The sequence below is a fragment of the Balaenoptera borealis genome (assembly GCF_965194805.1).
Source record: "Balaenoptera borealis genome assembly, chromosome: 2".
Lineage (NCBI taxonomy): Eukaryota > Metazoa > Chordata > Mammalia > Artiodactyla > Balaenopteridae > Balaenoptera > Balaenoptera borealis.
Genome location: NC_138867.1, coordinates 69554628 through 69626716, shown reverse-complemented (window position 1 = coordinate 69626716; position 72089 = coordinate 69554628). Strand labels below are relative to the sequence as shown.

The 72089-nt window shown below is 34.6% G+C and overlaps 1 long non-coding RNA gene across 1 annotated transcript; it reads left to right on the top strand.

Moving 5' to 3' along the window:
* Positions 1–36865: 36865 nt before the first annotated feature.
* Positions 36866–66111, top strand: LOC309622612. The gene is made up of 2 exons (XR_014241028.1): positions 36866–49484; positions 52738–66111. It is a non-coding gene; the product is annotated as an uncharacterized lncRNA (long non-coding RNA).
* The last annotated feature ends 5978 nt before the right edge of the window (positions 66112–72089 follow it).

Below are 72089 nucleotides of genomic sequence, written 5' to 3'. Positions count from 1 at the left end.
TTGACTTCTGATACTCTAAGATCCCTTTATCTCCACTGAAATCAGGAAGTCCATACTCAATGACAGCATCCCTTATGTTTACACCTGGGCTACAGAGGAGAGCAGCCATATAGCTTAAAAGAGCTAGTTGTTTCCCTCACTTATGAAAGCTTAGAGAAGAGAGTGTCTTCTGGGCCTTCTCATGAAAAATAGCTAAGTAGTGGGTATGCAGGTGATGCATGATAAATCCACTCCAACTTTCCTGTACCCTCAAACCTTTTGATCCCCTCCTTCTTATCACACTATGGAATTCTAGCATCTCAGCCCATGAAATGTAGGCTACCACTTAGTTAAGTTTTATTCAATCTGCTAATATTAGAGCTACCTCTAGCTGTTTGAGTCATCTCCACTGCAAGAGTTAAATTAGTTTTACTCATATATGTAAATATAACGCAATCTAGTGTTATATTCTGCCTCATTTGATCCTTAGAATCCACTCCCACATATGTCCCCCATATTAGCAAAGCCTTGTGATTCTTTTACTGTGTTTTATCTTTCCGCATCATAGTGTACACCTCTATGTTACCCTAGTTATAAGCTAATGGCAAAAGGAAAATGAGGCTTATGGTGGTTCTTGAGGAAAATCATCATCCCCTATTCAGTAAGCTAACCTAGATGAAGTTTTCACAGGGTTTTCAAGCAAAGAAACGCTAGTCTCAAAGGCACAGTCCAAACAATTCCCAAATCCCCTAATTTGTTTCCTGGAACCACTCCTCATATTATTGCAGAATCACGTATGGTTCATTCAGGAGAAAGAAACTACTAAATAATTTAAACAGGGAAAGTTTATTATAAACAATTATTAAATATAGTAGGGAATAGTAATAGTGTGGGATTGGCTAATAAGAATGGCTAATAAGGATTGGTTCATAAGAATGGAGAACTATAATAATAGGAAGGCAGGTATAGATAGTTGCCACACCCACTTGGACTGAGTTAGAGTATTCCAAAGAAGAAGATCTCCCTTCAGGTGTGAAGCCCAACTGTCACTGGAGAGAGAGAGGCTGTGGTTCACGGGATGTGGAAAAGCTATGAAGGTTCTGTACAAACAGAACTTGCTAGAAATGTGTCCATGCTGTAGGAGCTGGATGCTCAAGAAGCTGCTCATGCAGCAGAAGTTGTATGTACCACAAGAGCCTGGCCCTGGAGAAACCCCCTGTGCTGCAGGGGCCAGGCTCTAGAGCAGCTGTGCATTAGCATGGAGGGAGGACATCACTGAAGTCAATGGGGAAGAGAAGCCCCTTCTTGCTCTGGAGTCCTGGTAGTGCCTTCCACTGTCAAAGCTGAACATCGTGCCATCTGAGAGGGGAGAAATACTAACTGAGTCTAGCTTCGGTAGTATAGAGAAGGCAATGAAGGATGAATTTGGAGCTGAGAGGCAATATATTAAAAATTGATATAGCTTATATTATCGAAACTAATCTTTACATAGAATTAGAGACTTAGCTTTTGGTACCACCCCCATAACTAATGATTGTGTGCTCAGGAAGAAGACAGATTAGTTATAGAAAAAAAATTACATTTAATGTTCACATCTAAGTTGTAGTGTGAGAAATAAAGGGGAAAAGTGCTTTGTTAACTAAATGTACAATATATGCTAGCCATGACTTTAGAGCAAGGGGTCATATCTTATTTGGTCAACTCAGATTACATATTTTAATGTGGACTCAGGAAAGATTTCTATCTGTTTCATTTATTGTGTCCTGAATGTATTTCCTAACCTTCTATTTTCACTGAGTCCCTCTTGGATAGGATCGAAATGAGCAGGCCTGAACTTTCAGAAATTCCAGAGCAACAAGTCACCAACCTTTGGGGCCACAGTTCTCTTGTCCCTTTATAGCTATATGGAAACCAGAGAAATAGTATTTTCTCCTCCTTATAACAGAACTGGTCTCAAGTAACTTGTTTGAATGTTGTTTTATAGTCCTTGTCGATTTGATTAGTTCATCCATCTTTACAGCTTCTTAGGATCTTTGACAAATATGGTGCAATTGAGCATGCTATCCATATAACCTACCTTAATATGGCCATATGACATCTATTGACCTTCTTTCTTAAAAATATACCATATTGATTTCCCATTATGCTTTTCTATATGTTCACTATTTCAGAAAAATAAAATCAATTCATTTATCTTTGTTTATGCATCTTATTTTATTTGATTTTGCCCTTTATATAACTAACATCTTCCTTTAATTTTTCTTTGACAGTATTCTTCTCTAGACTAGGCCGAAGCTTAATTTTCATATTTCTTGTTATCAATTTTGATGGAACATTTATCCTTCTTATAAGTTTTGTTTTAGCTCTTTCATGGAGTTTCCAGAGAATACTGCTTCAGCAATCTCTTTATGACACAGCTTGACACTTTTAATGATGCCAGTGCCACACTTCACTAAACTATCCCTCCCTCTCTTGTCCTATGTGCAGAGAATGTCTATGAACACTGATAATATGATTTCCAATTTGTCCCAGCTAATAAGTAATATCATTAGCCTTCAGAATAAGTACTTTGTAAAGTATATTTGAAGAATGCTCCAAAGTCATTGCTAATCATATAAAAACTGCATTAAAGTTTAAAATTATTATATTAATGCCCATTAATAACACTATCCATGAAGTGAGTTTTATAGGAATTAAAACAACATAGCTCTGAAAACTTCTCTTTTAAATAAAGGAAAATCTCAGCTCTGATGTTCTAAAACAAAGAAAGCAACTTAAATGTCCACTGATGTAATACCCCTCTCCTTTTCATTAATATCATGTATCCCCTAATAAATCTCACTACACATTGATCTTCTAATCTCCCCCAGCCAAAAAAAAAAAAAAAAGACCAAAACTAGCTGATAGATTTAGAAAAGGAACAGAAAATCGTTAAGATTTAACATAAGTGATGCATTAACTTTCCTAAATGAATCTGAAAAATCAGAGATATTATAAATTCCTTGTTATAGTTAGATTAGTCGTCCTTTACTATAGAATTTTTAACCGTATGTTTGAAATCGTATGAATTGCACAGCCTGTTGTAGGTCTTAAACATCCTGCCTTGGAATCATATTGTCAATACATAATTTGGTAATATTGAATATAAATTCACATAAATACTATAAATAAATGTAGTAATATAAACTGGGCAACATATTAAGGAAGATTTGTATGTTTCAGTGGTTAAACATCTATTAAACTATTATAAGTGATTTTTGAGTTTTTTATATTAAAAATAATGTTATTTAGAAAATAAAAATCTTCTTTTTTAAAGAAAAATCTTTAAAACATGCTGTAATTCAGGATAAACTCAAGTTGATTCTAATAGAAATATGTTGGATGCAAACTTCTTCCCAAAGAAATCTCAAAAAACACAAAAATTTTACAAAATATGAACAATAAAGTACAGAATATATTAGTATATATTTTCTAAATTATTGAATTGAAGCTTTATTTTCATTTCTGAAGCTCAGTTACATTCTGTAGAAAAATTTTTCAACACAAAATTTGTAAAGAGAAAAGGATTTATTTGGTGAAATATCAAGAGCTATGATAAGTGCCTGTCATATATTGGTTTTATTCATTCTTACAACTCTTAAGGATGATGAGAATCATAGAAATTAATGTGTGCTCAAATCTCACTTTGCTGTAAGTGGGTAGGTGGTGTTGAACTGAGCCAGTCTAAACCAATTTCATGCCCTACCCACTACATATTTAAATATAATATGAGGCAAAATCATTTTTAAAAACAACTTTGATAATATTTGATGCAACTTAAAAGAAACTGAGCATCTAAAATTTATTGTGCTTATGCACCAAAATGTTAAAATGTTTAGACTTTCATTAAGTATAGCAATGATCTGTCAAGGATACCATCATAAGGGAAAAAAATATCTTTCCATAAGAGAAAGTAAAGTAACTTGCCCTATTCTTTTTTTTTTTTTTTTTAATTAATTAATTAATTTATGGCTGTGTTGGGTCTTCGTTTCTGTGCGAGGGCTTTCTCTAATTGCGGCAAGCGGGGGCCACTCTTCATCGCGGTGTGTGGGCCTCTCACTATTGCGGCCTCTCTTGTTGCGGAGCACAGGCTCCAGACGCGCAGGCTCAGTAATTGTGGCTCAGGGGCCCAGCTGCTCCGCGGAATGTGGGATCTTCCCAGACCAGGGCTCGAACCCGTGTCCCCTGCACTGGCAGGCAGATTCTCAACCACTGCGCCACCAGGGAAGCCCAACTTGGCCCATTCTTAACTCCACTTGTATATTCAGAGATGATAGCGTTTCTTGGTTTGTTTGTTTTATGAGTAAAGTAGTTTCTATTCAACACTAGGTATTATTTTGCTACCAAATATGTGGAGAACAACCTATGGCAATTAATTAGTTCCTAATATAAATTTTCCCTTACCAATTATTGAAACTGGAGTCACAATCATGGAAATGTGACCACCTATTAAATTTCTGTACTACCAAATGTCATTATAATAACCAAAACGGCATGTGAATGAGGAAAGAGCTGTGTCAACGTTGAAAATAGTATCTTGCCACATTAAACATTTCAAGGAATTTTTGAAAACCCAATAGAAGTGGGTTTTTTTGAAGAATAAAAGTAAAAACTTAACGACACTTGTGTGCCTGCTCTCCATGGCCTATTCTTAAAGAGAGGGAAGCAAGATGTAACTAAAATGAAAACTCTTGCTCATTCCACTGTCACAACCTGACTAGGCTTGCAGCATTGAGAAGTACAAGGAAAGATCTCAACCTTACTTATTTTAACTTGTGGACCAGCGGAGTTTGTATCTCTGCTTGAAAATTGAAGAGCTCCAAGGTTACCTTCATAATGTGGATAGTTAAATCAAGAAAAGTTGTTTTGCTTCTGGAATTATGGGCCCACTAAAGAGTGAATGGAGAATGGTTTCCGTTCTGGCATTTATCTACATACACAGCAATCCATATACACCTTGTTTTTGCTCTAATCGGTTCCCTCCTACTTCCTTTTCAACTCTGAGATCTCTGAATCAAGTATTTAACATTGGGGGTTTGTTTGTTCCTCCTTTCTTTGATTTGAACTTAGGAATTTTTCTTTGCAAAATTTGAGAGTGGAACCCATAACAACTTTTAATTTTGAAGGACTACAGGAATAAACATAATACACAAACTACATTTCAAGAGATGGCAGCCATCCTGAGGACTGAGGAATAAATACATTGTAATAATCATGATATTATATAGAGAATATCTAATTTCTGTTGTCAACAAAATTTGACACATTGATAACATTTTGAATTATATAATATGCAATCACAAATATAAAAATTCTGAGATCAGCAAAAATTAGATGCTAATAAAGACTACCAAATTTTTAAAATTATTGTAGCTCAGAATAAGTAATGAGAAATCACAAACATTTTAAAATGGAATAAGTAATAACAGTATATAAGAAACATGTATGTTAAATACACATAAAATCTTCAAATAAAACTCACTAGTGAGGAAGTAAAATGGCAAAAATCTAACTGCAGTAAGAAACATTTCAAAAATACTATCAAATAATTTAAGGGGTTAAAGAAATACAAAATACAATACAAGATTAATTAGGACCTAAACATGAATATGCAAGTCATGAAAAAAAGGCATTCTAAAAAATAACTTAAAATACTCAATAATAAAAAAGAAAAAAGTAAAGAATAACCTTCAATTTTATAAACTAAAAAAGTACAGAAGAAAGAAATAGAATAGCAATGATAAAAGCAAAACAATGAATCTATTGATGTCAGTATAATTTAAAATTAAATGCCTAGAAACATGTCACAAAAAGTAAAAAGAAAATCTAAAATAAGCACACTTGTGACCAAAACAGTCAATTTATAGAAAGACTGAATTAACTGGTCTTGATAAATATGACCAAAATACTATACAATCTATTAAATAATGTTTATTTTATGAATTTAAATGATCTCCATGAAATTTTGGAGCAAAAGAATGAAGAACGGATGAAAAGGTGAAAATTTTATTTATATTCTTTCTCTGTTCTGAACTAGTAACTTGAAAAAAATTCTATAAGAGAGTCATTTGCACTTGGTAAATTCATGGTGAGCATGATTTGATCTAATTTGATGGGACTTTAGGATTTCAAATGTAGAAGCTGTGGCTTTAAAATGACATAAATTGTATTAAATTAAAAATAGACAAATTAAAATCTGGCCATTTTTTGATTGGATTGTTTGGGGGTTTTTTTTTGATACTGAATTGTATGAGCTGTTTATATATTTTGATATTAACCCCTTGTCTGTCACATCATTTGCAAATATTTGTTTCCCTTTCCATAGATTGTCTTTTAGTTTTGTGATGGTTTCCTTTGCTGTGCAAAAGCTTTTAAGTTTAATTAGGTCACATTTGTTTATTTTTGCTTTTACTTCTTTTGCCTTAGGAGATAGATCCAAAAAAATATTGCTACAATTTATGTCAAAGAGTGTTCTGCCTATGTTCTCTTCTAGGAGTTTTATGGTTTCTGGTCTTACACTCTGGTCTTTAATTTATTTTGAGTTTATTTTTGTATATGGTGTTAGGAAATGTTCTAATCTCATTGTTTTACATATCTGTCCAGTTTCCCAGCACCACTTACTGAAGAGACTCTTTTTTCTCCATTATATATTCTTCCCTCCTTTGTCATAGATTAAGTAACCATAGGTGTGTGGGTTTATTTCTGGGCTCTCTATTAAGACATACAGATGGCTAATAAGCACATGAAAAGATGTTCAACATCACTAACTATTAAAGAAATGCAAATCAAAACAATGAGATCACCTCACATTTGTCAGAATGGCTATCATCAAAAAGTTTACAAATAAACATTGGCAAGGATGTGGAGAAAGAGAACTGTTGCACACTATTGGTGGGAATGTAAATTGGTGCAGCCACTATGGTAAATAGTATGGAGGTTCTTCAACAAATTAAACATAGAACTACCATATGATTCAGCAATTCTACTCCTGGGTATATATCCAGAAAAAATGAAAATACTAATTCAAAAAGATACATGCACCCCAATGTTCACAGCAGCACAATTTACAAAAGCCAAGATATGGAAGCAACTCAAGTGCCCATCAACAGACAACTGGACAAAGATGATGTGGTACATATATACAATGGAATTTTACTCAGCCCTAAAAAAGAATGAAATTTTACCATTTGCAGCAATGTGGATGGACCTAGAGAATATTATTCTTATTGAAATAAGTCAGAGAAAGACAATTACTGTATGATATAATTTATATGTGTAATCTAAAAAACAGAACAATGAATATATATGCAAAATAGTACAATGAACGTATATGCAAAACAGAAACAGACTCACAGAGAAAGCAAGCTAGTGGTTACCAAAGGTGAGAGGGGAGGGGGAAGAGTAAATTAGGGGTATGGGATTAAGAGATACAGACTATTATGTATAAAATAGATAAGCAACAAGGATATATGTATAGCAGAGTGAATTATAGCCATTATCTTGTAATAATTTTTAATGGAGTATAATCTGTAAAAATACCAAATCACTATGCTGTACATCTGAAACTAATATAATATTGTAAATTAACTATACCTCAAATAAAAATAAAACAAAAATGGATATATTATTTATTTTAATACTTTTTTTCTTAGTAAGTTCACAAATTTTCAAAGTAAATCTTATCAAACACAAGTTTTGGTAGTGTAGACCAGGGGTCAGCAATTATCTTTCTGTAATGGGTCAGACAGTAAATATTTAAGCTATGTGGATCAGATGGTCTCTTTTGTAACTACTAAAACCTGTCCTAGTAACTCCAAAGCCGCCATGGACAGTAATAAACAAATGACTATTAGTGTGTTCAAGTAAAATTTTATTTACTAAAACAAGCAGAAGGCTGAATTTGGCAGTGAGTTATAAATTGCCAAACCATGGTGAATTTTATTCTTTAATAAATTTTGTTTCAGGTTATTATGTAATTGTAAAGAAGGATGCCAAGGTAGAGTGTTACAAAAATAGGTATACAGAATTTACCATTTGGGATTCCTTTGCCTAGAGACCTAGGCAAAAACCTTGTTTGAATGGCTAAGTGAAAAAATCCTATCTCTTCAACATTTCTAAAATGGCATGATTTTTCTTACATTTTCATGATCTTACATCCACATGTATCTATTTTACTCCATGTGATCTTACATCCATATGAATCTATTTTACCCCATGTGAACAAACAAATGCCAGCTTCCTCTCTGGATTCCCAATAAACCAACAGTCAGACAATTTTAAATGCCTCCTCTTATCATACCCCTTTGGCTTTCCCTTTTCCTCTCCCTTCCTGAATTCTAAATTGTTGCCCTCTCATTTATCTCCTGTATAATACAAATATAAAAATAACAGACGTTGGGCCAATTCACCCAGAGACTGGGTAAGATAAAGAATAAGTCTTTATCTTTCAAGCATTTATCAGAAAAAAAGAAAAAAAAAAGTCTTTCTAAGACAGAGGATCACAGTTGTTCTGGTAGTAAGTTTATTAATGTTTCCACCACCCTGATTGAGAGGGATGAATAGATATGTACATGGATAGATGATAGATGGATAGATAGATAGATAGATAGATAGATAGATAGATAGATAGATAGATAGATAGATGTGGAATGCTTTGTCTGACATTCTAGTGTGGAAAAACACTTCCTTGAGAACCATTATACCTTTCTCTGCCTGTCTGTATACTACAAACAAAACACGTTCATAACATGTGGGAATGGCTACTCTTTTTTGTTTGAAATTAAATTGCCTTTGAGCTGTATCACATAAAAAAATTAAACCTAATCCAGTTATGGCTGACACTTTTTCTGTTTCTACTTAGACGACATTTTTGGAGCCTGTTGAAGTCATATGTAGAATTATCTAAGTATACCTCAATTATCCTTATGGAAAAAAAGCAGTGTGGTTATAAAAAACGAATATACTTTGAGTGTACTTTGACAATTTGACTTTAAATGATAACTTACTTAGTGCCAGAGACTAGCTAAACTTATAGCTTGGGAAATAATTTCTGAATGTTTGTTATTTTTTGAAATTAGTATTTTATTCTTTTCCTCTCGTGTCATGATAATATTTAATATCATATACAGTAACAGTGAGAATCTAAACAATATTTTTCCTTAAAGTAGATAAATTTCTCAGTATTGCTTAAGTATGTTCAAGTAATTATTCATACTTTCATTTGTAGCCAAAATTTTCCAGAGGTTTTAGCTCTAATCGTGAAAGTCAGTATAAGCGTCTTAAAGGAACTGTCAAGTAGATTAAAAGAAAGCTGGTAAACATCAAGAATAAATTTTGAGATGCATTTTCACAATACGAGGAAAAAGACAGCATTTTTACTAGTTTTCAGAGCACATAGCTAATAAAAGATAATCTAAGCAAAATGTGTATATATAAATGAAAAGCTTTATGGTTAAATATGTTTATGAAAATAATACAGAGAAGCTAGAAATACAACTTTAAAACAAGTAAAAAAAGAAAATATTTATTTTCCTTCTAAAAGAATTAATAATGAAATCATTGAGCATCAAACTATTATATAAGAGAACATAAAAGAAACTGTTCTTTTACCTTTTTCATTTCACTTTCTTAAATTATTATACAGAGTTTACATTGCTAAAAATATTGAGAATGGAAACTCATTTAAAATATTTTTAAATAATAAGTTTGATCACATTTAAAAGCTAAAATACTTAAAGCAATATATCGCAATTGTAAAACTTTTATAGGATATATTTCATGTAAATGCAAAAAAAAGTCTGTTATTTTGTTCAACAGGCAATTTAAAAATGAATCACACATGTTAAACCAACAAATGCAAATGATAAGATTTGCATTTATAATTTCCTATAAAACTCACATTTTTTATTTACTCTAATCTTTGTAGGTTACCCTTCATCTTTGGAGGGATAAATGAGACTGTCTAAAATAACCCAAGGCACTCTCTCTGTTTTGCATGACAATGAGCTGCTGGGAATTAAGTTTTTTGCATGAAACTCCTGGGATAGGCTGCCCTCAAACTCAATTTCCCGTAGAACCAAAGGTGTTCTTTCCAAAGTGGAAAGAATTCCAAATTTGCATAGAATCTCAGTAGATCCCAAGTGTTGGGCAGCTGTCTTTACCCAGAACTCTCTAAAATAGATGATATCTAAATGCAGTGTGCCATTCTCCCTCCCCCATCTTGACATAATCTATATCTGGTAATTAATATTCTCAAACTTTATTTTAATTTTATACATTTTCCCTTAAACTCTATCCAATTGCTCATGTACTCAAAATTATAGAAGTAATGGTTCATTTTATTATTAGATTAGTTAATTGAATACAAATTATCCAAAATTAATTAATCAAGTCACATATATTTACGAGTGGAGGTAAATTTCAATAACATTGGGCTTGTTCAATTCCTTTGCTTTATGGGAAAAAAGCATTTGGCATCTTATTTTGGATTAACTGGAAACTTCTTTGATCAAACATAATCTTTGGCTCTCTAAAGAATTCTGTGTAGTGTAATGAACTATATTTGTATTATATATGCAAATTAAATTTTCTTTTAGTCAATGGATAAAATATTCTTACTAAAGTAGCATCCAGCTTCCTTTTAAAATTTAAACAGAAATGTTTTCAATTTCATATACATGAAAATTATTACTAATGAGTAGGAAGTAGATTCTATGAAAATGGAGAACAACTCCCTGGTGTCTAGCTGATATATTACACCTTGAGTCTTTTAAAAATATAATATCTGGAAAATATATTGATAACAACTATTAAAGCAATAATAAGGAATAATGTTTGTCACAACCTTCATATCAGGTTATATATCAAGTATTTGAAAACAAGGATAGTACTATGAAAATATTTATTGAACAACAATAAAAGTATCAAGATATAAAAGGACTTTTATTTAATATGTATTTCTACATATATCCTGAGATATAAAAGCTAATTTATATTTTGAATAAGAAAATTTCAAAAGGGAAAGAAGAAAATCAAAATCAAAACAAGACAAAACAAATAAATCAACAAAAACTCTTCATGGACCAAGCAGCTTTATATTTTTTAGCCTAGGTAAATAATAATATCACAAAAGCAGTAACTAAACAATATTTCTCATTTGTACACACTACTTGCTAAATTATAGAAACTGTGGTTATTTACTCCTCTAAGTACCTATAAACTGATTGAGGGAACCTCCAGTAGTTTTGCACAGGTACGTTAAAGGCGAGCAAGTGCCCACACTTTCTGATATTTCTGCTCTACCTGGCTTCGACAGCAGAATGACTGGTCCTGAATTATTGTCTTGTGCCCTCTATTTCTTGGCTCTATGTACATCAATCATCTCATTGATATTGAAAAAAAAGGCAAATATTAGATTATTTTTCTGTTTAGATTAATACCAAGATTTCAGAAGCTCCTTAAGAGCAAGGATCATGCCCTACTCATCTTTGGCTTCTCTCTGACATTTTAAGTTAACCTAGGTATCCTCTACTTCTTTCATTTACAGCACTATTTATAGACATTCTTCAAGTAGGTGATAGGGAACTAGACATAAATACTGTATTTTATCAAAATTCCCAATCACATAAATAGGGGAAAATTATTGGGAAGGGTAATTAATGGATAATGTAAAGACAGTAAAATTTTAAGGGAAATAGGAAATCTTTATGTCTCAAAGATAAATGAAAGCAAATGGAAAGGAAGTAAAATGTACAGTGTAAAGTAAGAATGCGGAAGAAACACAAAAGCATTAAAATGTGATTTTGCAATTAAACAAGTCTTTCACCACTATGTGATATCAATTATTGCCAAACAATCAGTGTATTAGGAAGATATTTCTTTTAAAATTAATTTATTAGTCATTGAAAAATAAATGAATAGAATGATGTAATTTTCATCAATACCTGGGGTTTACTGAGCGGTATGCTATTGACTATCCTTCCTAATCTTGGAGGTATTGAGGCCTGACAGCTATAAAAATAAATAGCTGGAGATACAAGGAACGTAACTTATTCAACCTGACAGAAAACCAACTGGCTGTAACTTTTCTGTTCAGTGCAATACATTCATTGTCAAGAGATGCAAAGCAATATGTAATTAAAACATCTCGAAATCATACCAATGTGACGCACTAAAACTTTTATGAATCAATATCGTCCCTTTCTGCAGGAAACTTGAGTTGACTGAATTGTTTGTCTGTAATTGGAAAACATCTGCCAAGCCATGAACTTTGTTGCCTTGTTTGTGCAGTCTTTCCCTGAGGGTTTGACAAAAAGCAACATGAAAAGTTACTGGAAAACTACCTAAAATATTATTGAAGAGTACACAGATAATTTGACTAAATAGTGATAACTGTGTATTACATGACTAAACGTGAGCAGATTTATACCAGAGTGGCCACAAAGTGAAGATAACAAATGGACATACTGACATGGTATTAAAAGGGGAATAGTCATTAATTGAGATGTTTTGGGTACCAAACTAATGCTTATTATAAATTGCATATATTAGGAATTTTTCAAGAAATGAGGTACTATTTATTTAATTACTGATTCAGTATGAAATGTGTGCCTTATAAGACGATGTACATTTATATATCTATAAAATGGTGCTCATTGAGTTTATACTGTCTACATGGTACTTTCTCATTTGTGCTCAGCCCACTAAGAACAACCTCTTTTTCATGAAGAAAATATATTTTCTTTGCATTTTATTGTTTCATAATCATTTTATTGTTAATGATTATATAAGCAAAAATAGAAAAGAGAAACTATTTCTCAAATCTCAATTCTCCTGTGACCAAAATGTATACTCCTACTTACACGTTTATTTTATAAGTAAACAGTAGATGGCAATGCAGATAAAAATGTAATTTTTAATATAATTATAAGCATATATCTACACTTTCATTCTCTTTAGTTCTCTCAAACACAAAACAGTGAAGGGACTAAGTTTGCCTAACAGTATTACTGTGTTTCATATTAGAAAAATTAAATTTGAGAATTCAAGCACAGAGGAAAAGTAACTGTTTTTTCTTCTCATTTAGAAACATTCTGACTCTACTGTCCCAAGCTCTAATAGGAGGGTCATGTTGCCTCAGATTATTTACTATAATAATAATCCTTAGCTTATTCATTTTTCTCACAAGATAATTCTGTACTTGGAAAAAAAGTTTTTAAGTGAACCTTAAAAGCACCTCTCATGATATGCGTAGCTCACCCTACATTATTTCTCATAACTCAGTGAATACCTCAAGAACTTCGTGGCCTAAAATCCTCAAGTAGCCCTTGGTGGAAACAATTTTAGAATTTTAGATATTTTTCAAGTGAATTCTCTACTTAAAATAGTAGCAATAAGTGGGCCACTGGGCACGAAGTGTTCATTTGTGTCAAGCAAATGCTTCTTAGTCTTTAATGGTTTTAATCAGAGTGGAAAATATCCACATACATTTAAGTGACAATAATGTAATAGGGTCTATATAAGTAATTTCATTAGACGTGAACAAGGATTGCTACATCAGAGTAGTCAAGTAATATAACTCTCTGCTGTCCTCCTGACAATCCCTGTAGCTACACTCTTACCAATAAAGTAAATTCAGGGCCTGTGAATATATTCATACTGATTAGTACTGAGAATAATCAGACTGCATGATAACTGACTGAAAGCTATTTATGATTTAACTAAGTGATAAGAAACAGATCTTGACAACTTTTGTAACTATTTTCAGGTATCAAAGACAGCAGATATTTTTAAATGCATGTAAAATCTCTAACTTTCTAAAACACTTGAATTTTCAAAATTTTACATACCAGTTGAAAATCCACAAAATGACTAGCAGGAATGTTTTATGTTAGAAAGAAAGACACTTTATTGAGTTGAAATAAATGAATTTTATAGCTTTACATCCATGTATCCTTCTATTTGGCACACCATCATGTGGAAGAGTTCTCTTCTTTCTTGTGACATGAAATATTATGAAAACAATTTAATTTGTATTTTATTCCTTTACATTTTATGATACCAACACATATTTGGTGACCATACATCGTTGATTTTTTTTGGCCGAATACATAAATGACTCTTCCTGTGGATATGGAAAATTAAATGTGTTGAGTATGTATCATGTCAATATTCATGCTGTATATTAAAATGTAAAAACAATATACAAATTATTTTCATTTTTAATCTTTAGAGAAAGTCTTCAATTATAATTAGATGCACTGGAATTCATATAAATTTCCTATAGCCAGTACTTGACAATTTCAGTCTCCAGTAGTTAAATGTACTTAAGGTTAGGGTTAGATTAGAGAGAGAATTAATAAGGAAAACAGTGAGAAGATTAATGAATCCTTCCACTATTTTATCAGTTTTCTTGTAGGTAACATTGAGATTAATGTAATACCAATTATATCCCATAACATTAGTTTCTTGATAAAAAGGGAATGTCTAACCATGTGAGTTTGAGAAATTTTGACGTGTTTGTTTACCAAAGCACTAGGTTTTAATATGCAAATATGCTTTGAAGAGCCCCATGAAACAGGGAATAGAGGGAGTTGAGAGTTAGGTTGGGATTGAAATCCAGTTGGGGATATTTGTGGCAAATACAAAAATAATCTGAAACTTGTAAAAATCATTACATGCTGTTTTTAATTCAGTGGTTCATTCTTTTCCTCTTATCAAGACATTCCTCTAGGGTTTAAGATTTGTGTCTGTCATATATTTGTATATTTCTAGCATCCATAACAATGACAAGCACACAATAAAGCATTCAATATATACTTTATTAAATGTTTGCATGAAAATTTTTATTTAATTGTGGAAAATATATTTGGAAGAATTCTTATTCCAATCAACCTTTAGGAACTATGTAGAATGTTTAACTTAAAAGTAACAAAAATTAACATTGAAAACTGGAGCTCATATAAGTAGAAATAATATCAGAGAACTCTCCTGTCTGTATATTCCTGAGCAGGCATGTAATATGTACCAACTATTTTTTTTTAATAAAATAAATAAATAAACTAGATAGCTTCTGCAATAGTCTCAAAATCTAGTTTGTATAAAAAGCTGAATCTTGTTTGGCCTTCACAGTTAAGATACTGATGCATTTTTCCTTGAGGAGACATTCTGCAGGAAACTTTCTTGCTGGCAAAGTTTATACCATCTTGAAATAAGTAAACAGTCCATAAACTCTCTACTAGCAGGCAGCAATAAACAATCAATCTCTGAACCATTTACTAGACCAGAAAAACTTCCTGAGATACCAGATAATCTCTTCAAAGCTTTCATTCCACACGTCTAGCAGAAATTCATTTAAAATTCCTAGCTTAGAGAATATGTTATATTTTATTAGAGCTAGGGAGAATCATTTTGGCAACATTTAGCTTTGGTTATAAAGTAGCAATCTACAGCTGCAAAGCCCGTTAAAAATAATTCAGTCAAAGATGACTTCACTTTTAGCAGTGACCTTGCAAACGCCTGATCTTGAAATCTTGTTGAACTTAAGTCAAACTTAGTCCAACTTGCTCTCATTTTAAAGACCCTGACTATCACTATTCAAAAGAAAATAATGTAAAATAGCAAAATCCAAGAAGTGTAGGGATATCTACATTTACTAATAAAATTTAAAAAATAATTAAAGTTCAAGTAATGTTATTCTACCTCTATCGCTTCCATACCTGGTTGTTTAAATGATATGGACACCCTATTAAGATTTCTGAACTGTTCTGAGTAGAAGTACATATTATGTCTGGAGAGGTTCACAGTTTCCAAGTACATACTATCTTTTGAACTTAGGTGTATTGGTATATTCACATTTGCTTAGCTTCAGTTCAAATATTTATTTCTCAGTTAAATGATGAATTTGCATCCCAAAGGCAGGTATCACATGACACAATTTGGCTAGTAAATACATAAATGAAAATAAACTGATAAATAGCAAAAGTTATTTATCAATTCACTTTTTCATATCGTTCCTAATATATGGGCCATAGCAAGCCCATTTTATTTTTGCTTCATATATATTTAATTGAAGTACAATAAACAAGGCTGAATCATAAGTGTTCAGCTCAATGATATCCATAAAGTAAATACAGACATGTAACCAGCACACAGATCAAAACAAGCAGAATATAACCAGCACACTCTCTCCTAGCCACTACATGCCTCAGTAAGGGTAACCACTATTCTGACTTCTAGCATCTAGGAGTACTTTTGCCTGTTTTAAAACATTACATGAAGAAATTATGCAGAACGAACTCTTGTGTTTTGGGCTTCTTTGCCTAAACATTAGGTATGTAAGATTTACCCATGTTTTTGATGTAGGTATAGTTCAATCATTATCTTTGCTGTGTAGTAGCACATTGTATAAATACACCACAATTTATTTATCCATTATTCCTTTGATGGGCATTTGGTTTTTTATAGTTTCAGGGCTTGGAATTAAAAATCACTTCTATGAACATTATTTTATTTGTCTTTTGGTGAATATATGTATAGATTTCTTTTGTATATATTCCTAGGATTGTGTATCTACCTATTTTATATATATATATATATATATATATATATATATACACATATGATATATGTATAGTGATGTTTACCAAATATAATCAAATAGTTTTTTAACATATGAAGTTTATGAGGTTCCTGTTGCTCTACCTTCTCACCAACTAGATATTGTCTGGTCTATTTTTATTTCATTCATAAAACTCTTTGGTGTGTTGTATAGCCTTGGTTTTTTTGTTGCAAGTATCAAATAAAACAAAATAAATGTATTTGCCATTTTAACAAAGTACATTTTTTATATAAGATACTCAAATGGAAGGGGCATACTTACAGGAATATATAGAAAGATAGCAAAAAGAAATCTGTGTGGTGAACACAATGTATTTACAAGGGGAGGTAAAGAATACAAAATTAGGCTTAGGTCCTATAATGAGAGTCTCTCCTTTTCTCATGTCTTCTTCACTATGGCTATAATTTAAAAGGATATGTTGATTGGTTCTGTTCCCCCGAAGAGAATACCTTTTCTCTTAGAGACAATACCTCTTAGAGACAATTCGTGTTCGGGAAAGGCAGTCTCATGAGTGCAGGTTTTTTTTTTTAAATTTAATTTATTTATTTATTTACTTATGGCTGTGTTGGGTCTTCGTTTCTGTGCGAGGGCTTTCTCCAGTTGCGGCAAGCGGGTGCCATTCTTCATCGCGGTGCGCGGGCCTCTCACTATCGCGGCCTCTCTTGTTGCGGAACACAGGCTCCAGATGCGCAGGCTCAGTAATTGTGGCTCACGGGCCTAGTTGCTCCGCGGCATGTGGGATCTTCCCAGACCAGGGCTCGAACCCGTGTCCCCTGCATTGGCAGGCAGACTCTCAACCACTGCGCCACCAGGGAAGCCCATGAGTGCAGTTTTGAGACTCACATTCAGCTACATAGAAATGAGCCTTGGGCCTGGAATACTTTCTTACCAAGAGATAAAGACCCCCAACCAGACTGTGCTGGGTTTATCATCTCCTATGGGAGTATCTTTCTATATTTCAGTGTTCTTTGGTCTTTGCTTAAAGCGTGTGTGTCACATGGCACCTGGCCAACCCCACTGTTAAATCTGTCTCCTGTAAGGAGCAGAAGAACTTTCCTTCCACTGTAGCCCTGAGAAGGGTGAGTGTGGGCCTTGTTGCCTTGCACTGGCCTCCCACTGCCAAGGGGCCTGCTGACCTTGGGGAACGACCCTAACTATTGAAGTAGATCTTGCTAGGTCTCTTCTTTATGTGAGTAAAGCCTTGTTCCATCCAGTGCTTGACTGTATTGTTTTCCTTGGCAACTCAGATACCAAAAACAGTGGGCAGAAGTGTTTGGAGTCCTCCCCTTGGATTGGTATCGGGTGCCTGTTACTCTGCTTGACACAGGGACTACATGAATTAATGTGGGAGCCCAGAATTTATTTTTGTCAGGTGCCAAAGGCTAAGCCAGGGTTCTCCTACTTTAATGTATATCAGAATTACCTGCAGGGCTTGTTAAAATCATAGGTTCCTGGGCCTCTCTTTCATAGTTTCTAATTCAGGGATGAATTAAGTGGGGCCTGAGAATTTACATTTTCAGCAAGTTGCCAGGTGACCCTGAGACTGTTGGCTTGAAGGCATCCCATAGAGTTTCACTGTTCTAAGAAAATAGACAAGAGTGGTGAGAACCCCCTTTTTTTTTTTTTTTTAAGTTATATGGAACTTGTTCAAATCTCCACTCTGTTCATTGGTTAGCTGTGTGACTTGGAGTTTTTTCATATCTAGGCTTCATGTCTACATTTCTATAATATAATAATTTTGTTTTCAGATTCAGCAGAGTATTGTACTTTTTCTATGCAACAACAGTATGTGTGGTCTCTCCCAAGTACTTGCTGGTTTCAAAGGAGCATTACATGACTGCCCAAATAAAAGCTGTGTCATGGTGCAACTGTCTCATCCAATGGTGATTGTGTGTGTATGTGTATATTGTCTCATTATATGGGGGTACAAAAATTAGAGAAAAACTTCTGGAGCCACTAAGCATATACAGACGTATGCTAGCTAATGAGTGACTATTTCAATTCCTTCAATGGAAAAATTAAGGCTTGGTGCATATAAACAGTCATTTTATTTGTTTCTCTGTGTGTTAGTTCTTACATCTTTGATCATTTGATGTGGAAACTTTAAATTTCATTCAAATGCTAAGAGTTGTAAATACTTATGTAATGACATTTTTATGTTTTAATGCAGATTACATCATGAGTAACCTGATGTCAAAGCAAAACATTCACGACTTTTTTTTCCTTCTCCTGCTCTCTCTCTCCCTCCTCCCTCTCTCCCTTTCTCTCTCTCTCTCTCTCCCTCCCTCTCTCTCTCTCTCTCCCTCCCTCCCTTTTCCCTATGATGGTTTTACAGGATCTTTCCTCTTTCAGCAGACTGACACTTCTTTAAATTTTAGCTATCTTGAAGCATATTTACAAGCTTTGAATTTTGAAGATGAAATTTCTTTTTATCTACCGTGGTATAACAAAAAATTTCATTCTGTGGTATTTTTCTTTTCAAATAGTTGCCCTCATGATTAGGAGTTTTAAGTATTAAACATTTTCTGATAAATCTTTTAAACCTTCAGAATTATCACATATTTGAGAAGCATCTGAGGTCCTGAATACTATAAATATATTTAGTAAAATTGTAAGACATTTACTTATTAATCAAGACACGGGAACTATATGTTTTTTAGATCAATGTGTTTTCTGTTTCTCAAAAATATGTTTAAAATATCCATTTCTACTTAGTAGCACAATCCATTTATATCTCTAAATCTACTGTAAAATTGCTGTATATTTACATTATTGATTGAATTTTCATTCCTAATATGATTGATAGGCCAAACACAAGCTGAAGAAACTATCATCAGAACAACCACTGCAGCTGAACAAGTAGACATTACTTAGTGTGTGTTTTTGGTCAATTTTTTCATACTCTATTTTTACTACCTATAAACAATACCTTTCCTGTGAAATGTGTTATTTTTATAGTATTTCTATTTGTTAATTTGTATTTTGTTAAAAGTTAGTCACTTAATTGCAGTAAGAATACAAAAAACTCAAGGCATGGTTTCATTCCAAGTACATATGTAAAAATAAATATTAATTTCTATTTACTTTTTATTTCAATTTTCTCTTGAACACCACCTTTGGTCTTTCATTTTTGTTGCCTGATTCACACAAATGCCAAATATCTATAAAGAGGCTACCCTTTACTTTAGATATTCACTTTAAAAACATTTGCAGCATTAAAATAAATTATGAAGCCGATATGAAATATGAAGCAGAAAATTAAATTTTTAAAAAGATCATTTTCAGTGTTCTTGAGCTGAGACCTCATTTCCAATATCTTCCTTGCCTTCCTACAGGGATAAGCCAATACCTGGAATTTTGCTTCCATTACTCAATTGCATTTAAAAAATATATATGTCCATATACCTGGTATCCCTAAATATATCATTTAGTGTTTCTTGGCTTTACACTTTAAGAAATGGCATCATATTGTCATATTCTATGTAACATTCTGTAATTATTTCTTTCACTCAACATTGTTTCTATAACTTATCCATGTTGTTTTTGTAGTAGACTATGCATTCATTTTCACTGCCTTAAATATTCCATTGTGTGCAAACACTATAATTCACTTAACCATTTCAAGTCAATGGATATTTGCCTTGTTTTTAGTTTTTCTTTTTCAATTTTTTTTTTTTTGCTATTATGAAAAGTACAAGCAAATATATTTTGTACCTGTCTCTTTGTGCATATAGAATAATTTTTTTCTAAGCCATATACTTAAAAATAAAATAACTGTGTAAAAAGTTTGTAAATGTTCACCTTGACAAGGTAATTCCAAATTATTTTTAAGGAGTTTGTACCAATTTACACTCTCATTTTTGATAAATAAGAATTATCAATGTTCCAATTTTTTGCCTATAATTAGAATTATTAGACTTTTTAATTTCTGCCAGTATAGTGAGTATAAAAAAGTATACCTTAGTTGCCTTAATTTGCATGCCACAAATTAATTTATTTTCTAGCCACAAGGAGCACTGAGGTGACGTAGAACAAGTTTGTTGAGGAAGAACTTATGCCATTGAATCATGTCTGCATTTCAGGAAGTAACTGGCTTGCTCTTGCCCTGCCCCTTCCTTATTCAGCTTATTATCACACTAATGAAAAACAAGTCAGGCTTGTACAATCAGACTAAAATTAGCATTCTCTTCCTCATTCACCTGTCATATTTTTACTCCTTTGCACGACCCTGCTCAGCTACCTATTCTGAGAAGTTTTAAACTGCTCAATACTATGCATTCCCCTATTACTAAGTATATTATATTCTAGTGTGAATTGTATTTAACAATGCACTGTGCATCCTAAAGTTAGAATTGTGTCAAAGTAACATTAAATTACCCCTGTTTACCTGGACATCTCCCTCATTGCCTGCACTTATTAAATTAAAAGATAGTTACTTTTGTATTCATTCTTTAGTACAGCCCTTTCCAAAGCATTCATCCAGGAATGGCCCTCAATTATATTATACTCCAGTTGGGGAGATGAAGGACAATGTGTAAACAGCTAATTTTACTAGAAGTCAGTTAAATATACTCTGAAATTACAAACCACAGGTTATGGGTTGCAATGGAAAAAGTAAGGGATAGGTAAGAGAAAGAATGAAAAGGAACTGACATTTAAGTTTTTCTTTTGCATGGATTTGCATGGATATAAAATGGAAATAAAACTAAGGTCATTCCATACTGATGAAACAGAGAAATAATATGGCTTGTTCAGAAATAGTAAGTCAAACTTTGCGTGGACTGCAAGATATATGCAAGTAGTGATGAGTCATTAGAGTGAAAAGTAGATTGGAAGAGCTCATAGCATTATAAAGAATTGACATTGTATTCCAGATTTTTAATTGAATGGCTTAAATGTAATTATTAGTGGCATCTAGTATTTTGGGAAGATAATTCTATAATGTCAAAGTGAAAATAATAAAGAATAATTGTACTAGAGACCCTCTCTTAGTTCCATGTCTTTGCATTAATATTTAGCTTTTTCTCTTTGATTTTATGGTAAAATAGAGTTTCCTACTCTATCAACATTAATCACACAATATTCATATGTATTATATTCTCCAGAGTTATTTCTTTATGCAAGAGATGGAATGACAAGAAAATTCCTGTGTTGTAGATAATTTCCTATTTAGTTTGATTTCCCTGGTATATTTACTGATGAAAGAAGTAAAATCTGTTCCTATTTAAATACTGTTATCCCAGGAGACTCTACCATCTCTTCTTAGGAACAAAAGTTATAGACTTGAAATCTCAAACAAGAATTAAACAAAGGTATATGTAAAACTATCTGCATATATGAAAGAAAAAATTAAATCACAAGGTGAATTAAATTTTTGTTTTCTATATCCAATTATCTTTATTATGAATAAATCAGTTCCTGACTATATTATGCAAGTGAACATAAACTTTAGAGGTGTATTTAATGAACTAAAGAAATCATTTATACTTAAATAGATTTTTAGACATGTGTCACTGGTGACCAGCTTTTACCCTGAGCCTAAAAGAAAAGAGGAATGGTAAATATGTTGGTAGTAGATGATATTGAAGGAGGCATGTGAGAGAAGTTCTAACTCTTCCAGTATAAGAACACCTAGGACCCAGTATCTTATAAAGCTAAACACTAATATAGTAGCAATTGGGCTTCTAAACAAATAAAACATATGTCCACAAAAGCACCTCTGCATTGATGTATATAGCAGATTAATTCAAAATTACCAAAATTGGAGGCAATTCAAATGTCTATCAACTGGAGACTCAATACATAAATTGCAATGCATCCATCTAATGGGATACTACTCAAAAATAGAAAGAACACACTAAATGCAACCATATGGATGAATCCCCAAAACAGCAGATGATTTGAACAAAACCAGGTAGAAAAGGCTGAAACTATAATTCCATTTAAATAACTTTCTATAAAAGGCAAAACCATGGGAAAAGACACCAAATCACTGATTTCCAGGGCCTGGATTTGGGGAGAGAATATTACCTACAAAGAACATGACGGAACTTTTTGAGGCTTTGGAAATATTCTGCATCTTGATTGCAATGGTGATTATATTACTGTAAGAATTTCTTAAAACTCACTGATATGTATACCTGAATTTAAATATCTTTACCTATTGACATTAAAAAACAAGAACAACAACAACATAGGAAACCTCACAAACAAATGAACAAGGAAAGACCTCAATTCAAAAATAACAATTCTAAAGGATATTTTCCTAGGATTTAATTGTAACAAGAACAAAAACACATGAAACTAACTACACAAATGTAAATCATTTTGTAGAGTTGGCCTGTGTACTCTCATGAAGTGAAGCCAAATTTTTAAAATTAAGCTTCATTTTATGTATTCAAAAATAAGTAGCTTTCCTGTGTGTCAGATTTATTAAGGTTTAGTGTCATTAAATAAATAACCTCCTGTATCCTGGATTGTTAATTTTTTTTTTAAGTAATACTTTCATTTTCCTCCATTAAAGTAAAGACCTTTATGATTTTAGCAAAGTTGCTGAATTATTTCCCAGATGAGAATGACTTCATCTGTCAGTTTCTAGTGCACTATACTACCACTTTGACAAGATGAAGAATGTTATGTGATAGATAGATCAATTTCCAACCCTCTCTGCCCAACATAAGTAATCCTTGATTAATTTCAGCTGTCATAAAACTTAAGTCCACAGGAAAATCTAAAAAATGTTGAAAACTGGCAAAAAAATATGCTCGTTTTTGGTATTAGCCCCAAATCCATGGTTTTAGAACAATGTTATTATATTTATTTTATTCATTAATTCACTTATTCAGTAACATATCTTCAATAGTCCCTGATATAGATATTACATACACAATGATGATTAGAACCTCACATGGGGGTTACATCCTAATAGGAAGAGACAGAAAACAAGTTAGAATACACTATTTAGTAAACAAGATCACTTTAAGCTGAAATTTGAATGTATATTGGAAATAAAAGGGATAATTTGAAAGAGAGGGGATGGGAGAGATGGTGTCAGCACTCACAGAAGTTCACCCAGAGACTTAAGGCTTGAGTTAAAGAATGGCGAGGACTGAGTCAAGTACAGATTTGGGAAAAGGTATTATGGGCAGAAGAAAAACAAATGAAAAGATCTTAAAACAGGGAAAAACAAACAAACAACAACAACAAGAGCATTTTCAAAAAACACAATGAAGTTCTATTTCTTGAAATGTTACTGCCACACAGGGAAAAAGCTGGGGAGAGATGATGTAGGACCATTTTAAGTGATGGTTAAAAATCTGGATTTTGGTCTAAACATGAGAAACAACCGAAAGGGTTTTAACATAGTAGAAACATGTGATCTCAATTATGCTTTTAAATATCTGCTCTTTCTGGTGTGTGGAATATAGTTTACGACAGTTAAGATGGAAAATGGAAGGATCATTTCAGAGGTCATTGTAGCAGTTTGCTCATGTAAGGTGACATGACTGCTTGCACAGAGGTGTTGGCAGTGGCGATGAAGGTCAAGTGTTTGGATAGAGGTAGGTCTTAGTTAACTTTATTGAAGCTGAAGTATTGGATATATTACTTAAGATTTTGTGAAAGACCACACACATAGCTTTCTAAATTTGGGTTGTTGATTTCTAGATGTTATTTAAAAGCATGGAGATAATTAAAAGAATTGCTCTTAATGATAGCAGATTGTGATAGTGTCATTTAAAAGCCTCTGAATTGTACAAAACAAGGCTTAGTTTTTCCAGGAGGTTCAAATGGACCAAGGTTGCTTAACAATTCATATTAATTCCTGTTACAGAGGACTAGGAGGGGTCTGGGAGAATATGATATATAACTTGGCTATATAAACCTGGACCATAGAGTAGAAAAATCATTTTCTTGTTGAAAAAAAAACTGAGATATTAGGCTTCTGATAAAAGCATAATATTTAGTGGCTAAGCAATTCTGTTACTGCTGTACATGTATTACTGGAATTGAACAATTAAATAAAGGGAAGATTGTTGGAAACAAGTTTCTTTTGGAGTTAGAGTTAACATGTAAATAAGAAACCCTTAGCCAGACTCATCAAGAAAAAAAAAGAGAGAGGATTCAAATCAATAAAATTAGACATGAAAATGGAGAAATTACAACAGACACCACAGATATACAAAGGATCATAAGAGACTACTGCAAGCAACTATAAGTCAATAAAATGGACAACCTGGAAGAAATGGACAAATTCTTAGAAAGGTACAACCTTCCAAGACTGAACCAGGAAGAAATAGAAAATATAAACAGACCAATCACAAGTACTGAAATTGAAACTGTGATTAAAAATCTTCCAACAAACAAAAGTCCAGGACCAGATGGCTTCACAGTTGAATTCTATCAAACATTTAGAGAAGAGCTAACACCTATCCTTCTCAAACTCTTCCCAAAAACTGCATAGGGAGGAACACTCCCAAACTCGTTCTATGAGGCCACCATCACCCTGATACCAAAACCAGACAAAGATATCACAAAAAAAGAAAATTTACAGACCAATATCACTGATGAACATAGACAAAAAATCCTCAACAAAATACTAGCACAAAAAGTCCAACAACACATTAAAAGGATCATGAACCACGATCAAGTGGGATTTATCCCAGGGATGCAAGTATTATTCAATATACACAAATAATCAGTGTGATACACCATATTAACAAATTAAAGAATAAAAACTATATGGTCATCTCAATAGATGCAGAAAAAGCTTTTGACAAAATTCAACACCCATTTATGATAAAAACTCTCCAGAAAGTGGGCATAGAGGGAACCTACCTCAACATAATAAAGGCCATATATGACAAACCCATAGCATACATCATTCTCAATGGTGAAAAACTGAAAGCATTTCCTCTAAGATCAGGAAGAAGACAAGAGTATCCATTCTCACCACTATTATTCAACATAGTTCTGGAAGTCCTAGCCACAACAATCAGAGAAGAGAAAGAAATAAAAGGAATACAAATTGGAAAAAAGGAAGTAAAACTGTCACTCTTTGCAGATGACATGATACTATACTTAGAAAATCCTAAAGATGCCACCAGAAAACTACTAGAGCTAATCAGTGAATTTGGTAAAGTTGAAGTATAGAAAATTACTGCACAGAAATCTCTTGCATTCCTATATACTAACAACAAAAGATCAATTAAGAGAAATTAAGGAAACAATCCTATTTACTATTGCAACAAAAAGAATAAAATACCTAGGAATAAACTTACCTAAGGAGGCAAAAGAACTGTACTCAGAAAACTATAGAACACTAATGAATGAAATAAATCAAAGATGACACAAACAGGTGGAGAGATATACCATGTTCTTGGATTGGAAGAAGCAATATTGTGAAACTGACTCTACTACCCAAAACAATCTACAGATTCAATGCAATCCCTATCAAACTACCATGGCATTTTTCACAGAATTAGAACAACAAATTTTACAATTTGTATGGAAACACAAAAGACCCCAAATAGCCAAACCAATCTTGAGAAAGAAAAACAGAGCTGGACGAATCAGGCTGCCTGACTTCAGACTATACTACAAAGCTACAGTAATCAAAACAGTATGATACTGGCACAAAAACAGAAATATAGATCAATGGTACGGGATAGAACGCCCAGAGATAAACCCACACACCTATGCTAACCTAATCTATGACAAAGAAAGCAAGAATATACAATGGAGAAAAGACAGTCTTTTCAATAAGTGGTGCTGGGAAAACTGGACAGCTACATGCAAAAGAATGAAATTAGAACACTCCCTAACACCATACACAAACATAAGCTCAAAATGGATTAAAGACCTAAATGTAAGGCTGGACACTATAAAACTCTTAGAGAAAAACATAGGCAGAGCACTCTTTGACGTGAATCGCAGCAAGATCTTTTTTGACCCACCTCCTAGAGTAATGAAAATAAAAACAAAAATAAACAAATGGGACCTAATTAAGCTTAAAACCTTCTGCACAGCAAAAGAAACCATAAACAGGATGAAAAGACAGCCCTCAGAATGGGAGAAAATATTTGCAAACGAAACAACTGGCAAGGAATTAATCTCCAAAATATACAAACAGCTCATGCAAGTCAATATCAAAACAACAGACAGCCCAATCAAAAAATGGGCGGAAGACCTAAATAAACATTTCTCCAAAGAAGACAAAGGTGGACAAGAGGCACATGAAAAAGTGCTCAACATCACTAATTATTAGAGAAATGCAAATCAGAAATACAATGAGGTATCACCTCACGCTGGTCAGAATGGCCATCATTAAAAAATCTACAAATAATAAATGCTGGAGATGGTGTGGAGAAAAGGGAACCCTCCTACACTGTTGGGGGGAATGTAAAGTGGTACAGCCACTATGGAGAACATTATGGAGGTTCCTTAAAAAACTAAAAATAGAACTACCATATGACCCAGCAATCCCACTACTGGACATATACCCTGAGAAAACCATAATTCAAAAAGACACATGTACCCCAATGTTCATTGCAACAGTATTTACAATAGCCATGTCATGGAATGTCTACCATCAGATGAATGGATAAAGAAGATGTGGTACATATATACAATGAAATATTACTCAGCCATAAAAAGGAATGAAATTGGGTCATCTGTAGAGATGTGAATGGACCTAGAGTCTGGCATACAGAGTGAAATAAGTCAGAAAGAGAAAAATATTGTATATTAATGCATATATGTGGAATCCAGAAAAATGGTACAGATGAACCTATTTGCAGGGCAGGAATAGAGACACAGACATAGAGAATGGACATGTGGACATGGGGGGGAAGAGGAGAGTCGGACGAATCTGGAGATTAGGATCGACATATATACATTACCACGTGTAAAATAGATAGCTAGTGGGAGCTATAATAGTATAGCACAGGGAGCTCAGCTCAGTGCTCTGTGATTACCTAGATGGGTGGGATGGGGGGGTGGTGAGAGGGAGGTCCATGAGGGAGGGGATTTATGTATACATATGGCTGATTCACTTCGTTGTACAGCAGAAACTAATACAACATTGTAAAGCAATTACACTCCTATTTAAAAAAAGGAAAAAGAAGAGGGATCTAGAATGATCTGTGTGGTACTACAGTAGGCCTGGAGACATTGGTATGAACTCATGTTTGGCTTAATGTAGATACAGATGGTTACATGTACAACTCTTTATAGATATGTATGCATTCCACTCATTTAAAGGTACACATATATTTCCTTGCTCTGAGGACTGATAGGGCCTAGAGGCAAAGACACTCAAGTAGCAACAAACATATCTTATCCCCAGATCTTTGTTTTTATACCATTCTCTATGGGAAAATGGCTGATTCTAAAACTGAGGCAGAAAATACACAAGATGAGTCCGGATCATCTTGTTGTTCCAGAAAGTAAGGAAATTCCAACTCCTCCCACCTCCTCCACCCTGCAGAAAACCCTACATTGAAGAGGATATGGCAAAGGGAAACAGGAGCCAAAATGAAATATCTTCTAATGGGTAAGACAGGAAAAACGTGAGCCACAAAATAACGTAGCATTGGATTATAACCCTAAATATAGAATAAATATCCATGAGTCTATAGTGCTATAAATAAATTACTGAATAAATAAATTAATTGGAGAAGTGGCAAGTTTCCCATGCAGAAGAATTCCAAATAATTTATGTAGATACAGTGCCCTAAAGAAGGGGGAACACAATTCCCTCCTCCTTAGTGTGGGCTGTGCTTAATGACTGCCTTCTATTGAGTACAGAATGGAAAGGGGGAGAATTATTATACTTTATAGTAGAAAAACCTGACAAACACTACCTCATCCAGGTGATTAAGATCAATATCAACAATGAAAAATCATGTTGATAACCTGGTATCGTACTTGTACACTGGATATGATATGATGTAAGTAACAATTTATCTCTGTGGTATCCCTCCCTTAAACCCACAACTTTAGTAATCTGTGAAAAAACACCAGAAAAATTCTAATAGATAGGCACAATAGATGTAGAAAATACATGACCAGGACTCCTCAACACTGTCAAAGTCATCAGAAACAAGAGAATCTGAGATACTGCCACAACCAGGAGGAACCTAAGATCAGATGACTAAATGTAATGTGGTATCCTAGATATGATAGAGAAAAAGCAAAAGGACATTAGGCTAAACTAAGGGAATCTGAATAAAGTATGGACTTTAGTTAATAATAATGGGCCAGTATTGTTTCATTAATTATAACAAATATGCCATAATAATAGAAGATTTTTTAAAAGGGGGGAGTTAGATGCAGAATATATGGGAACTCCCTGTACTATCTTTTCAATGTAAATCTAAAACTCTTTTTAAAAAGGAATCTGTTAAAAATATCAACAGGAAATTAAAAATGAAGACTATTATTTTTTCAGAGTGTCTACTCCATAGTATTAATGAAAAATTAAGTCCTCCACCTACCACATCTTCTTCATCTCTACACATCAGACTTACAATTTCTAACAGCTTACATTCTGCCACCTACTTATCTGCTGTATTAGTTTCCTGTTGTTTCCTAACAATCCACTCCAAAATTTAGTGGCTTAAAACAATGACCATTTATTATTATTCTTGAATCTATATTCCAGCTGTGTGGTTCTTTTGGTCATGCTTGGGCTCCCTCATAATCTGCTGAGGATCAGCTAAATGGTTCTGCTCTGGAAGTCAGGTTGGTTTTGGCTGCTTTGATTTTTCTCCTGTGTAATCCTACTTTTCAGAAGGCTAAACTAGTCTTGTTCTCATGGTTGCGTGGTCAGGCTCAAACTGGCACATCACTTCTGCCACGTTCTACTGGCCAAAGAAATCACTAAGCCAGTACATATTTGAGGGGTAGAAAAATAAACTACCTGTTTATGGGAAAAGCTACAAAATCACATTGTAAAGGGACATGGATAGAGAGAAAAAAATAATTGCAGCCATCTGACATACAATCTATAACATCTGCCCATTAGAACTAATCCCTTAGGGTTTGAATTTCTAGAACACTTTGTAACTGACCTTGTATTATATTTTCTGCTAGATTTAATATCAGGGAACAAGTACAATACCTACATTGTTTTATGACACAAGATATTTCTTTGTGAATTAGTAATTCAGTAAATGTTAAATGCAGGTGTCTTCAAATTTTTAAAATGCAAGAGTACGGTGTGTTTTCTAATTTAATCAAGAAACTAAAAATATCAAACACTTCACCAATAATAAAATCTTAGCTTAAAGAAGTTGCACTATGATCCCTTCATCCCTTCATGGACAGACAAAATTTGTGTCTCTTTGGAGTCTTGGTTTTTTACTTTCATTGTGGTAATAGTTGTTATTATAACAAGCCCAATGAAGAAAATCCAACGCATAACCTTAACAACTTGAATTGAAAAATTGAAAAATTAATAAGGATTCAATGGATGACCTATATAAACATCACTCTATAATGATTGAATATGATTATTCAGCTTCTCAGTTCCATACCAGCATGTGACAGTTTGCGATGACATTATGCTGGGATAACGAACCATAAATATCCTGGTCCCAGAACCGTAAATAGGAAAATTGGAAATTTTACCTTGAATCACTTAAATCATTTGACTCCCAGACATAACAACATATATGTCAATTATTTTTTATCACTTTACACATGAAATAAGTGGATATTTAGAAGTAATGGCTGTGGGAGGAATAACCAAAATAATAATAATAATAATAATAATAATAATAATAATAATAATGAGATTGTATATTTTTAAGGATTTTTCTAATTTTTCTATAATTAAGACACCTTTTCATCAGATGATTATATTTCTTTAATGCTTAGACTAGTATTAGTTTCCTAGCCCTGCTCCAAGTGATGATTAATTGAACAGATTATTAAATGCTATCAAATTCCAACTGTGTTAACTCTATACTTTTTCTATATCCAAAACCAATCTTTAGATTGGTTTCTATTAACAAGATTGGTTAATGTCTGATAGACTTATGCCATCAGTAAAAATGAATGACTAACCTAGTGTCATTATCCATCCCTGCATTGCTAACTGATTATACTTCTTTTGCTGACCAAGCTGAGAAACTGTCATTCATATTAAATTAAAATGAAATGTTAGAATCCGGGAAAATTGAAAAGGCTGATAAGTAACATCCTGAATGTCTCTTCAAGAGTTATGAGTAACTATGATAAGGAAATCCTCTGGCACATGGCAGCTTCTTGAAAATTAGGAATGATTAAGTTTGTTTTGTCATGTAGGAATACAAAATTTACATTACTTTAGCTATCATGAAAAGATAGAGATGCTCCTTAACATTATTTAAGAATATATTCTGTTTCTCACAATAAGGAGAAAATAAAAGTAATTCAAGAAACCTTTTTGGATTTGAAAGATAAAGGGAAACTTCTGTTTCAGTATTTTAGGTTCTATAAAATTTATTTTAAAATTTTCTATAACCATATATCAAAGTTTTAATGCATAGAATATACCATTTATAATTTAAAATTTCAGTTGGCATTCATTTTTCTATTGGTTTCTTTGTCATGATAAATAATATGTTGGAATAAATTGGATAATGTTGAAATAAATATTTGCCTGGCCCAAGGAGTTAGAGACCTGAAGACTAGCAATATCTAACACAGACCAGTCTCAATTTTTTCTCTTGATGAATGGTATGTAGTTTGGTGATACTAAAGTATGATAAAGGCAGTTTTGTTTAATAGAAAAAGATGTATTTTGAGAGGAATGTGTGTTTAAGTCCTGGTATGATGTTTACTTGGTAATGACCTTGGACTGGTCATTTACTCTCTGAGCCTCAGTATAAACAGCAGTAAAATATGGATATTGAAAACATTTTCTTACCTAATGAATTTTGGTAGAACTTAATAAGAAGTTTGCTGTGGAGAACAAAGTGGCTGGTATATGTTAAAGCGCCTTGTAAAATCAAAAGTTTTAAGTGAATGTTAGTTTTCCATATCTATATTATTGCTCTTCCTAATCTTTGTATGTTCTATATTTTTCTCCCTTTGTTTTCGCCCAATCGTAAAACTTCTGAGCTGATAGCTATTACACAGATTTTATTAATACAATTACTTTTATTTCAAAGAAAACAAAATTAACCCCCATTTTTTTTTCCCTTTGGCTGCTAGAGATCCCTAAGATCCCACTTGTGAAGTGTCTTTATTTTAATCATGTGCTAAAGGCCATGTTCAAAACTTTAAAAATAATTGCAGTGTTGCTGTTGAGATCCTAACCCCTGCTGAAATCAAAGGTATAAATCATCACAAGCACTTGTGTCTAAATATTTTTTAAAAGTATATTCTCTTTTCCTTTTTTTTACAACGAAATGACATGTAAGTTGAGTATCACTTTTCAGTTTTTTTCAAGTGAATTTGACTCATTAATGAATTTATTTTATTTGATGAGTGCTGGCTCAATCTGCCCCCTTCACTCATAAATTAATACATGAAAAATAAAGTGGTTTTCTTTTAAAACGATACTGTTTAGGAGAAAAAAGTTCTAGTCTTTGTAATTTGGCTAAATTTCTGTAGCTTGATAGAAAATAAGTTTGTTTATTTTATTTATTATTTTCCCAAAGAAGGGCAAATTAGAAGAAACTATTTGTTGTATGTTTTATATTTTCTTATTTATCTGGGGAATGGCTGTTTAAAAACTTGATGATTTGGGGGTTTTTTAAGCAGCAAAATTGTTCTTAGAGAAAATGACTTCTATTATTACTACCGATGAACAACACCCAGGGACGGTCTCTCTCTCTCTCTCCTTCTCCTATTCTATGATGCACAGCATCTCCATTCTGTTCTAATAGACATTTTAAAACAGCGAAATATAGTTGATTTACAATATTAAATTCACTTATACAGCACAGTGATTATTTTTACAGATTATACTCCATTAAAATTTATTATAAAATAGTGGCTATAATTCCCTGTGCTATAAAATATATTCTTGTTGCTTATCTATTTTATACCTAGTAATTTGTATCTCTTAATCCCATACCCCTATCTTGCACCTCCCCCCAACGCCCGTCTCCTCACTGGTAACCACTAGTTATCTGTATCTGTGAGTATGTTTCTGTTTTGCTTTATACATTCATTTATTTTTTAGATTCCACATAAAAATGATATCATACAGTATTTGTCTTTCTCTGACATTTCACCAAGCATAATATTCTCTAGGTCCATCTACATTGCTGCAAGTGGCAGAATTCCATTCTTTTTTATGGCTGAATATTATACCGTTGCCTACACATACCATATCTTCTTTAACCATTTGTCTGTTGATGGACTCTTGGGTTGCTTCCATATCTTGGCTATTGTAAATAATGCTGCTATGAACATTGGGGTGCACGTATCTTTTCAAATTAGTGTTTTCTTTTTTTTTGATATATTCCCAGGAGTAGAATTGCTGGATCATATGGTAGTTCCTTTTTTATTATTATTATTATTACTTTTTTATTGTGGTAAAATATGCATAACATGAAATGTACCATTTTAACCATTTTTAAGTGCACAGCTCAGGGTCACTAGCTAGATTCACATTATTGTGCAACTATCACCACCATCCATCTCCAGAATTTCCATCTCCTCAAACTGAAGCGTCCCCATGAAACACTCACTTTCCATCCCCTCCCCCAGCCCCTGGCCCCTGCCATCCTGCTTTCTGTCCCTATGAATCTGGCTCCTCCAGGGACCTCATGTAAGTGGATCAGATAGTATTTGTCCTTCTGTGACTGGCTTACGTCACTGAGCATAATGACCTCGAGGTTCATCCATGTCATAGCAGGTGTCAGTGTCCTTCCTTTTTGAGGCTGCATAATATTCTGTTGTGTGGATGGACCATGTATTTTTTTTTTTAACATCTTTATTGGAGTATAATTGCTTTACAGTGGTGTGTTAGTTTCTGCTTTATAACAAAGTGAATCAGCTATACGTATACATATGTTCCCATATCTCTTCCCTCTTGCATCTCCCTCCCTCCCACCCTCCCTATCCCACCCCTCTAGATGGTCACAAAGCACCGAGCTGAGGGATCTCCATACAGTTTACCATAGTGGCTGCACCAGTTTACATTCCCACCAACAGGGTACAAGTGTTCCCTTTTCTCCATATCCTCTCCAACATTTTTTATCTGTAGACTTGTGGGTCTGATCCCAAGTTGCTAGAGCAGAAGCCTTGAGGGTTGGACCTGAGCTGGCTCTGTTCCCTTTAAGTGTGTGTTTTCCCCTCTCCCTGCACCAGGACCCTTGCCCCAGAGAAGGGGAATGCTGAAGCAAGTGAGGCCCATGCGAGCTCTTGGCTCATGTCCACTGTAGACGAATATCTGAGCTGTCTCAGAGGTGCTGCCTGCGCAGGCACCCACATTTGTTTTCCTTGCTTCTTTTAGATGCAGCCCCGGGTGCCAAGTCCCTTTTGTCCCTCACAGCTGATCACTGCCCCCAGCCCCCACCACTTCCACCCTGTTATGGAGCCACATTGTGGGGCAGGTGGGGCCCACGCCGACTCTTGGTGGGTACTGAGGGGTGAGCTGTGGTGGAGCAGCCACCATCAGAGGTGTGGGCTGCTTTAGTAAAGGCCAGCAATGGTTGCTGCCACCCCATCCAGGCTCTGCCCTTGGTCGGGGTTGCCTCTGTGTCCCACAGTCTAATCTTCTCCCAGGCTGTGTCCACCCCAGATCCAGTGCTACACTGTGACGTGGAGTGAATGGGGCAGGAGTGTTTGCTTGGCTCCAGCTGGGGTTGTCGCAAGGTCTTGGGAGATCCGGCAGCCCATAGATCAGACCTCTCTTCACCTTGCTCAGGGGCAAGCCAGGCTTCCTACCACCCTCCTGTTAGTCCCAGAGTTTCTCCAAACAGCCATGGAGGCTCATCTCCCCAACATAGGACCCCAGAACTGTGGTGCCCAATCTGTGGCTCTCATTGCTCACTCCCCAGGGTGGGTGTCCCCTCATATAGTCTCACTTTTCCTCTGTGTCCCTTCCCAGTAACACAAGTCCTGACCCTATTGCTTTTCTTTCCTTCCTACCCAATTATGTGCGTATCTTTCTTACAGCTTTGGCTGTGTAGAAATCCTTCTGCTAGTTTCCAGTTTAGTTTTCAGTGAGAATTGTACCACAAGCAGATGTATTTTTGATGTGTTCATGGGGAGAGGTGAGTTGCATGTCCTCTTACTTTACCATCTTGATCAATTTCCCCTTATAGACATTTCTAATGTACTCACCAGTGAGTTTATTTTTATAAGTAAAAAATAGTAAAATCATGTGACTATTTAGATTGTGTTATAAAAGAGACTGACAAAATATATTTTGAATTATTTTTCTATTTGGAATAAAGTCCAAAGGGTATTTTGTTTGTTTGTTTGTTTATGAGTATAGTTTCCATTCTTTTATTTTTATGCTTATTCCCATAAGATTGAAGGGTAATATTGTTTTTACCTATATTAAGAGAGTAGTACGAGGTGTGACAATTGAAATCTCTAACAAGTAGCACAGCATTAGGATTTATCAAACTGTTTTGAAAAAAAAAAAAGAATTCCAAGTTTGCTTTAATCATCCTTACTTTTGCGAAATATTCTAGAAGTCAGTTTTGTTTTTCCAATTCCACAGTCCCAGAAAAATTGAGCAATGGACTGTGAAGTTGTAACCACATTTCTTCATTTTCCAATATACCAATACACACGAGTTAAATGAGGTTCTTAACATTCTTTCTCCAGTAAAATCTAACTTGAACTACTGTCTGCAAAATGCTACTATTATAAGAGGCCCTATTCTATGGAAGGCAGACAAGCATGAAACTAGATTTTTTTTTCAGCTTTCATTTATTACTTATTGAAAAAAAATGTCCATAGAGGTGAAAAACTTCCCCTGATATTCAAATTTATATTTATTTATTGAGAATTTAGATTATTTTCAATTTGAGAGTTCAAAATTTTAATTATATGCTGTTTACTTTGTTTTGATATATATAACATTTAATTATACATATATTTGTATTTATATACTTTATGTTCTAATTAATTTATTGTATATTAACCTTCTTTAATGTCAGGTGCACAAAGGATTCTATAGTTCAATCTGCAATACTTTTGTAAGCAATCACATACCAGAAGAGCAGAAAACAATAAATGGTATCACCCAATGTTTCTTCTGCATAAATACACAAAGGGTGCGTAACTTACTCAAAAGAGGTTTGGGCTTTGGCTTCAGCTCTTGGGAGGTAACCTCTAAGCCCTTATAATGCTCTGCCTGAAAGTGAGTCCTTGTTTACCTGGAGGCTTTGGCCATGCCAGGTAGTCTATGCTAATGGTATGATTTATGGTTGGGGGTCTTTGGCCACAAAGAATCAGCTCAACATCTGGAGGGAATGGAGTCTAACTTTAGCCACATAGGGGGTGAAACATTTCTATGTGACCCAGTTCCAATAAAACTGTGGACACCAAGGCTTAGGTGAGCATCCCTGATCAGCAATATTCTATGCATATTGTTACACATCACTGCTGGTAAAAACAGGTGCTGCCTGCACAGTTCCACTGGGAGAGGACAACTGGAAGCTCCAAGCCTTGGTATCCCCAGGACTGTGCCCTATGTACATATTTCCTCTCTGATATTAACTTATTTTGTTGTAATCAACCGTAACCATGAGTATAATGGCTTTTCTGAGTTCTACAAGTACTTGCAGCAAATGATTGAATCTGACTGTGGTCTTGAGGACTCCCAGATTTGCATTTGGTGTGAGAAGTGAGAGTGGTTTGAGGAATCTCCAGAACTTCATGGAGGCAATCAAAGTAGGCAAATTAAAAATGTTTAGACAATTAATTAGTCTCAATTACATTGAAATATTCATGTCATCCTTAATTTATTCTTTTAAGACATTAAAAATTTTATTTAAATATATTTATTAAGGAAATGTGACAGGTGAGGATATTCATTATAAAACTTTAGTTAATTTCAATTGTGCTGTCTTTGAGTTCACTAATTCTTTCACCTGCTCAGTTCTGCTGTTGAGTCCCTCTATGAATTTTTCCTTTCAGTTACTATACACTTCTTGCACTGAGTCTAGAGATCAGGCGGAGGTGTAAGTTTAGAATGTTCTCAAGTCTTCTCTGAGCTAATGCACCCTGTCCTGGGTGCAGGACATGGGCACCCAGGACATGGGCACCCAGGACATGGGCAATTTTGAATGTCCTAATTTCCCAAAGAAATTCTCTTTCCGGCTTTTCCTACCATATTTAGGCAGTGTATTTTATGTTCCAACTGTAATCTTTTGTTCCTGTTAGCTAGAGGTTTTTCATTCACTTTACAATGTTACAATGTTTGTAACAATGCCCATCACTCTTCTGTCTTTAACAAGTTCTGAGTTCGGTAAAACAGAAATGAGCACCTGGCATCAAGTCTTCAGAGAGCCATCAGATAACTTAGAACAAAGTAACATAATGCTTTGTGAATAAGATCTGCTCTGCTTCCTTTGAAGGGACAAGCCACTATCTTCAAGACCACCTTTGAGTCTGGGGAGTGGTGGGGCAAAGACAAGTAAAAGTGCCTCAAAGTTTTTGTTTGTTTGTTTGTTTTAACATTTTTATATTGCCTTTTTCTTCTTTAGCGTTTGCTTGGTTGCTGTATCTTTGACTATTTTTTAGAGTACTGAAAAAGTTGGTTCTGACAGTTTCTGCTTGTCTTTCTTTCCTTCTTTCTTCCTTCCTTCCTTCCTTCCTTCCTTCCTTCCTTCCTTTCTTTCTTTCTTTCTTTTTTTTTTTTCAGCTTATACAGGTTTATTATCTCATACATTTTCTGTGGGTCAGGAACTCAGGAGTGGCTTAGCTGGATGGTTTCGGTCCCAGGTCTCTTATGAGGCTGCAGCCAAGATTGTCCTTCATGCCGGGGCTGCATCACCTGAAGGCCTGACTGTGGGTGGAGGAGCCACTTCCAAGATGGTGCACTCACATACCTCATTCCTTGCTTGTAGTCCTCCCCATAGGACCACTTTAGTGTACTCACAGCATGGCTGTCGCCAGAGTGAGTGACCCAAGGGAGAGCAAGGAGGAAACTGCAGGGTCCTTTATGGCCTAGTATCAGAAGTCACACTGTCACTTCTGTCACACTTTTGTTGTTAGAAGCAAGTCACTAAGTCTGGCCCCACATGAGCGGAGGGGAGGAGGGATTTCATTTTTAGAAGGGAGGAGTGTCATAAAAGATTCTCAACATATTTTAAAACCACCACACTCTCAGCTGCTCTTTTTTACTAGTAAAGTTAAACCACCCAGATTTTACCAGATACCAACAAGGGCTTCACCAAACTGCTCTTGGGGAAAGTTCCCACATTGTTGCTCACAGCTGCATCTGAGTGCTGGTTGGGTCTGCAGCCTCATCCTCTCGTCAACCCAATCTCCTCATTCTTTGTATTCAAGGCCTCATTGCTACAGGTTAAACTTGTCTTTCCAGCCTACCTTTTATTCTAGTGCTATGTTTTCTATTTATTCTTTTTATTTAATTGGAATATAATTGCTTTACAATGTTGTGTTAGTTTCTGCTGTACAACGAAATGAATCAGCTATTTGTATACATATATCTCCTCCCTCTTGGACCTCCCTCCCATTCCCCCATATCCCACCCATCTAGGTCATCACAGAGCACCGAGCTGAGATTCCTGTGCTATACAGGAGGTTCCCACTAGCTACCTATTTTACACATGGTAGTATAAATATGTCAATCCTAATCTCCCAATTTAACCCCCCCTTCCCCCACCCTGTGTCCACACATCTGTTCTCTACATCTGCATCTCTATTCCTGCCCTGCATATAGGTTCATCTGTACCATTTTTCTGGATTCAACATATATGCATTAATATATGATATTTGTTTTTCTCCTTCTGGCTTACTTCACTCTGTATGACAGACTCTATGTCCATCCACATCTCTACAAATAACCCAGTTTCGTTCCTTTTTATGGCTGAGTAATAGTCCATTGTATGTATGTACCACATCTTCTTTATCCATTCATCTGATGATGGACATTTAGGTTGCCTACATGACCTGCTTATTGTAAATAGTGCTGCAATGAATATTGGGGTACATGTGTCTTTTTGAATTATGGTTTTCTCAGGGTATATGCCCTGTAGTGGGATAGCTGGGTCATATGGTAGTTCTGTTTTTAGTTTTTTTAAGGAACCTCCATACTGTTCTCCATAGTGGCTGTATCAATTTACATTCCCACCAGCAGTGCAAGAGGGTTCCCTTTTCTCCACACCTTCTCCAGCATATATTGTTTGTAGATTTTTTAATGATGGCCATTCTGACTGGTGTGAGGTGATAACTCGTTGTAGTTTTGATTTGCATTTTTCTAATAATTAGTGATGTTGAACATTTTTCATGTGCCTCTTGGCCACCTGTATGTCTTCTTTGGAGGAATATCTATTTAGGTCTTCTGCCCATTTTTTGATTGGTTTTTTGCTGTTTTGATATTGAGTTGTATGAGCTCTTTGTATATTTTGGAGATTAATCCCTTGTCAGTTGCTTTATGTGCAAATATTTTCTCCCATTCTGAGGGTTGTCTTTTCGTCTTGTTTATGGTTTCCTTTGCTGTGCAAAAGCTTTTAAGTTTCATTAGGTCCCATTTTTTAATTTTTGTTTTCATTTTCACTACTCTAGGAGGTGGGTCAAAAAAGATCTTGCTGTGATTTATGTCAGAGAGTGTTTTTCCTATGTTTTCCTCTAAAGTTTTATAGTGTCCAGTCTTACATTAAGGTCCTTAATCCATTTTGAGTTTATGTTTGTGTATGGTATTAGGGAATGCTCTAATTTCATTCTTTTGCATGTAGCTGTCCAGTTTTCCCAGCACCACTTGTTGAAGAGACTTTCTTTTCTCTCTTGTATATTCTTGCTTCCTTTGTCGTAGATTAGGTGACCATACGTGTGTGGGTTTATCTCTGGGCTTTCTATCCTGTTCCATTGATCTATATTTCTGTTTTTGTTCCAGTACCATACTGTGTTGATTACTGTAGCCTGTAGTATAGTCTGATGTCAAGGAGCCTGATTCCTCCAACTCCATTTTTTTTTTTTTTTCTCAAGGTGGCTTTTGCTATTCAGGGTCTTTTGTATTTCCATACAAATTGTAAAGTTTTTTTGATCTACTTCTGTGAAAAATGCCATTGGTAGTTTGATAGGGATTACATTGAATCTGGAGATTGCTTTGGGTAGTATAGTCATTTTCACATTATTGATTCTTCTAGTCCAAGAACATGGTATATCTCTCCATCTGTTTGTGTCATCTTGATTTCTTAAATCAGTGTTTTCTGAATACAGGTCTTTTGCCTACTTAGGTAGGTTTTATTCTAATTGCTGCAGTGGTAAATGGGATTGTTTCCTTAATTTCTCTTAATTAAACTTTCATTAGTGTATAGGAATGAAAGAGATTTTCTGTGCCTTAATTTTGTACCCTGCAACTTTACCAGATTCATTGATGAGCTCTAGTAGTTTTCTTGTGGCATTTTTAGGGTTTTCTATGTGTAGTATCATGTCATCTGCAAATGATTCCTTTTCCAAGGAATATTTTTGGATTCCAATTTGGATTCCTTTTATTTCTTTGTCTCCTCTGATTGCTGTGGTTGGACTTCCAAGACTATGTTGAATAATAGTGGTGAGAGTGGACACCCTTGTCTTCTTCCTGATCTTAGGGGAAATGCTTTCAGCTTTTCACCATTGAGAATGATGTTTGCTATGGGTTTGTTGTGTATGGCCTTTATTATGTTGAGGTAGGTTCCCTCTATGCCCAATTTCTGGAGAGTTTTTATCATAAATGGGTGTTGAATTTTGTTAAAAGCTTTTTCTGCATCTATTAAGATGATCATATGGTTTTTATTCTTTAATTTGTTAATATGGTGTATCACACTGATTTAGTTGTGTATATTGAATAATCCTTGCATCCCTGGGATAAATCCCACTTGATCGTGGTTCATGATCCTTCTAATGTGTTGTTGGATTCTGTTTGCTAGTATTTTGTTGAGGATTTTTGCGTCTATTTTCATCAGTGATATTGGTCTGTAAATTTTCTTTTTTTGTGATATCTTTGTCTGGTTTTGGTATCAGGGTGATGGTGGCCTCATAGAATGAGTTTGGGAGTGTTCTTCCCTATGCAGTTTTTGGGAAGAGTTTGAGAAGGATAGGTGTTAGCTCTTCTCTAAATGTTTGATAGAATTCACCTGTGAAGCCATCTGGTCTTGAACTTTTGTTTGTTGGAAGATTTTTAATCACAGTTTCAATTTCAGTACTTGTGATTGGTCTGTTCATATTTTCTATTTCTTCCTGGTTCAGTCTTGGAAGGTTGTACCTTTCTAAGAATTTGTCCATTTCTTCCAGGTTGTCCATTTTATTGACATATAGTTGCTTGTAGTAGTCTCTTATGATCCTTTGTATATCTGTGGTGTCAATTGTAACTTCTCCATTTTCATTTCTAATTTTATTGATTTGAATCCTCTCTCTATTTTTCTTGATGAGTCCGGCTAAAGGTATATCAATTTTGTTTATCTCCTTAAAGCACCAACTTTTAGTTTAATTGATCTTTGCTATTGTTTTCTTTATTTCTATTTCATTTATTTCTGTTCTGATCTTTATGATTTCTTTCCTTCTACTTATTTTGGTTTTTTTTTTGTTTTATTTTTATTCTTTCTCTAGTTGCTTTAGGTGTAAAGTTAGATTTTATTTATTTACTTATTTATTTATTTATTTATTGGCTGTGTCGGGTCTCAGTTGCAGCACGCAGGATCTTTCATTTCAGCATGTGGGCTCTTCGTTGCACTGCGTAGGCTTCTCTCTAGTTGTGGCAAGCGGGCTCCAGATCATTCAGGTTTATTAGTTGTAGCACATGGGCTCTCTAGTTTTGGCACAGGGGTTCAGTAGTTGAGGCATGTCGGCTTAGTTGCCCCACAGCATGTGGGATCTTTGTTCCCCTACCAGGGATTGAAATGGCATCCCCTGCATTGCAGACAGATTCTTAACCTCTGGACCACCAGGGAAGTCCCAAGGTTAGAATGTTTATTTGAGACTTTTCTCTTTTCTTGAGGTGAGAATGAATTGCTATAAACTTCCCTCTTAGAACTGCTTTTGATGCATCCCATAGGTTTTGGATCATTGTGTTTTCATTGTCATTTGTTTCTATGTATTTTTTCATTTACTCTTTGGTTTCCTCACTAATCTCTTGGTTATTTAGTAGCATATTGTTTAGTCTCCACGTGTTTGTTTACAGTTTTTTCCCTGTAATTGATTACTAATCTCATAGCATTGTGGTCAGAAAAGATGCTTTATATGATTTCAATTTTCTTAAATTTACCGAGGCTTGATTTGCGACCCAGGATGTGATCTATCCTGGAGAATGTTCCGTGTGCACTTGAGAAGAAAATGTATTTTGCTGCTTTCAGGTGGAATGTCCTATAAACATCAATTAATTCTATCTTGTCTATTGTGTAATTTAAAACTTGTGTTTCCTTATTAATTTTCTGTCTGGATGATTTGCTCATTGGTGTATGTGGGGTGTACAAATCTCCCAGTATTATTGTGTTACTGTTGAGTTCCCCTTTTATGGCTGTTAGCATTTGCCTTATTTATTGAGGTGCCCCTATGTTGTGCACATAAATATTTATAATTGTTATATCTTCTTCTTGGATTGATCCCTTGATCATTATGTAGTGTCCCTCCTTATACCTTGTAACAGTCTTTATTTTAAACTCTATTTTATCTGATATGAGTATTGCTACTCCAGCTTTCTTTTGATTTCCATTTGCATGGAGTATCCTTTTCCAACCCCTCACTTTCAGTCTGTATGTATCCCTAGGTCTGAAGTGGGTCTCTTGTAGACAGCATATACATGGATCTTATTTTTGTATCCATTCATCCAGTCTGTGGCTTTTGGTTGGAGCATTTAATCCATTTATATTCAAGGTAATTATTGATATGTATGTTCTATTACCATTTTCTTAATTGTTTTGGGATTTTTTGTGTGTCTTTTTCTTCTCTTGTGTTTCTTGCCTAGAGAAGTTCCTTTAGCATTTGTTGTAAAGCTGGTTTGGTGGTGCTTAATTATCTGAGCTTTTCTTTTTCTGTAAAGCTTTTCATTTCTCCATTGAATCTGAATGAGTGCCTTGCCATGCAGAGCTCTTGGTTGTAGAATACTCTAGGTTTTTCCCTTTCATCAGTTTAAATATATCCTGCCACTCCCTTCTGGCCTGCAGAGTTCCTGCTGAAAAATCAGCTGATAACCTTATGGGGATTCCCTTGTATGTTACTTGTTGCTTTTCCCTTGCTGCTTGTAATAGTTTTTCTTTGTATTTAATTTTTGTTAGTTTGATTAATATGTGTCTCGGCATGTTTCTACTTGGGTTTATCCTGTGTGGGACTCTCTATGCTTCCTAGACTTGGGTGGCTATTTCCTTTCCCATGTTAGGGAAGTTTTCATCTATAATCTCTTCTCATATTTTCTCTGACCCTTTCTCTTTCTCTTCTTCTTCTGCGACCCTTATATTTCAAAGGTGGTGTGTTTAATGTTGTCCCAGGGTCTCTGAGACTGTCCTCATTTCTTTTTATTCTTTTTTCTTTATTCTACTCCTTGGCAGTTATTTCCCCCATTCTATCTTCCAGCTCACTTATTCATCCTTCTGACTCAGTTATTCTGTTATTGATTCCTTCTAGTGTATTTCTCATGTCAGTTATTGTGTTGTTCATCACTGTTTTTTCTTTAGTTGTTCTAGGTCCTTGTTAAACATTTTTTTGTATTTTCTTGATCCATGACTCCATTCTATTTCCGAGATTTTGGATCATCTTTACTATTCTTACTCTGAATACTTTTTCAGGTAGATTGCCTATTTCTGCTTCATTTATTTGGTCTTGTAGGTTATTACCTTGCTCCTTCATCTGTAACATAATTTTTTGTCATCTCATTTTTTTGATGGGTGGGGCTATGTTCCTGTCTTGCTGGTTGTTTTGCCTGAAGCGTCCAGCAGTGGACTTTGCAGGCAGTTGGGTGGAGCTGAGTCTTGGTGCCATGATGAGGACCTCCGGGAGAGATCCCACCAATTAATATTTCCTGGGGTTTGAAGTTCTCTGTTAATGCAGCAGTTTGGACTAGGCACTCCCACCACAGGAGCTCAGGCCCAATCCCCAGCCTGGAAACCAAGATGCCACAAGCCCTGTGGTGAAAGAAAAAAAAAAAAGGCAACAAGCAAAAAAGAGCAGAACAATAGCAAAGAATGAAAAATAAAATAAAATTAAAAAATAAAAAATATATTAGAAACAATAAAAATAAATATGAAGCCACAACAGATCAAAACAGAAACACAATAGCAAATAAATAACAATAATAAAATAAAATAAAAAATAAAAATAAAATAAAATTAAAATAAAAAATAAAATTAAAAGATAAGAATAAAAAAAAATAAAGAAGGCCAGAAGAGGCATTTGGAGGGGGAGCTTAGGCCCAGGACCTGCTCAGCTGGAAAAGGCCATGGGGGTGCTGCTTAGGCCCAGGACCTACATGGCCGGAAAAGGCCTTGGTGGGGGCAGTGGGGCTCAGGCCTGGGTCCTGCATGGCCAGAGGGAGCCCCGGGGTTGGGGGTGGCGTTCATGCCCAGGACCCCAGCAGGCTCACTGGGGTCCTAGGGGGCAGGGGAGATGCTGGCTGCATTCCCCTCTGATCCCCTCATTGCCCAAAGGTCCTCTTCTGTCCCCACCAATCCCTGTGCCGTTTGTGGGTCCCCCCCGAATGTGGGAACCTCTCCCCTATCCTGGCTCCCCATCAGGGGTGCTGGTCCTGTCCCACCTCCTCTTTTCTTCTCCACTCCTTCCCTCCCATGTCCTACCTGGTTGTGTGGGGATTCCTCTCATACCCTTAGGTATCCAAGGTCCCCCACTAGTGCCTAGTAGATACCCTGCTTGTGAGGAGATGTGAACTCCACATCCTCCTACTCTGCCATCTTGACTCCACCCCCTTGTTTTTCAATGTTTCTGTGGGGAGATGGATGTTTGGAATTGCCTACTCTTTCATTTTGGTGATGCCATTCCTGACTTATTATTGAATTTTAATCATAACACCATGAGATAAATAACATGATCCCTATTTTGAAAATCAGAAAGTTTTATTGACTTGGGTTAAATAAATTAGCTAAGGCAATAATTTTAGTAAATCCTACGGACAAGGAAAGAAACAATCATATATTTCAAATATATTATTTCACTTGAAGTCAAACTATGTTATAAAAAAATTTCTTAAAATTAGAGAAGTTATTAAAATTTGGGCTTGTATATTTGAAAAACAAATGGGTTGAGTTAGACTTACCAAATAGTTCTCATTCATCCTAAACATCCTATGAAGATTTCATTAAACAAGGATTTTTTCCAAGAAACTAACTTTTATTATAACCATGTTGATTTTCTTTAGTTTTTGTTTTCTGTTTTTATTTTCTTGTTGATTCAGCCTTTCTAATTATTTTCCTTTTTTATCCTTGTTTTCTTGCTATTGGCACAATTAAAAGAGCCTCTTATTTTCTCTGAGAACACACAGAAAGAGAGTAAAATCATTTTCATGCTTGTAGGTACTGCAAATCTCACCTTTACAAAAAACTCCTGCAACACAACTACAATAAAGAAAGAAGAACGAACATCTGTTCCTAGCTTACTTCTAAACAAAAGTTTCGTTATTCCCTAGAAGCAAACTTGGAAAAATATTTAGCAAATAAAACTCTGTATCACACTATGAAAAATAAACAATAAAAATCATTGTAAAAGACCACTTTTGTGACTGCTTAAAAGATGCTGACATAAACTGTAATTTATATAAACATAATTTTTAGGTTTGATTTTTATAATTTCTATTCCAAATACAGCTATTCTATAATTTCTGTTTCAAAGTGATAAAAGAAAGAGAACACACGTCTCACAGTCAGCACTGTGAAATGTTGTTTGGGTGTTTTTCAGTTTAAGTGAAAATTGAAAAATTGGACCAATTCCAGGATTTGCAGTCCAGAGGCAATCTTAATTTTTTTAAGTATTATCCAACATGATTTCTAATAAAACAACAACAATAATGTATCTTTACCTTGCATACCATTAAGAGAAATAATCAAATTATTGAAAGAAATTCATAATGATGATTCTTCCTATTCCATGAAGTTGAATACTAAAATTTTATATCTTTTGAATTTTGGTGTCAACCTAAATTCTTATCTACAAAAGTCACCTCTGTCTCTGTTAATATGTGAATTAACTTTATCATTATTCTCAGAACTAACACAGTGTTAATAATTAGAAATAAACATCTTTTGATCCTTGCTGATTACTGTAAAAATGACTTTTCCAAATGGAGATATTTTAAATACTATATTCCATTAAATTTTTAATTATTAATTCTCCCAAGAGCTATTTTTATTATAGTGTTTTACCAATATACAAAAAAGGTGCTGGATTTAATTTATTCTAGCACTTGTTCAATTTTCAATTAGTTACTTACATTAATTAGATATGACACGATGTATTTCTTTTGCTTGTGCTTTCACCTGTTTCTTTTCCTTTCACTCAACTCTATCTGCAATCTAGCAGAAAAAAGTCAACCTATTTTATCTACTCCTTTTGTTTAAATTCCCTTGATTAAGAGATAGGATGTAAATTCACTATAACTAATACCTCTTTATATTTCTTGCAAGACATTCTGCAATTAATTCTAACAGATAAAGATAAAACTCACTTCCAAATGAAATCTGTTATCCATTTCAGACAGCTTTCTTATTAATCAACATCTAGACTTTCTCTCTCTCAAACTTCTGTTTTACCCCCAAAGTCTGGGTCATTTAGTCAATAAGGAGAATGCAAAATTTTCTATATGGTCTAAAAGGCTTACTACTGGTATTAGGGACTTCACTAATCTCCACACCCCACCCCAACCTTACTTTATTCCACCTGACTTACATAAGCATTCAGCAAAAAAGAGGAAAAGCATATTTACTTTTTCTCAATATTACCCACTTGTAGGCTATCTTGCTATGCTTCAGAAGTCCTTATAAAACTCACCTAGAAGCTGAGCACAGTTATCATAACAAAAATAAATTGTCAATTGTTTCTCTGTATATAAGGAAAACCAAGTTTCCTTATTTAAATTGTTCATTATGATAGGGCCATGATCCTTTAGGAAGTCATAAAGCCCAATCTGACACCAAGCCCAGTGGAAACATTTAGCTGGAGACTATTTGCATAGCATGATCTAATCTCTGAATCTTTGACTCCCTGAGCCCTGCAAGTGGGCCTGAGAGAGCTACCCTGTAGATTCAGCCAATGATTCCCAACCAGATCACCAACCTGTATAAAAGCATAGACACTTTTACAATGGCTCAACTGCATTGCTCCTCTGTAGAGATTAGGCACTTCCTTCAAAACATACTTCTATAACTGAAGGATGGAAACAGATTATAGTGGCCTACTTGCAACTTCCTCAGTCCATCTACTCTTTTAAAGAGTATAATAAGTTTACTGTAATTAGCTACCAACTATCCCAGAGGTCTCTTCTGAAAATAACTTTGAAAGGTTTCCTCTATCTTTAGCAGGTTGGGATTTTTTTTTTTCCTCTGCCTCTTCTTCCATTTCCTTCCTTAGGAAGGATATCTTAGCATTCCACCTCCTTAGCCCTGGTCAATACCAAGTTTGGGAAAGCAAAGCAAAATGTCAGAGGTTCTGTAGTCATAACAATGGGTGTTACGAAGGATGGACAATGCCAGAATTAAGAAGAGAAGAGTGTGTTAGTCCTGGAGACTTTCATTTTCTCATGTTGCTTTTCTTCCTCCTAAAGACTACAGGGTCTATATTGCAGGAAAAGCTACATTTTCATCTCACTCCCACATCCCTATGACCAGATCCATGTAGTTGAGAATATGAATTAAACAATTGCCTGAAAGCTAGAACAAGTGGCTAAAAGGAAGGTGAGTCAGAATCATGAGTCAAATAAAAAACGGAAACCGTGGTGATGACGGTGAACCCTAAAGGGAGGAGTTAGAGATGGAACAAGTTTAGAAGCCTTGTATTTTTATGATCTCATTGCTTTCACAAAGCAGATACATTTGTGATTGCTCAGTGAACAAGCCAATTCAAACTCATATGATAATTTAAAGCATCTCTTCGGAAATCTCCAGCACCTCAGCTGTGATCTCATGAAAGCCTCACTAGTGATTCCTCTTTTAAGTCACCTCATTAAATGAATATTTTTAAACTTGCAACTTTGTTTAGTGCAATCATGTAAATCACTCTAAGATTTTACTATACAACCTATAATTCCGAATGGTTTACCTTATTTACCAGTGGAAACATTAAGGGTACCTGCTGCCTGGAAGAAAAGATCTGCCACTTGCTGGAGCCCGTGGGCTTCAAATGCACCTTCATTAATTACTCAGTGACATAAGTCTACTAACCAACATCGGAAACTTCTGCATCTGTGCCAACATCCACCGAGCACCCTTGGCCTTCAAATGGTGAAGGATGATGCCTTAGACCCAGGCCTAGAGCTGCCAGCCTTGCCCCAGCATGAAGGCCCACTATCACCACACGACAGCGTTCTGATTTCTTGCCCTGTCTGGGACCCTGTCTGGGGCTTAACCCTGTCCTTTTTATTTCTCTCACTCTCTTTTTTTTTAAACACCATGAGGAAGCCTTCTGCTTGGCCTGGGTGTGGCCCAGGTGGAGTGTGGGATTTCCAAGGAAGGCAAACAGGGCACAGTTGGAGCCCGCAAGTTAGGCTTATGGGGCTTCAGGTGTGTGTTGGAGGTGGCGGGGGCGGGGGGAAGAGTAAGAGTAGGTCCTGATGGAGGGGAGTAAGCCGATAGACTAGGATGAGCTAAGGATCAGGGTCAGATCCGAAAACAGCGAAATCCTGCCCGAGACGCTACCGCTGCAGCCCGAGCCTGCCGCGAGGAAACCTGATCTCGCGCGATTTCGGGAGTTCCACGGGGCTGACGGGGGAATCCTGGGATGAGAAACACAGGGTGCCGTGGACGCTAGGGGTGCAGGTCTCAGACCTGTCCCTAAGGTGGGGTCTAGCTCGTGCCACCTGTCAAGCAAACCCCGATGTTTGTAGAGGCCTCACTACCCTCTCCCCCACTTAGAGTCGCAGAGCAACCGTTTTTGCCCCAGGAAAGGCCAGGTAAGGTTAGGAAAAGGGCGCTGGCCCAAAGGCGGTGCAGGGGCGGACAAGAAAGAAAAGCTACTCTCCGCCCCACACCCCCCCAGAAAAACTAGCGTGGCAATAAATATTTGTGGATTGAATGGATAAATGGATGAATGCTGCATTGTTTACACTTCCACCAAGAATTTCTTGGATTAATTCAGACGACGTGTTTTAGGCTTATCAGAGAAGTAGACAGTCCTTAAATGTACATAATGTTAGAGGAATAGTGAGAGAACTAATAATTGCTACAATTTATTTAAAAGAAGAAATTTAAATATTTACATTGATATGACTTTCTTATAACTTTCGTTTTGTTCTTGCAAAACCTGCTATTATTCCAATGTTAGCTTTCTAATGAAAAAAGTTATTAGTGCCTCAGACTGTGCTAGAAGATATTGAGTGATAAAGTGACAACTTCCTTCTGCTAAGTATTTATCCTCTTTCAAGTGTATGTTTATTATATAGAAAAATAATTAATTGAAATAAGAGTCTTTCTAAAACAAAAAAAAATTAAGTGGGGTCTTTTAACACTAAAATGTATCTCAAACAGATTTGCATCATGATGAGAATCTGCTGTGTATCCTTAGGGCAGGACTTCTGGTGAGTAGTGATTTATTTACTTTTAATGCACAGAACCTGAATTCAAACATTAATATTGTCTTTTTTAAGAAAACACAGTACATATCTGTTATTATATTGATCTTATTTTTCCATTTATACGTGATTATTTAATGCATCATTTGTTTATCTTCTTTCTCCAACTAAGTAATTGTAAAATGCCAACTGATTAGTCAAGGGATAAAACAACATTTGATGAGGTGATCAAGTAAGCTTATGGAGAATATGAGGATGAAGGTAGTCCTTGAAGAGGAGGGTTTAGATAGGCAAAGAAAGAATTATTTAGAATTTCAGGCAGAAGACAACATTGTATGCCACTGTGCAGAGTTTTATATGAAAGTCAGCTGATTTTTAAAAAATTTTAATTTCATTCATTCATTTACACACCCATCTATTCAACAAGCATTCATAGAGTGCATACCAGGTTCCAGGCATCATGCTAAGCCTTTGGGGTACAGAATAAAATAATGCACACTTATCCACAGTTGTCTCCAAACAATTCCATTGTGTTCATGATGTATGTGTAACAGATTTAATATACACCTGCATTATGCATTAAATCGTCACAATCTATAGGAGCTCATCCATAAAGCAGGCTGTTGTTGAGCAGATGTTGTAAACAAATGATGTAAAGCTAAGTGAGGAAACACTGACGACTCTTGTGACTTACTGAGCCATTTAAAATGAGCAATGAGCCAAAGCAGGAGTCCTACAGAGAAAGAATCAATAATGAATACATTATCATGCATATTTCCCTAAGACAAGGGTAATAATCATGTGGCATTCACTTATGTTACTAAATAATTTTAAGGAGCCTTCCCTCCCCTCCCCATGGACTCTAACATACCTATTTCTGGTACAAAGTAGAGAGATCTAGACTGCTGTTAACACCATAACTCTGTTAGAATTCTGCTGCCAGTGCATTTTTCAGAATCCATCGGCTCATTTAAACCTTCAGAGGGAAAATGGAAATTGAGCATGAGTTTTACATTAAAGCAATGTTGCACTGACTGAAAGCAATGTGGCATTCCACCATTTCATCAACTGTGCTGTAGCCTGGAAACTTTAAAGGATAGATAAGTAAATTCCTTGTCTTTTCTCTCACCTTACTTTCCAATCCCAAGTCGAATGCTAACCTTGTTTTTGTTATACTGTTAAAATGATTATTCCCATATCCTTTTAAATTATATTATTTTCTAAAAATATTAAGCTATATCTTTATCCTACTATCTATCCATGATTTTTATTACTCACTATTATCCTTCTCTAGCATTTCCTTAATATATTATTATCAGTAGCAAAGTTACATAATTCAATAAATGATGGTTTCATAAAATTCAACTATATTCACTAGGGGAAAAAATTAAAGGAGAAAGAAAACAGTAGTGCAGGGTATTTTGGCCAAGTTTTTACTTACTAGGTTTATCTTCTAGGTTGAAATGAAAAACATAATTCTGCTACTCCTTTAGCTATGTTCCCTTATGCCTTTCAGAGACCGAGATTCAAATCCAGGCAGAAGTGCATCCTAGTGATTAAAGATATATATATATATATATATATATATATATGCATATTTTAGGTTGGCAAAATGTTGATGATTGTTGATGCTGGATGTTGGGTACATTGACCTTCATTGTATTATTCTCTGCATTATCATATATGTTTGAAGTTTTCCATACACAAATTAAAACTTAAAATAAAAATGTATGTACACTTACATGATCCTCCAAAGAATAAATGATCATTACAAAAAATCTGGGGAAAAACAAAACTGTGTTTTTCACCCTATCTGTAAAAGTTATCCAAATCATTTAGTTTGCTCCTTAGAAAAAATATAATCTGTTCTATTGTTGAAGGAAATAACAGTTGGGATGTTTATGTGTCACCTTGGCTAGACTATAGTCCTCAGTAAAACACTTACCTAGATGTTTTTGTGAAGGTATTTTGTAGATGTGATTAATATCTATAATTATTTTACTTAATAAACAAGATTACATTAGATAATCTGGGGAGGAGAGTTGATTCTATCAGTTGAAAAACCTTAAAAGCAGAACTGAGGCTTCCCTCAAAGAGAGAAATTCTGCCTGTGTGCTCCTTCAGCTCATGCCACAGAATTCCAGCTGCACTTCTAGATGGCCCGCCATGTGGATTTTGGAGTTTCCTAGCCATCTCTTACAATTCCATAATCCAATTCCATAATTTCTAGGATTGAAAAAGTGAGGAATCATTATAAAGCTTTAGAGATTTTATAAAATTCTTACATTTTTGTTTCCAGGTTCACAAAGTCTAGACTGTGTTTTAGATAGAGTTAGGCTAAAAAGTCTGCATACTGGCCAAAGTCAAGCATTTTCAAATAGTACAAAGTATAAATGATTTTGTATACATAATTTAAGTGCATGTTGAAATTTAAGAATCATGAGCTAGAAAAGAAGAATTTTTAAGAATGTCTTTTGACAGAGGTTTTAATTTTCAAACCATTTTGCCTTTAAGATAACTTTTAGTAAATCCCCAATAATGACTAGGTGTCGTTTAGGGAATTATAGACTGGCATACAGGGTTCACACTGTTCTGTTTCAATATTAAATCTCTATTACTTTAATACATATTAATAGAGTTTGATGTAATGAGGAATAAGCAGAGATGCATCTTATTGGTGCAGGAGAAGGGATAATTTCTAATGTTACCAACAGAGGATAAATATATTTATGACTTGACATCCTGATTTAGCTGATGGTAAGAAATGAAATAGAGACCTCATTTTACTTTGGCACTTTAATGCCTGAAAATGGGACTCATCAAGATGCATTCCTCACTACTCAGCTTCAAAGAGAAACTTTACACATTCATCTAGATCTCTCTTCAGAATTGGTGGGCGCTAAAATAAAAATTAAAAGAATAAACTGCCCCCTTATCACATATGGCAATTGACATTTCCGAGGACCTATAAACCAACACATTCTCTTTTACTAACTTGACATCTGGTTATTGTAGACTCAAGAAATAAATGTCATTCTTTCCTGTTGGCCATTGATTTTACTCAATCTAGGCAATTTTCCATCCTTCTCTTTTGGGATTTACTCCTCAGAATGCCTCCAAATTCTGGACAAGATGAGGATAAGTTGCGTTTCCTTTTACACTTCATTAGCTTTAACAAATACGTAGCTGGCACTTACACAGACATCATCTTACCTGCTGTTCTGTTCCTCGCTATATTGCTTTCCTGCTGTTTTTACAGGTGGCGTTTAGGCAGTGCTATTCTGAGATATATCGTCATTACGGCATCATTGTCACAGACTTGCCGACACAAATCTGGGGACAAAAGTTAACTTGGAAAGATTACAGTCAAAATATCCAAAGCTCACAAGGCACAAAATGGAAAATAGTGTATATTTAAGACCACCTTCACCTCCCAAAATCATTGGAAAGAAATCACTATTCTTTCCACCCACATTATTGTTGCACTATTAAATAGTTTAATGTGAAATCCAGCATATTTGTTAATGCAGTGATGTTCTTTTTTCCCTTTATAAGGTTAGAGTATACCATCACTAGTACTAAAATAGACCACATTTTGTTCCACCTTTACACATCATTTTGATGTAGCTGTTTGGACTTTTGCCACTGCTTAGTGTTAACCACAGTGGTTATCACCAGATGTAAACAAATTTTAAGATGTCTCTTTTTAGGATTATCATGAAAATGTGAAACCAGGCATTTAACTTGAAAAAAATGAAGTCACATGCAAAGTTAAATGTAGGTCAACCCTTTATAAAACAAAGAAGCAACAAAATAAACAAAATAAGATAAACTCTCTTCTTGTTCCTTTGATCAACTAATGAATTTATTCATTAAATAAATAATTATTCCTTCCATGTGCCAGGCCCTGGAGATACAGTATCTTATAAGGGTCCATTGTCCTGGTCTTGCTCTATAGTTAACTTCAGTGTTGGGTTTAGGTCTCACTATGGCTAGCAGTCTGACACAAAAATAAAGGGCCTGCACAGAGGCTAAGGCTCCAAAAATCTGCCCTTTTCACTATCCCCCACTGCCATCCTTTTCCTTCTTTGTCTAAACCCTCTTCCCTGGGACTCTCTGTCATTAGCACATGGGGAGAAATTTCTGGGAAAATATAGCATGACCAGCAGTATCTTGCCCCTGGCAGAGGTTCCCTGGACAGAGATCATAGAACCCTATTTAACTTAACTGTCCCAGTGTCTGAAACCTTTTGGTATTGCCTATTGTTATTAGAAATTTAGATTATATTCCTTGCATTCTGTGTAATCTCTCAGCTTTCCTTTTGTACTCATGCTAAGTATGACACTACTCACTTGCCCTCATCAGGGGAAAATACCCATTTCTCCCTTATTTTAGGAGCTTCTCTAACAATGAAATAAGAAAGAAAAAAGAAATGAGTGAAAAATGCTCAAAATTGGCCAAAGAAAAAAAATTAACATGGTGGAACATGAAAACAACTGGAGTCAAATGACCATATTAAAAATTCCATATTCTTCATATCCAGTGTTTCCAGGCAACTCTGGCTGAAGTTAAATTCTAATTTGAAAAAAAAATGAAAAAGAAAAGCAGAACGAACAAAAAATAGTACTGTCACTCCTAGTTAATGAATGTCATTTTGTTCCATTGAAAATTATTTCATATGTTAGCCAGAAATGAAAATTTTGTCTTTGGGGAAAAAACCAAAAACGCCCAGAAAGTCACTGCTGTCCTGCCGCTTAAAATCGGGTGGTCTCCATAGTCAGTGTCAACTCCCCTCCCCCACTCCCAGTCCCACCCCGTTATCTCCAAAAAAAATCAAGCACATGTCCTCTTCTTTTCTGGAAGGAAGGAACATGCCATGTTCAGTGCCTGTGTGTTGCTTCTTCCAGAGAGCAATCAATTATTGATTGTGTGAGATTTCATAAATAAAGCCAAATGTAAGTAGGTGAGTAATCATTTCTGGTTCACCTTGAGAGAACAGTACAATGATAAGAAAAACAAAACATTGCCTGTGTTTCCAGTTCATTCTGTGCAAGTTCAGCAGATGCATGCGCTCTACAGTTCATAAGTATTCTTTCATTGTCAGCTGGGATGTTTGGCGTGTTAAAGCACCCAGACAAGAAAAATGACATCTTGAGAGTACCTACTATGTATCAGCAGCTTTATATACTTATATGGTTACTGTGCCAAACATCAGTTATATCAATTCTTTCTTCCTTTTTTTTTTTTTTTAATAAGGCTTATCTGACTGGTTCTGATCCTGATTATATTACTTGCTTGCCATGTGACCTTGGGCAAGTTTTTAACCACCAATTCCATTTCCTCATCTCCAAAATGGGGATAATACAGAAAGTTATTTCATAAGACCATTATGAGGACATACAACACATACATTTTATCACTTAGGCCTCAATCAGAAAAGCAGAACCAGTAGGAGATAAAAGCATACATATATATTAAATGCATTTGTTACAGGGAATTGGTCGTATATAATTGTAGGAATTAATTAAGCAGTCCCCATAAGACTGTTGTTTCCAGATCTGACGCCAGAGCTCAGAATCCACAGGACAGGCAGTCAGGAAAGGAAGATAGATGCAAGGTGGGAAAGATCAAGGGCAGGCTGGAACCTATAAGCTTGAGCTGGGTGCAGCACCACTGGGGGCCTGAGTCTGGTCTTATTGCTCCTGGTCTTAGTGGCATGTGTATCCTGCATATGCTGGGGCCCTTTGTCACAGAGATAAACACACACACCTGGTCCAGCAGTGCGAGCAGCTGATGGGTGATCCTGAGGAGGGAGAGCAATTGCAGGCTCAGCTGCTGCTTCACACCAGTGAGGTGAATCAGCTGGGCAGCAACAATGTGCACTTTTGGTAAGAAATGGCTGCTGCTTCCAAATCTCCCAAGAATCCTCCTTGCGGCCTCCCCTTACCAGAAACATAAAAGAAAGTGAATTCTGGGAAATGTAGTTCATCCTGGCAAAGTTGATACATTATAATAGTATTCCACACACACAGGTGGGCATATACCACATATTTGAGTTTTATTTGACTAACTCATAGTGTCTGTTGTATTATTTTGTTTTACAAGTTGCTTATTTTCACCCAGAAGTTTAGTAAGATTCAGGACAGATTTTATGAGTAGAAGGTGGTGGAGAAGACAGCTTGTCAAATTGAAAAGAGGTAGTCAGAACAAGTGGTCAGTTGACATAAAATCACAACTTATAATGGATTTATTATAAACAAAATTCAAAGTTAACAGAAAATTCATTAAAAGTTGAAATTTCTGATCTTTGTAAATCTGAGGCAGCTTCTTTCTCTCTACCAATTAAGATAAAATGTACCCAAGAATATCCCACTTTCAGCTCTCTTCCATAGAAAGTCCAGGAATGTAGTTCCTGCTTCTCTGAGTACTTATTTACTCAGTCATCTTCTAGGAGGATAGATTTTATTTTGAGATAGAGATTCATTTTATACATGGATTCTGTACGGGACCACTTTATTCTTGCTGAGGGCAAGATTCCTTTGCTGTTGGGGATAGAGTAAACTTATCATTAACTGCTCAATTAAGTTTATCTTCAGTTGAACAAGTGTAAATTCAGGTACTCTGACAGTATGTTAAATATGTTTAACCTTTCATGATTGTTAGTTTTATTCTTCAGTAGACAGTATTAGCTTTTGTTCTTTAATAGTAATATGGTGACTCTTTAAGTTCTTCTAATTAACTTTTAAAGTTGGGTGCATTTTGTTCCTTTGTGCCTTGGAATCTTCATGGAATTGAGGAAATTTCACAGTCACAAGCCCTGACTGCTTAGAGCAGAGTCTCAATGTAGTCTATATAATATCAACTGAGATGTTTTTTAAAAATGAATTCAGCTCATACAGAATGGGATTAAGATTTATTATAAGGTCTCTTATGGAGATCAGGATCTGCATTTTTTAACAAATCAAGATTTTTTAGGATTACACTTTGAGAACATTATTTTAAAAAATACTGTGTCAAGTTAGGGCTGGCTTTAGAAAGAGAATGATATGTGTAGATATGTATAGATGCAGCAGGAGAAGGAAATTCCCAAAGGGAGTGTGAGGCATGTTGAGGAGATAGCTTTCTCTCTTGTAGAGTTTTGCCTAAGAACATTTGACATCTGCTTGCTTAGTGCATTTTAAGTTCCAGAATCAATTTCCTTCTCTCACATCACAGAGACTCAATGAACCATTTACTCTGAGGTCTTGCAAATGTATCTGAATCTGGGAAACTTTTACTCTTTCCTTCTTTCTCTTTTTATTGTTCTCTTTATTATATCCATATTATTTGGATATTCATACTTCTTTTCTCTTTATTAATTTTTATTTTGTTTTCTATATCTCTTTACTTTCTCCCAACATCTGTGAAATTTACCCCATATGATCATTCAGCTCACAAATTCATTTTCAGCTATTTACATTCCATAGTTTTCCGTTCTGTTGTGTTATTTATCTCATTAGCATCCAACATGGTAATAGTTTCCTTTTCTTGGTTAAATATACTTATCATGCTTATTTTAATTAGTTCACTGCTTCAATAATTCTTCAGATGATATATACTGTTCAGTTTCTGTTTTTCTTTTGAAATTTTTCTATTCTTCAGTTATTTTGTATTCTGGCCTGTGAGCTCCTATTCTCCTGTATAGCAGCTTTTCTCTTTTGGTGATGTGTATTGGGAAAGAGCTAAGGACCCACTTCATTCATTTTGTACAAAAATATTTAACATAAATATGTGTCATTAAGGAAAACTAAATTTTAACATATTCTAGGTATTTATATTTTGTTTGGTAGTTTTAATTTTCTGAACTGGTATATATGTTCATAATAATATCTATTAAAAAATAATCAGAGTACCTGTACCAGGCTGTGTGTTAAATATTTGACCTACAGTATCAACTGGGATTGTATTTAATGGCAACAAGCAAATAATTGACTAGTACTGACATAAATAAGAAAATTGTTCAACACAAAAATTCTGGAGATAGGCTGTTTGGGGCTTGTGTAAACTGCAAAAAAGTTTCAAAGGGGATATTGTTCCTTCTGTCTTCTTATTCCAATTTAGCTTTTGGCTTCCATCACAGGATGATAACTGCTGCACTTCTGTTAATCAAAATCATTTTTTGATAATCTACATAGGAATCATGGAGTAGGTCAAAGGATAAAGGGCGAAATGAGATGCTAGGTTAGTTGTGCATTATATAAACTTTCCTGGTTACCTTACCTAATATCTTTCTCTTATATCATATTGGCTAAACTTGAGTACAAAGCCACTCATAGTTGTAAAAGAAAATTGGAAGACCAGGACAGCGAGGGAGCATCCCCGCTTCTATCACCAATGAAAACACAAGAGACAGGGGCTTTGGAAGGCTTCATACATATCACCTCACTGGATCCTTATACAAACTTGGTGAAGTATGTATGCAGCACCTACACTGGTGCTATGGATTTTTGAGTGTTAGAATATTATTCTTTCCTATTATTTTCTGACCTTATAAAGGCCAGCATCAGGAAGAATGCCTTAAATATTAAACTTTTAGTTGTGCATGGGCCCAGAAAGCCAAGAATGGAGGCAGGGGAGAGTAATTTACCATAGGAACCATGGAGGAGCTTCTCTGATTTAGTTTTGAAAAACAGATATGAGAAGAGGTGGATAAGACAAAATGAGTAAATATAATATGCTATCCTATATGGGATCCTGGAACAGAAAAGGACATTAGGTGAAAACTAAGGAAATCTAAATAAAATACGGACTTTCTGTAATACTAATGTATCAATACTGGTCTATTAATTGTAACCAATGTACCATACTAATGTACGATGTTAACAGTAGAGGAAACTAAGTGTGGGGTATATGGGAACTCTTTCTATGGTACCCTATCTTCTTAATTTTTCTGTAAATATAAAACTATTCTAAAAATTAAGTTTATTTAAAAGAAAAAAAGTAGATCTGTGCAGAGCCAAGACTGTACTGTGTCACTTTTAAGATGTGCCTTGAATTCTTCCATCTTCAGGGAGCAGAGTTGACCATGGGCCCCAGCTTATGCACCCTGAAATCCATTGCTCATTTGCTCCCAGACAGCGACTGGTCATGGTAGGGGAATACTAAGCAGGCTTGTTTATAGGAGATATGGGACTCTTCTAATGGGAAATTTTGTTCTGAGAATTCCCTGATGGCCTAACTCAACTTTCTGTAAACTCCACTGCATTCTAAGATACTTCTATTCAATCTTCTATCCATCTCTTCTGCACACAGTGTCAGTCATGTGTTGCCTGATGGCTCCCTAGATCAAAGCCCTCTCTAAATTTTCTCTCACTGTTGGGTCTCCTAATAAAGTCTTTGCATACTTGATCCTATCTTATCATTTGCTTCTCAGAAAACCTGGACTAACACTAAAACCTTGTGATTGCCACATTAGGTGAAAAACAACAACAACTTAAAAATTCAACACACATTTGTGAGAAAAACTCTCAGCAAATTAGGATTTTAAAGAAACAACTTTAACCTGAAAAAGAGCAGCTGTAAAAACTTAACAGTTAGCATCTTATTTAATGGTGAAATATTGAACACTTCCCCCTTTGATTAGGAATAAGACAAGGATATCTACTCTCACTACTTCTATTCAACATTGTAGTAGAGACCCTAGTCATTGTAATAAAGAAAGAAAAGGATTAAAATCAAAAAAGAATAATCAACACTGTCTTTATAATTATTGGCATGATTGCATAGAATATCCTTAGGAATGTACAAAACTAGAACTAGAACTAATATATGAATTTAGCAAGTCAAAGGATACAAAGTTAATATAAAATATATCAATTGTGTTTTTATATACTATCAGCAAACCATTAGAAAACATACTTTTATTTTTTTATTGACATATAGGTGATTAACAATATTGTGTTAATTTCCGCTGTACAGCAAAGTGATTCAGTTATACATATATATACTTTCTTTTTTTACTGTTCTTTTTCATTATGGTTTATCATAGGATATTAAACATAGTTCCCTGTGCTATACAGTAGGACCTTGTTGTTTATCCATTCTAAATATAATAGTTTGCATCTACCAACCCCAAATTCCCAGTCCATCCCTCTCCCTTCCCCCCTCCCCCTTGGCAACCACCAGTCTGTTGTCTATGTCTGTGATTCTGTTTCTGTTTCGTAGATAGGTTCATTTGTGTCATATTTTAGAGTCCACATATTAGTGATATCATATGGTATTTGTCTTTCTCTCTCTGACTTACTTTACTTAGTATGATAATCTCTAGTTGCATCCATGTTGCTGCAAATGACATTATTTTGTTCTTTTTTATGGCAGAGTAGTATTCCATTGTATACATGTACCACATCTTCTTTATCCATTCATCTGTCGATGGACATTTAAGTTGTTTCCATGTCTTGGCTATTGTGACTAGTGCTGCTGTGAACATAGGGGTGCATGTATCTTTTTGAATTATAGCTTTGTCTGGAAATATGCCCAGGAGTGGGATTGCTGGATCATATGGTAATTCTATTTTTAGTGAGAAAACATAATTTTAAAATATTTTGCAATATTATCAAAAAACATAAAATAATTAAGAATAAATTTGATAAAGTTTTTAGGACCTTTATACTAAAAATTACAGAACAGTACTGAGACAAGTTGTCAGAAACCTAAGAAATAATGTGAAAAACGTGTGTGTAAATTAGAATAGCCAAATCAATTTTCAAAAAACAAAAAAAAAAATTGAAATATTTATTTTACCTAATTTTAAGACCTACTGTAAATATATAGTAATCAATACAGTGTAGTGTTGATGAAAGAATAAACATGTAGATAAACAAAGCAAAATGAATATTTCAGAAATAAATGCAAACATGTGGTCAAGTGATTCTTGACAAAGTTGCTAAGGCAATTCCATGGGGAAAGAAATTTTTTTTAAACATATAATGTTTAAAAAAATATATTATAGAAAAAAACATATTATTGCTCATTGTTGTAGGCAGAATTATGGTCTCCCAAAGATGTCCAAATACTAATCCCCTGTACCTGTCAATATGTTACCTATGGCAAAAGAGACTTTATAGGTGTGATCTAGGTTAAGGATTTTGAAATGAGAAAATAATTCTGAATTATCCAAGTGGCTCAGGCTAATCACATGAATCTTCAAAAGTGAAGAATTTTTCCTGCCTGAGTCAGAAAAAGGTGTCACATGAAAGGGCCTTTACTAGCTATTGCTGGCATTGAAAGTTGGGGATAAAGGGCCACAAGCCAAGGAATGTGGACATCCTCTAGAAGTCGTGGGTGGTCCTCAGATGACAACCAGCAAGGAAACAGGGACTTCCATCCTGTAACTGCAAGAAACTGAATTTTGCCAACAACTGAGGTGAGTCAGGAAATAGATTCTCCCCTAGAGCCTCCAAAAAAGAATGCAGTCCTCCAAAACCTTGGTTTCTACCCAGTGAGATCCATGTCAGATTTCTGACATCCAGAACTTTAAGATAATGAATTTGTATTGTTCAAGCCACAGCGTATGTGATATTTTATTATGAGAGCAATAGAAAATTAATGCAACCATATACAAAAAAGTTAATTTGAAATGTATCAGAGAATTAAATATAAAATAAAAAAAGGTGAAAACTCTTAGAAGAAGGCATAAAGGAAAATCTTTACATATTTGGATAGGCAAAGATTTCATAGAACACAACAAAAACATGAAACATAAAAGAACAAAAAAAATAACAAAATTCAAATTTATCCAAATTAGAAATGTTTTCTCTTTGGTAGTCACCATTAAGAAATCAACAAGGTAAGTCTCAGATTGGTAGAACATATTTACAATATATATACCTGACAAATGATATAAGATAAATACTTAAAATAGTAGAATATTTGATCAAAAGACATATAATATGGCCAGTACTTACACAAAAAATATGCTCAACCTCATTTAACTTTCATGGAGTTAAAAATTAAAGCTACAATTACATACTACTCACATCTCTTAGAATGGCTTACATTAACGAGAGTGACCATGGCAAGTGTTGATGAGATGTAGTGGAGCTGGACTCTAATACAGTGCTGGTGAAAATGTAAAATGGTACAACTACTTTGGAAAACCCTTTGTCAGTTTCTAAAAAAGATAAACTTGTACCTACCATAGGACCCAGCCATTTCCCTTTCTAGATATTTCCCCAAGAGAAATAAAAACATATATCTACACAAATAGTTGTACAAAAAAATGTGTACAGAAGCTTTATTCATAAAGATAAAACGGAAAACAATCCGAATGTCTATCAACAATTCAATGGACAAATAAAAAATGATAAATTCATGCAACTGAATACTCGTCAGCAATAAAAAGGAAACAGCTATGATACAACAACATGGATGAATCTCAAAATCATTATGCCGACTGAAAGAAGACACAGAAACACAGAAGTACATATTGTAAGATTCCATTTATATAAAAAAAACTAATATATAGTGATAGAAACAGATCAATATTTCTTGCTGCTGGAGTGAGAAGGGAATTATGAACTTCAAAGGACTATGAAGAATCTTTTGAAGAAGATGGAAAAGTCTGTATCTTGATGGTATATGGTTGTAATTCTGGGCAAAAGAATTTGCTGTAGTTTGAAAAGCATGAACTTTAGAATCCAGAAGGCCTGGGTACAAAACTTGTCACTAGAACTTACTAGCTTTGAAATTGTAGAGGACTTATTTGACTCTCTGATTTTCAGCTTAATCATCTCTAATCACACAGAAAAATATTCTGACAAGTGTTGTTTTGATGTTTAAATAAAAACACGTTAAAATGCCTAACAAAAAATCATGTACATTATAGGTTGTTATAACATTTTTGTGAAACTTGCTTTCTTTTTTTTTTTAATTGGGTTGTTGACACAAATTGTGAATGATTTCAGATATCAATTTGCTTAATAATTTATAGTTTTACATAATTTAAATCATTTAAAAATTAAAAGGGCTTACGTACTTTCATTATAAACCCTACCAACATTTTATCTGTGTTTAAATGAGCTTGCAAATCATTCCTCTCATCTTCTAGCAATCTTGTTCCTGATTTCCTCATATTCAACTGCCAAGATCTTAATTGTTTCTAATAGAATGAAATGTGTTTAGCCACCTTGGTCACTGCCATGATCAGTTCCAGTGCCTTGTACTATTTGTCTCATATATTGGAGACTGCTAAGAATTGGAATTATAAGATCATAAATATAAGAAAGGGTTAGATATTGTTAGTAATGTGTTAAGCAACCATTGCATTTACATCTGAGCTGCTGTATTCAATAAACATATTTCTGTAATAAGAATATTATTGTCCTATGAACTCAATTTATTTTACCCTATGTAGGTTATTAGAGGACACCAGGAGATTTGCACTTTTATTCTATGGTTCATATCTCACAGAGACATCCATTAAATTATCTTTCAAGGCGCAATTTAAATAACAACTTCTCTTCAAACCTCCCCTGATCTTCTCTGCAAAAAAAGAAAAACATGGTAATTTAAGTAATAAGGCCTTCAAGATATATAATCCATTCCCTTTATTTAGGAAGTAGTTAGAGAAGTAATAATATTACTTGTCTAAAGGAAAACAGCAATATCATGTCAAAGCTAGGACTGGGATAGAGGTTCATGTTCCCTTACAATTCAGTATTCATTCACTACACTATTTTGACATTTTTTACATCTTCTGAAATAATATAGCCATTTGTTTTTCTATTTATTTTTCTACTTAGCCATGTACATTATTTAGAATACAGAATTTGATTTTGTAAATAAGAAATGCTCCAAATGGTGACTTAAATAAGAGCTATTTATTTCACTCATGTTTCAAATCAGAGTTGAGCTTTCTGGCACTTGTTGGCTGATGCCCCCATCCTCCCTCATATGTGGTTTCCATTTTGGAGTCCAAGATGACTGTTCAGCCTTTGCCATAGCCCAAAGAGTGTGAAAGGGTGAAGATGAGTGACAAGAAAGCAATTTCCTTTAGGGTGACCATGCACAAGTTGCACACATCACTTTGTCACATATTCTGTTGGTTTCATGGTCACAGCTAGAAGCATGAAAAGGGACAAGTAGAATCTCCAGCTGGGTGAATGATTCTTCATAAAATCAGGAATTATATCATGAATGAAGTGAAGAATGCAAAGTGACAAATAATTTGTGGTGTCTGTCACAGAATACTTTATATGAGGACCTACCATCTGTTTTTCTGGCAAACCCTAAAGAATCTTGAAAAAAAGTTCCTTTATCATATCGCTGTTAGCATAGAAAATTACATCATAAGTTTACATAGTTACAAAGTTTATAAATCCCAGCACATTACATATATTGACATTTTAAATTATGTTTTGATATCCAGTATCGTCTATTTTAAAATAAAATAAAAAGAGGTAAAACTGTCATTCTTTGCAGATGACATGATACTATACGTAGAGAATCCTAAAGATGCTATCAAAACTACTAGAGCTAATCAGTGAATGTGGTAAAGTAGCAAGATAAAAAACTTAATGCACAGAAATCTCTTGCATTTCTATACACTAATGATGAAAACTCTGAAAGAGAAATTAAGGAAACACTCCCATTTACCATTGAAACAAAAAGAATAAAATACCTAGGAATAAACCTACCCAAGGAGACGAAAGACCTGTATGCAGAAAACTATAAGACACTGATGAAAGAAATTAAAGATGATAGAAACAGATGGAGAGATATACCATGTTCTTTGATTGGAAGAATCAACATTGTGAAAATGACTATACTACCCAAAGCAATCTACAGATTCAGTGCAATCCCTATCAAACTACCAATGGCATTTTTCACAGAAGCAGAACAAAAAATTCACAATTTGTATGGAAACACCAAAGACCCTGAATAGCCAAGCAATTTTGAGAAAGAAAAATGGAGCTGGAGGAATCAGGCTCCCTGACTTCAGACTATACTACAAAGCTACAGTAATCAAGAGAGTATGGTACTGGCACAAAAACAGAAATATAGATCAATGGAACAGGATAGAAAGCCCAGAGATAAACTCACACACATATGGTCACCTTATCTTTGATAAAGGAGGAAAGAATATACAATGGAGGAAAGACAGCCTCTGCAATAAGTGGTGCTGGGAAAACTGGACAGCTACATGTAAAAGAATGAAATTAGAACACTTCCTAACACCGTACACACAAAAAAACTCAAAATGGATTAAAGACCTAAATGTAAGGCCAAACACTATAAAACTCTGAGAGGAAAACAGAGAACACTGTATGACATAAATCACAGCAAGATCCGTTTTGACCCACTTCCTACAGAAATGGTAATAAAAACAAAAATAAACAAATGGGACCTAATGAAAGTTAAAAGCTTTTGCACAGCAAAGGAAACCATAAACAAGACGAAAAGACAGCCCTCAGAATGGGAGAAAATATTTGCAAACGAAGCAACTGACAGGATTAATCTCCAAAATATACAAGCAGCTCATGCAGCTCAGTATGAAAAAACAAGCAACCCAATCCAAAAATTGATGGAAGACCTAAATAGACATTTCTCCAAAGAAGATATACAGATTGCTGACAAACACATGAAAGGATGCTCAACATCATTAATCATTAGAGAAATGCAAATCAAAACTACAATGAGGTATCACCTCACACAGGTCAGAATAGCCATCATCAAAAAGTCTACAAACAGTAAATGCTGGAGAGGGTGTGGAGGAAAGGGAACACTCTTGCACTGTTGGTGGGAATGTAAATTGATACAGCCACTATGGAGAACAGTGTGGAGTTTCCTTAAAAAACTAAAAACAGAACTACCATATGACCCAGTAATCCCACTATTGGGCATATACCCTGAGAAAACCATAATTCAAAAAGAGTCATGTACCACAACGTTCATTGCAGCTCTATTTACAATAGCCAGGACATGGAAGCAAGTTAAGTGTCCATTGACAGATGAATGGATAAAGAAGATGTGGCACATGTATACAATGGAATATTACTCAGCCATAGAAAGAAACGAAATTGACTTATTTGTAGTGAGGTGGATGGACCTAGAGTCTGTCATACAGAGTGAAGTAAGTTAGAAAGAGAAAAACAAAAACCATATATTAACACATGTATATGGAATCAAAAAAAAAATGGTTCTGAAGAACCTAGGGGCAGGACAGGAATAAAGATGCAGACGTAGAGAATGGACTTGAGGACACAGGGCGGGAGAAGGGTAAGCTGGGACAAAGTGAGAGAGTAGCACTGACATATATACGCTACCAAATGTAAAATAGATAGCTAGTGGGAAGCAGCCGCGTAGCACAGGGCGATCAGCTCGGTGCTTTGTGACCACCTAGAGGGGTGGGATAGGGAGGGTGGGAGGGAGACACGAGAGAGGGGATATGGGGATATATGTATACGTATAGCTGATTCACTTTGTTATACAGCAGAAACTAACACAACATTGTTAAGCAATTATACTCCAATAAAGATGTTAAAATTAAAAAAAAAACTATATGAGATACTATACTAGGTATAATCTTTGGATATATTTCTTTCCATAAGGAGTGTTCCAGTTTATACAGAGAAAAGAAAAAAAAAAAAAACAACACATTGTGGAACTATACATAAAAGTTAGATAGGCTTGGCATTAGGAAATTTTGAAATTGATAAAGCTCATCATTAATATCTTTAAATTTCCTTTTGGTACTATTTCCCAATTTCCTCAAATTATTTTCTCTCTCTTCACTATGCATAATAATCTTCAGACTACCAAATAACAATGCTGATCAAAACTCTCCGTCTTTCTCATTGTGATAGAGGAAATGAATTAATACAGTGGAACGTTTAATATGCTACACTTTCTAGCAGTATATATGAGGTTCAGCTGAACCAACCAGAGAAAACACTGTTTACACCAATGGAATAATTGTTCCTGATGGAACTTCAGACACCATAGGCAACCACTTGCAAAGAAGGAGACGTTTTGAAATCCTAAAATCACTGGGGCATTGTTTTGCTGGCTAATCTGTATATGTATAATGCCTGTCTGAAAGCATAGAATAAAATAGTAGAATTTACAATGTAAATTATGAAGCAAAGAAGAACAGGGAACAAACATAATAGTGAATCTTCAAATAGTCTAGAAAAGCTTCCTACAAAAAGAGAGATTTGGATAGTTCTTTAAGAACAGATATACTTTGAACAATTAAAGAGAAAGAAGGACTTGGGAAGAGAAAGGGCATTCAGGTAGAGGAACAACAAGCACAAAGAATAAGCATGGCAGGTATGGGGAGGCAATATGCTTTTCAAGAATAATTTAAATTAAAACGTATTAAGTTTACCAGTAGCTCTTGTTAGATCTAGATGACTTTCACAATACTCAATGTAGAATGACTGCTTTTCTGATAAAAATGCACAAAAATTTAGCTAAATGTTTTCTCATGTTAAAAATCTACCTAATATACAAAATGGACATAAAACACTTGTGATATTGGATCATTTTCATGGTTGTCTACAAATACAGTATATGATACACTAATAAAATTTAAGAACTGGAAAAAGAAATACACTAAAAAATTATCCCTTAACAATCAAATATGTAATATTTTTTCTCCTTGTATTTGTATTTCTATTCTATTTTTACCATAGAATTGTATTATATATTTTCAAGCCTTTTAATGATCATCATTTAGAGTTTATTATGAAAAAAAACTATATACAAAATTTGAATATTCTGTGCTCATATGGTTTGAAGTTTAATTTTTTCCTATTGTATCCTAGTTATTATTATAAGTGTATAATAAAGTTATACATTTCTATAATTATTAGTTATAAAAAAGGTTTCACAATGTCTCAGATGCTTGGGGTTATTTTCCTTTTAAAAATTATCTCTGTGTTAATATCACTTTTTGCTCAATTGAGACAATTCAGCATCAATATAATTCCTATTTTTGCATTGTGTATATATGTTTATATATATGTATAATTATAAGCCAATTTACCAAAAATATAGTTGAGGGTGGGAAGAATGTTGTTAAAAAGCAACGTCCCTAATTCTTGGACACCTGAGTTATATGTCAAAAAATCACATTGTGACATATTATCACATATTTTGAATAATCTATCAATTGAAAAGCCTATGAGGTACTCTTTCAATTTGTTGAAAGCAAACCATCTGGAAATCACATGATATATAAAAATATTTGTTACCAGTCATTACTGTCATTCACTTTCTGGACACTAAACTGAAATTTTGAATCATCCCTTTATTTCTGCTCTCAATAAACTGTATACAATAGGGCAATTTACAATTGTAATATTAAGAATAAGGGTTAATATTTATTTAGAAAAATGGGTGAGGGAGACTCCTCAAGGGGAGAAGGGAAAGAAGAAACACTGGCTTGTTCTCAGGAAGGTTAAGCTTATGAAAGTACACATATGAGAATCAAGGGTCTGACAATGATTGTTTTGTTCCCTCAGGAAATATTTATGTAACCCCAAGTTGCATGTACCCTAATTTGAAGATTATTGCTTCATAATATATTATTTGTTTACTATTTTTTAAATGGTCTGTTTCAAAAACTGCAGAAACATATCCTTCTACTCACAAAATGCTTGCCATTTGACATTTTATATATCTGATACACCCTGTCCAATCAGGATTTCCTACTAGCAAGTAGGCCATTATGTCAAGGAAATGGCTCTTTATAGCCCAAAGAAATTGAGGAGAGACTGCTGAGTAAAAAGTAATGAATAAGAATGTAAAGTTTTCAGGATTGCTTGCTTTTCTCTGGGTGGCTCATTAAATTCCCTGTTATCTCTCTTTATTCTTGTAACCCAAACAATGTTAAAATGGAATCAGCCAAACCCACACTTGGCCTGTTGCCTACAATTCTAGCTGAAAACAAGTTTGATACTCTGTATTTATCAAAGTCATTATATCCTTTGTTTTGACTGAAAAAATTAAAAGTAGGAGTAATTGTGAATGGCATATTTCAAATTCTTCAAGAACTACAAAATTTACACAAGCCAGGAAAACTATTGGTGTTTTCAGGGTCAAAATCTGTATGTCATCTAACCAGCCTATGAGATTCCCTCATGGCTATACTTCAAGGCTAGATGCTGAACCCTTGATAAATGTGCAAGTGAGATAAGAAGAGGGGTTGCTTGGTGAGACCCTGGTAATCTATCAAGCCCACTGGTATCTTATCTTTGCTTTACCTATTGGTTATCTTGTAACATGTGTTCTTTTAATTAAAAGTAATAAATCTTCTCTTGTTTAACTGACAAGAATGTTTGCCCACAGGAAATAGAGGGCAAGGGAATAAGTCTACTATAAGAGAAAAACCTAACTCCTTAACAATGAGTCTTCTACAGGCAATAAAAGGATTTGAAACTTTGTTTGCTCCAGAAGATATTAAAATACTTGAGGAAAGAAACATATGTGTGCCTTTGGTTAGTTAGTTTTGTTTTGTTTGTAAATTTTTACGTATTCAACAAATACTTAATGACCCAGGACTTACTAGAAGCTAAGAATATCACAGTAAACAAAACAGCCAAAAATCCCTGTCCCATGGAGCTTGCACTCTAGAAGGAAATTCTCAGTGTGACTTTATGTAGACAGCAGGGAACTGAAAGAGTGGATCCATGGATTAATAGGTGTATATTTACTAAAAGTCATATTTCTTGTATAAGAAGTTGTCTAATGGTGAGTAGAGTACTCTTTTACAAGGACAGGAGAAAAGAATGATACATAGAATTTTCCAGACAGTCCTAATTTCAAATATTTTACCACTTCTGTAAACTTATAATTTATTTGAAAAATAATGAATATACATATAAAATCTTTACATTAACATATTTATATTTATATTGAAATCAGTCATCTAAGTGAATAGTATCAGTTTTAGTACAAAAAGATACAGGCCTAAATACTTTAATGTTTTCTTCATAGGTTTATTATCAGCTTATCATGTCCACAGTTTCCATTTGCCATCTGCTATTATTTCTTTCATTCATATAAATTGAGAACTCTGCTATGTCAGTTACAGCTTTAGAGAAACGATAATGTAGTGGATAGTCTCCAACATATGACTGGAATGCATTTCAAAAGTATATTTCAAATCCATTGTTTGAACTCAGAACACATTTTTCATAAGGGGGGAAATGTTAAAATTGGTAGTCAGGAAGCAAATTATATTTAAAAATATTTAATGCATATATTTGAAATACTTAATGCATAATGTAGCTAAACGTACCTCTGCTATGAAAAACAGAAGTTTATTTTCTCCCACTTCTAGAGGCTAGAAGTCTCAGATCAAGGTCCCCACTGATTCAGTTTCTGGTTAAGGGATGTCTTCCTGGCTTATGGATATACACCGTTTGACTAAAACCTCACAAGGCCTTCCCTCTCTGTATGTATATATAGACAGAGCCAGGGAGCTCTCTGGTATCTCTAATAGTAATACTATCAGATCAGGATCCCCCACCCCTATCATCTCATTTAACTTTAATTACTTCCATAAAGGTTCTATCTCCAAATATAGTCCGATTGGGGGTTGGGAATTCAACAAATGAATTTTGGGGGACAAAAACATTCAGTCCATAATAACTAACAGTAAGTAGTGCCCCCGAAACGTAAACTTGTGTTATTGAGTGATGTCTATCCAGTTGCTACTTAGATACCATATCTCCTGGTGAAAGACTTCTAATGAAAAAAAGTCAAACAAAATTTAGATTTAAAATATAGATGTAAATGACTGATATCAAAATGGTATTAGATTTTTTTTTTTAATTGAGAGAGAAAAATACTAAGAAAAGTAGGGAGGGAAGCAATGGTGAAAGCCTTGTAAATCTCTCACCAACGTAACTGTATCGGATTCTCCCTCACCACTGGTTGGTAGTTTTAGTTCCATGGTTGGGTCTCTACTCAGGCCAGTGGAATCTTAAAGAAAGAAGATAGTAGTCTACCACAAAATCACAGTAAATAACCTAAATATTTATCAGCATGGATGCTTAAAATAATTATAATAAGTATTACTACCACACATACAAAAGCAAAAAAAAAAAATAGAAAAAGTAATATGTTAATCTAATGGGAATATTGTTTTGTAGACATTGAAAATAATTTTAAATATATTTAAGAACACAAAAAATACGAGAAAGTGGTAAGTGACATAGTAGGTTATCATGACATATGTTTATAATTATTTCAATTTTGTTCTGTTTTTGGCATGAGGCATGACCTGTCTCACCTGGAATAACCTATTTCAATATATTAGACCTTTTAAAAATTTATACCTATAGACACGGTTATAGTTTTGAGATAGATATAGACACAGATGAATAGATAAATTTAACAACAAATGCATTTGATTGCTGGTTTCACCCAGAATATAAACAAGTTTATGGAATGGAGTTAGAGAAGGAGGTGGTAAGGATTTATAGACATTCTTATGGAGAAGGAAGGAGAGATTGAAGGACACAGAGATCTTTTTCTTGACTTGTGCCATGGACAGCTAAAGCTGCAAATGAAGACAGGACAGAGGTGGCTGGATTGAGAATAGCTTTTCAAATACTTTGAAAACAAAGTTTGCATGAGTGTTTCTCATGGACTAAATGTGAAGCATTTGAGAGACAAAGACTGCCTGAAACCATTTATATCCTGCCCAGAGTACTGTGTATGTGGGTAAAGAGGATGGCCACATAAAGTAAGATGTCAAGATGGAGGCTTAAGAGTATATTGTCTAAGCCAAGGTAGCTGGAGAGAGTAAACAAGATATCTACGATTTTTAAAAGAGAGAGAGAGAGAAAAGGAAAAAAAAAATACCTCAGCTGAAGCATTTTGCATATTGAGAGAGTGAGAAGTCGAGCAGTTAAGTAAAAATTTCTTATTCCCCTACTGCTCCTTCCTTTCACTATTTTGAAAATGTTAGAACCTTAATCAGTAAATGTGGAAAAGACAAAAGGCGAAAGGAAAGAGAGAATGGAATCTGACTGTCCTATTCCCCTAAACTGGAGAACCGCTTGTTCACAGGTTATAATCAAGGAAATGAAGAGAGAAATATTTTCTTTGAATAAAATTTGGAGGTTCAGTAGTATGTTTCTATTGCTTTATGCAGGTGTTTTATTTTCCTTTTTCATTGCGGTGAAATTTATATAAAATAAAATGCAGAGATCTTAAGTAGTTGATTTAATGAGTCAATGAGTTTTGAAAACTATATAAATCTGTGTAACCACCATACAAAACATAATATAAACCACTTCTATTACCCCAAAAAATTCCCTCATGTCACTTTTGAATCAATTTCTTCTCCCTGTCCCAAGAGATGACCACACTCTGTTATTTAACTTACTTGTTCTTGAACTTCATATGAATAAAACCATGCAGAATCTTTGTGTCTGGCTTCTTTTGATCAACATAATATTTGGGGAGTTAATTTATATTTCTCTGCGTATCAGTAGCCCATTCCTGTTGATATTTGAACATACAACAATATGTTTGAACATAGAACAGTGTCCTTTCTTCTGCTTATGAATATTTGCATTGTTTCATATTTGCATCTACTATGAGTAAGAGTTAAAT